The sequence below is a fragment of the Lygodium microphyllum genome, chromosome 7 (assembly GCF_053477565.2).
Source record: "Lygodium microphyllum isolate KBCC chromosome 7, Lygodium_microphyllum_v1.1.10, whole genome shotgun sequence".
Taxonomy (NCBI): domain Eukaryota; kingdom Viridiplantae; phylum Streptophyta; class Polypodiopsida; order Schizaeales; family Lygodiaceae; genus Lygodium; species Lygodium microphyllum.
In genome coordinates, this window is record NC_141141.1 from 97472974 (window position 1) to 97545062 (window position 72089).

The 72089-nt window shown below is 39.9% G+C and overlaps 2 protein-coding genes across 14 annotated transcripts in view; one reads left to right on the top strand and one right to left on the bottom strand.

Moving 5' to 3' along the window:
* The first annotated feature begins 6033 nt into the window (after window positions 1-6033).
* RUS1 (root UVB sensitive-like protein (Protein of unknown function, DUF647)) lies at window positions 6034-42557 on the top strand. 13 transcript variants are annotated; one of them, XR_015691363.1, is made up of 9 exons: window positions 6034-7134; window positions 7282-7557; window positions 24251-24307; window positions 24669-24867; window positions 25048-25166; window positions 25293-25475; window positions 25631-25684; window positions 40807-41442; window positions 41887-42017. XR_015691363.1 is itself a non-coding variant. In XM_087681723.1 (8 exons), the coding sequence occupies exons 1-8, from the start codon at window positions 6229-6231 to the stop codon at window positions 42151-42153; spliced, it is 2061 nt and encodes a 686-aa protein (XP_087537849.1). In that variant the 5' UTR covers window positions 6034-6228; the 3' UTR covers window positions 42154-42557. The 13 variants fall into 13 exon arrangements, 11 of the variants coding, with proteins under 11 accessions (XP_087537849.1, XP_087537848.1, XP_087537850.1 ...); XR_015691364.1 differs by lacking the exon at window positions 40807-41442 and having other exon boundaries at window positions 25631-25756; window positions 41887-41971; XM_087681723.1 differs by lacking the exon at window positions 40807-41442 and having other exon boundaries at window positions 41887-42557.
* A 24952-nt stretch (window positions 42558-67509) lies between these two features.
* LOC148033738 (uncharacterized) overlaps window positions 67510-72089 on the bottom strand; it is a 6974-nt gene continuing 2394 nt past the window's right edge. Inside the window, exon 2 of the mRNA XM_087681734.1 lies at window positions 67510-68782. Within this exon, the coding sequence (XP_087537860.1) occupies window positions 68138-68782 (645 nt within the window). The 3' untranslated portion in view covers window positions 67510-68137. The remainder of the gene's footprint in view (window positions 68783-72089) is intronic.

Here is a 72089-nt window from a genome sequence, read left to right on the forward strand (position 1 = left end):
AGGAATCAAATCAAATAGAAGCCCATGGTCATGGTCTTCAACAATCGAATCTTTATAGGCTACAACTGCAAACCCTTTATCTTCCTTAGGATCATCATCAAATTTGTCTTTAGCATGATTGCCTTTATCCTCTTCCTCTGAATATTCAAGTACCACAAATATCCTTGCATTCTTTGCTATGCATATGTCTTGATGATTAGAATGCTTTGGTTCAGCACATCTATAGCATAACCCTTGAGCATGCAACTCTCTGATCTGATCACTGGTTAATTGTCAAGCTTTACGGGTTTTAGACCCAATATTGCCCACATCATCACTATATAGATTAGCAATAGAATAATCATACTGTTGTTCCTGGTACTCATGAGAAGCATATGGCTGAGAAGTACATGAATGCTGCTCATGGTCATATTGTTATCCATATAGGTATCAGTGTCCACGAGAGAGCGATTGGCTATACTCATTGCTATACATATATTAGCAATGATTGCAATAAGTCTTGTTGAATTACTGCATCAGCCATGGCAATCAATACAACTAACATATACTTGTCATATACATGCACTAAACCCTCTTGCAAAACAGCATTATCATAAAGATTGATGAGAGCTTCCAAGATGCATGGCTGTACCAAAACTGATCCATATGAGTTGTCAAATGTTTGACAAGTGCTCTTTCCATCCTGACGACATCTATCACTTCAGTTGCCATCATGGTTGCATCAAAATGCATAAAGTGCATATGCCAATACATCAATCATGTCAAGCATGTGAGCAACTGACTTGCTGAATTCTAATGCTCTTATGATGCTCACAATATTGCTACTAGATGCCATTTGCCTCCTATAAGACACTTCAGAGTCAATGTTTCCTTGTGATACATGATAGGGATCAGAACCATGTGGGTAATACTCTTGCTGAAGCATCTCTTGCATCATAAACCACAGTTGTTGATGAAGTTATGTTGCCATTTTTGCTATACAAACAAGCTGAAATTACAGCTGCTCTAAAGACCACTCTGAAAAGCAAGTATGCAACCAATCCAATAGTGGTAAACTTGTCATAAGAACAACAGATCAACTACCGATAGTTGCACTCAGTCCGTGATCAAGCCCTTAGGCTTGCTGAAAAGGTTAGACCTATTTAAGCATGTAATAGATAGCCCTTGAAGCATGTTACTATCCAAGATGCAAAGGTGAACATCAATCTAGACAAGGTAACTATTTATAGTCCCACTGTTCAGCCTTGAAACTATTATGATCCCACTGTTTAGCCTCGAAACTATTGTTGCCTTGTCACAGATTTCAGAATGACAAGGAGAGTGGCCATCAACTGCTTTTCCTTTTGCTATATTGATATGTGGACCGAGCATAACAAAGTATCTCCACACTTTGCCTCAAGAAGAGGCTCAACTCTTGTTGACAATAGCTACAGTAGGGACTTTGTCTGCATTCTTCATTTGTGCCCTCCTCTTCAAACTCAGCTGAAGATAACATAGAGCAACCAGATCAAGCAAGTCCCTTGCCTAATGGAAGAGTAACAAAAATAAATAAATCCACTATACATCAGAGGTATAGCTGCTATAATGTTTCATCAATCTATTGTTGCATTTCTGGAAACCTGAAGTTCAATTTTCTCTTCCTCCATGGCAAGTCTCAAAGCTGAGAATTGATTCCCTCAATACTCTTCATGCCTTGATGTTGATTATGAACCTCAATCCAAGCTTCTTCATGGTAGATGTAAGCTTCTTTAAACCCCATAAACTTTAAGCAAAGCCCGTTTGAGACTCATTTTTCTTCATGAATCCTGTCATATTGCAAGCATACTTTTGCTCTATTTGCTGCAGTGTTTGAACTTACAAATATGAGGGCTTCATCTCATTGGATTTGGAAGAATTGTTTCTACCTCATACCATTGTAGCAAGCTGATACCTGCTGCTGTTGAGAAGTCTCATGGATTGAACAATTGAGAATAATACCCTACTTTGTTGTCCTTCAGTAGAAGTCACTGTAGCTACATGGTTAAGAGCACAATAATACTAGATTGAGCCAAGATCTGATGCCTTGGGTCAATGCCAGTGAAGGTACCGAGATTGTCAAAATTTTGAAGTCCCTCTTGCTTTTAGATTTCAATCCTTATAACCTATTTAGGGAAACTAAACTTAATCAATCAACTATTGCTTAGCAACTTGTTGGTTTTCCCAAAGATGAGGATCACCTCCAAAACATGTAGGCTCTAATGGTCATTTTTGAAGATGTAGCAAACCATGCAATATATTTTGAGTTCTTATGCTGAGCATATCTTCATTGTGATACCACCATTTGAGCAAGGCCTTGACCATCTTAAGAGATCTACCCTCACATCTTAGTACACATTACCCTTTGCTGATCATAATTCTCTGAAACATCTTCATCGTGCATCACATGCTTAACTTTTTTGGATGCAATCAATGCTTGCAGGCACAATTATCCATAATCCAACAAGCATAGAGGTAGCTTGACCTTATGCATCTACGACTATGGAGATGTAAGAGTAATAATTTTGTAGGATCCAAATATATATTGAGTGAGGCCAATACACCTGATCAAAGTTGCAAAGCTAGGCTTTGATTCAAAAGCTCAATTTGAAGCATTGGGAGTTCTTGGTGTTACTTGCTTTGTAGGCTCAATCAACTCACAACAACAGACGAGGCCATGGATGTGCTTTGAAGTGTATGTAAACATAAGGGAAACCACCACTCATATCAGACTTTAGGTGAACAAGACTTCTATTGTTGCATATTCAGGAATTTGCTACCTCTGAACTGTCAAGGAAGGAGATTTTTGCAAGTATAATATGGTTTGTAGGTGTAATAGGGAACATGTGTAAACATCCTTCCTATGGAAAATACCATACAGGGAGTGACATGAAATTGATTTGATGCATATCCAACCAAAGTTTGATCTCTAAGCATTAGAGGACTTCAAATAGAACCATGGGTTAGGCTTCGAAGGCTTTGTCTCCAATATCTCTTTATTTTGGTGATGCCCACTTGATCATATAATTGGAACAACATACACAATCGAGAATCGTGTTCCTTCCATTATACACAGAACTTTTACACACTCATGGGATGGTGAAACCTATGCTTGATGCTATCTTAACAGTTCCAACTGATAATCCTCCTACATCACTTGCTGTTGCAACATTGCTATACTTGGTGGCTTATGCTATGGACAAGATGAGAGCCTTTTGGACTCTCCAGATTGCATTCAATTCCTTATGAAGCTGTTGGGCCCAACTTGCCATGTAGTCCCTAAGAAACCAATGTCTTCCATTGGAAGCAAGTTGGCTTGCATTGGGTTCAAAGCCCAGGACACAGAGAGTGGAGTGTTCGACAACTTATTATGACCAAGGCGGCGCCAGTGTTGTGAACAAGGTCAATCATCTTTTGTCTAGTATGAAAGGTTGGGGTGAAGGTGTTTTGAAACTTGATGATTAGAATGGTGTGCTTCCTGAAACACCGAGCTCCCACCAATGGTTTTGAGCCACAGGAAAACTAGAGCCTTGCTTGGTTTTCAAGACCCAGCTTGGAGCAAAAATTGCAGTAGAAACATCTGCTTCCCTTGCACTTTCAATGCAACATTGCTCTAAAAGCCACCACCTCCATATGTATTTCTCCCAAAGACATCCACACCCATATACACATCATAACTCCTTGATCTAGCTTTCAAAGCATATCTCAAGGGTATTCTTTCTTCCAACTGTAATTGGTGAATATTCCATCGCATAGATTAAAATGGCACTCATTCATGCCATTTAGACAATTCTGCTAGTCCACGGAGAGAAACTGCTATCGTATTCAGAAACTCCTAGCTTTCACCAATGCTAATGGAAGCTTCTTTTGTAGGATTTTGGAACCTTCTTGTCTTCCACAGAAGATATAGTGGCAGCACAATAGGTCTAATAAATCCACCGCCGCTATTGACAACTTATGCTTGTTTGCGAATCAATTCATCTTCCCTGTGAGCTAACTTGCATTTATTTGGTAAACAATCTAAACAAGGAAGCATGCATAGTAGAAACAAGTTAAAGAAGAAGTGAGCGGGTCCTTCTTTATATGTGATTTCCCCTTGGGGTTGATCCCCTCCACATGGAACTAGCCAATGTAGCACTTTTCAATTCAACTATTCTCAAGGCCAGATTGTGACACGATCTTCAAGAGGTATGATGCAAGGCTTGAAATACGACACTAACTTGTCAGTTTCATGACCTTGAACCTCCCTATACTACACAACACGGCCTCGTAAGCTACGTCAAACTCAACAATCTTGATTGCCACTGTACCATCCTAACTGGTGTCCTTACCAAGCAAAAAGTGAACATCGTAATGATACGCACCATTTTAGAGCTGTCGTCTTCGAGACAATATATGAATCTCCTATGTAAAAACTTCTCATAGATGGAGGACAAAGATGTATTATTGTGTAAAAACTGATTTTCAATACAAGTGGCCTTTGCCCTTTTATATGCCCCTAATTCAATTATTTACAATGATTCACTCTACGAACATGAGTCACCCAAGTCTTAATAGACACCAAAACAAATGGCATCTCCACATACACAATCGAGATCATACATTACGGATTCAACATCTCATTCAAGGCCTTAATAGAAGTAATTATAAACAAAAGCTGACAAAACACTAAAAATATAAATGGAAAAGATGGATTACACTCATGGCTATCATGAAAAGCTTGCCGTGACCATAAAAAAGATTATGTCCTTGCTCAACAGAGAGGTCTACAACCTAATCCATGGCACCCAAAGTAATCCATTTAATGCTATCATATACATCTCAAATAAACACTCAAATATAATTTTTTTAAAAGTTGCAATATATTTAATCAAAAATAAAAAACTATTTCTAACAATAGTAATATTCCTTGCAGAAGAGCATAGTCTAGCAAATCAATAAGAAATTACAGTTCTAATGGTGATAGAACACCAACCTCAACCAGTACGAATGCTATTATTGGCTCAAGCACAACTACATAATCTAGCACCAAGTCCAAGTAGCACCTATCGACGACTAATTCAAAAGTGAGAACTCAAAGAAATAAGATTAAGCACTTCATTTATAGCATTATATGTAAACAAAATGGAAAGGTCTACGTAGGCCACACAATGAGTATTGAAAAAAGAATGTAGTAATACAAACATAACCTATCAAAAAAATGAAAAAAGAAATGCAAACCTACCAACCATTCAAAGAAAATTTTGAGATTAACATCATTGAGGTGATAGCTAATAACATAGAGAAGGCCAAGAACTTTGAGCATTACATGATTCTAAGAAGAATGAAACTATTGCATGCTACAACAACTAAAACGAACCCCTAGCGAGATGTAAAAAATATCACTTTTTGAAGAGAAAAAACTTTATTTAACATAGCAATATATTGTATACAATCTATTCCATACTTCTTGACACTAAATAAATAAGTACAATTAACCCACTTTTTACATGATCCATATCTTTTAAAAAATTATTTTCAAGTACATTCATCATTCCTCAAACTCTAATAAAATATTCAATAATCTTTAATTGAATTCTTAAATTTTCAATATCCATGAATAGAATACCTTATCTTAATGTAGATTATTTTTCATATAAGATGCGCAATTCCAAAATAAAATTTTTATGTTCACCTTTGCAATTAATAAGACCAACCACATTGCTACATGTGTCGACCTAGTTTTGAAAGACTTGGGCAGGGAATGACTTTATGACATTGTGGGCAGGTAGGCCTAAAACAGTTTTGTGAGATTGGCACCCGATTGCACTGAGACCTCAAAGGTTTCGGTAGTTTTATTAGTGATGTATTGTTGGTAATTTTATTAGCTATGTATTATGTATTTTTATATCGTTAGGGTAGCAGGCAACACCCCATGTGGGCAAGTGGCTTGAACTAAAGATCTTGGCAAATTGTTACCAATTAGCCTAAACATTAGAAGTATGTGACATTTTCCTAGTTCTTTTCCTCTGTTTTTTCCCCATAGTGTTCAACAACATGATCTAGGTGGAAGAAGCCTCTTGCCCCCAACCACGCTTAGCTCGGCATGCGGTGCTTCCCATGTAGAAGCTTAGGGTGTTCTCGTTATCCACAACGTCTAAATTACGGTGGGAACTCGTCTAAAACGTCTTGTAAAATACTGTTGGTGGAGGTGTTTGCCTCCTATCCTGCTAAATGATGCAGACCTTCCACCATTTTGGCCATGGAGAGGCCACCATCTGCAGGATAACACTGTACACCCCTCAAGATGAGAATCAGAACTCCACCCTAGGCTGGCTGCCTACCAGAGACGGGAGCTCTTCCTTCTCCTTGACAGCCAAAAATGCTTCTCGCATCGTCATGACATTTCCCAGTGGCCCTCAAATTACAGGCGCGAAGATGAGTAAAGTTAGGGTTGAGTACACCGGAATTCAGATCATGCACAAACTGGAACAGTGGATTTGGGGTCCGTTTAATCATGGAGGATATGATAATCCAACGGGGGGAGGTGGCGGAGATCATGGAGGTAGAGATCAGCATAGCAGCCACTGGTTCTCTCAGCCACCTGAAAGGGGCAAGACTGCCTTATATTTGATAGGTGCTTTCTTCAATAGGCGTGCAGATTCTTCAAGGTTGAAATTGGCATTGGTTGCCCTTTTAGTGCAGTGTCTGTTTCATAAGAATGTTCATGCTTATGCCGATACTGGTGTTTCTCCCCTTAAGCCCTCAACTGGCACTCTAGAAAAGTTGCATGATGAACAAGAAGAAGGAAGGCCTTTGGAGGCAGCATCAGTTGATGTAGTCTGGGAATTGCAGGGTGGTAAATGGAGAAAGTTGCTAGTAGATACAGAGAAAGATGAGTTCGTGGTTGACAGCAGCAACGACAATGTTATTACGAAGGAGAAGGATATACCATCTGATAGAAAAGGGCACGAGGCCTGGGCACTACAGAAATCAGTTAGATGGTGCTGGGAATTTGCGAGGAGTTTGATGCTTCCTGAAGGATATCCAGATTGTGTTACTGGAGATTATTTGGAGTACACCCTTTGGAGAATGGGGCAAGGCATTGCAAGCCAAATTAATGGAGTTCTCACAACCCAGGTCATTTTCCTGACATCTTTCACTCTGAGTGCTCAGTTAAAAACAACTCTAGTCATGCTCCAGCAAGCGATCATTGGCATCACATGTGGTGCTTCTGGTATGCGTATGCAACTAAAATGTCACATTGATGTGATTCATGTAGTTTAGGCTCTTCTCTATGCTGTGGGATTGGGGAAGGGAGCTATTCCTACTGCAGCAGCTGTAAATTGGGTGCTCAAGGATGGAATTGGCTATTTGAGCAAGATCCTGCTTGCAAAATATGGACGCCATTTTGATGTCCATCCGAAAGGCTGGCGCTTGCTGGCTGACTTGATAGAAAACGCTGCTTATGGACTTGAGTTGTTGACGCCAACCTTCCCACATCTTTTTGTATTCCTGGGAGCAGCAGCAGGAGCTGGAAGGTCGGCTGCAGGTTTAATACAGGTACCTTCCATCTTGTACAAAGAATAGCACACCTATGACGTAACTCATACAGGAGAATTAGGGCTGTCATAGCCAGAGAAGAATCAAGAAACTTAGATCACTCGTAAAAGACATAAAAGTAGCTTGGTTGATTCTGCACGTGAGTTGCTCTATAACAATACCCAAATGAGCAATCAATTTAATACCCCATAAGGTGAGGACCAAAAGGGATGAATAACAATATAAATTACCTCAAGATGCTTGGCACTTCATTTTATGCATGATACATATGTCTGCCACAAGTGAAATGTTGCAATAGTATCTCAAGCTCTACTCCTAGACACTTAGGGTTTGATTACTTTGGCATGGAAGAAGGAAAACCACATAAGTGGAGGTGTAACCAACATAATTTCAAGACCTTCTTTGACCTCCATGATTGTATAGTTGAAGTAGAAAAAATGTTGCCTTTCTATTGTAGCAGCGGAAAGGAAACACGAACATAGAGACAAAGGAACAAAGAGAGATTGCAAAAATAGAACAAAGAAATCTGTACTGAACAAGGAACAAATGCTGGAAACAGGAAGAGGACTGATCAGCTTGTGAAGAAATACCCTAATGCAGAAACATAAACTAAAATGTGCGAAAAAGCATTAACTCAGAAGAACGCATTTAGGGTTAGGGTAACTTAAAGACAATGAATATAGAGAATCTGAATGAATGGCTGAATAATGAATATACAATGCTCATGTAGCAAAGAAACTGTACAAGAATGAAAATTGTATCCCGAACTCTCGTGTCCTGAGGGCATAGGTGCTGAGCGGGAGAGAGTATCGTATCCTGAAACGTAGCAAAGGCAGCCTCTAGTAGTCGAACACCAGCAAACACAACTAAGCAGGCTGGATCTGATGCATACACGTAGTGAGGAGAGAGAATATGCAGCAAATGCAAATGCTTGGAGGTGTGACCAAGTTGGGCGGCAGCAGAAGGGTGTAAACGCAGGCTCAAGGTGTTAGATAGATGATAGGCGACAACAAAAAGTGTAAATGCAGCTGGGAATAGGGTTGCCCTGATTAAGAAGAGTCTCTAGGGTGTCAAATGCAGCAATAGGGATGTTGCCACGTAGGTATAGATGGTCACTAAGTTGGGGATGATGTCGCTAAGCTGGGGAAGGTGTCACCGATCAGCAAAGGCATCCTTGGAGATGGTTTGGATCAGTTGGTGATTGCTTAGCAAGGTGGAGGTGGCACAAGGTTGGGCCAGCTTTGTTTGAGATGTCCTTCGTGAATGAGGTGTGGGCAACAAAGCTTTAGCATCTGCAAATTGCAAAAATGATATTGAGATTGAATGGAGGATAGCTGCCCTATTTATAGAAAGTTTTCGGACCTTGTGTCACCCACTGTTTTAAAACTCTGCACCATTTTAGGGATTTAATTAATTAAGCATTTTTGGAGTTGTTTAAGTGGCTAATTCAACATGTAATACTGATATTAGCTCAACACCAGCTCTCAAAAATCTCCTGAGAGGCTAGTAGTAGGGGGTCCTTCACCACCTCCCAATAGGTAGTGAAGAAGGCCTTAGAAAGACCATCCTCTCCCGGGCATTTCTGCCCATCTTCTGCATTGAAGGTCTCAACTAGCTCCTTCTCTGTGAAGGGGTCTAGGAGGGAGCGTCCCATCTCCTCTGTGACAAGGGGCGGAATGCAATCCCAGACGTGCTGTCTACATTGTTGTACTTTGGCTGAGACTGCCTCCTACTGAAAAAGTTGCATGTAGAAGTCAGTGGCAATCTCCAACACCTCATCTGGGCTAGAGCGAATCCTTTCATACTGATCACGGAGGTTGCAAATCTGGTCTCCTTAGGTACAAGGTTGATGCACCTGAAAAAATTTCTTGCACATCGTGTCCCCCTTCTGCGCCCAAAAAGCTGCTGAGGTACAGAAGAAGTTAGAGCGCTTGTCCTCAAGGTTGGCGAGGGCTGCTCGTGCGCGCACCTCTTGAGTGTGGAGAGTGGGATCCTCTGGTGCCTCCTGGAGTAGTCTTTGCGTGGCTGCTAGGTCTCGCCGGTATGCTCTCTCCTCCCAACTCTGCTGCCTGGCCTGTAAGGCTGCCTCCTGGCAGATCCTACTCGACTCGGCTAAGGCCTTTGCAACCTCATCTGCGATCCGGTCCCCCTTGGCTCACTCCCTAGTCCAGAGCTGCTCAATTTGCCTTCTTCTCACCTCCTCCCTCTTGTAGATTGAGTTTGGGATCCGACAGGATGGCGTGTCATGGGTTGAAGCAGGAGCATCAAGAGTGAGGAGAATCGGGCAGTGATCAGACAAAGTGGTATCAGCCAACTGCCCTACCTAGCCTCCGTGAGAGCACCCCCACTCTCCCACATGGAACTTGTCCAACCGCTCTAGAAGAGCTCTGCCCAGCTGCTTGTATCCCTAAGAGAAGTCCGACGACGTTTCCCTCCTGTGGAAAGTTGGGTCCTGCCAAGCATCATAGGCTCCTACTACGACGAGGAAGACCTTCCATGCCTCTTGCTCCTCCCTTGCCATACCCTGGTAATCTCTGCCTCTGCCTTGTTGGTTCTCTAAGGCCTCCAAGTTATTGAATTCTCCTCCAACAATCCAAGAGTCCACCTCTGGAAGTCCTAGTGGTGACATTAGAGACTAGGAATAAAAAATTAATCACACAAGGGCTAATAATTGCTTAGGGATACTTGGAAGACAAAGTGACCTAGCCAATTTAATTATGGGCTAGTGAAATTAATTTTTTGAGCATTAGAATAATTCTAAAAATTAATTTAATTAGTTGGATAATATTGAAAAATGGGATTAGAAGTCTGCCGCCTGGCAAAACTTGCCCATGCAAGTGGAAAAAACGTTTTTGGGGGATGGTGGCAGTCGATTCTAGCCATTGTTAGAGAGAAGGAGGGTGTTGGAGAGGAAGGAGATGCTGCTAATGTGATTTGCAGCCACCAAGGATGAGTCCTATACTTGATGACAATAGTTAGGAGCCCTCAGGTGTAGGTGATAGTAACCCAATGCCCTTTTGGTACAAGTGACAACATACTGGAGTGGGCAATAGCCTTTTTGGTGGTCCTAAGTTATAGATGACAGCTTCCATGGTTGTTTGAGTAGAGCACTAGGAGTTTTCAATCTTTCTCGTGATGAAAATCTGAAATTTTTCTCTTGACAACATTCTCTCTTATCCTACAACCATCTCTCATGTTATCTTAGCAAATTCCAGCCATTTGAGTCATCAGAGGTGGAGATATTGGTAAATCTTAGTTGTAAACTCTAATTTACAGTTGAAATTAGGGTTTGACAGCTACCTCGAGATGTGTGGTCATAATTGAGGGCATAGGACTTGAAATCCAAGAGCTGAAATTAAAGAATTTCAGGGAGATTTAAGAGGCTAGCTAGCCCATATCAGATTTGGGGTTGAATTCATTTTTCAAGGAGCTGGGTGAAGGCCCCAACAAACCAAGGGAAAAATTAGTTGGAAGGCTTGGTGGTCATTTATGACAGCAAGAGTCACTTGGAAGAGTGGAGGAGTTTAGTGAATCTTAGTTGTACTCCATCCATTTGCAATTGAAGCTAAATAAATATCACCAGGGGTACTAGTTTTGGGGCCAACAGGCTGTCCAATATCCAAGATTAAAGTTGTATAGTGTGCATTTTCAGTTTATATGAATTGTATGCTTGCTCTGTAATTAGTGTTAAATCAGACTATTTACCTCCCTATTCGATAAAGCTGGTTTCACTTAATGCGAATGCACTAAGGGTACTTTGGGGTGCTTGCTATATCATTTCTTTACATTGTATTAGAGTAGAGTGCTCTAAGAGCTAAAGATCCTCACTCTTTGTGAAGAACAAATCTTAGCATTATAGAGCGCACAAGAACATGTTTTGAGATGCCTTTCACATCTTCACCGAAGCAATCTCCTTCAAAGCCCACCACATTAGATTCAAGGGATTTGCACTCCTAGGATTGAAAGGGTGGGTTTTCTTCTAGAAGAAGACCTATCAAACATAATATATATTTTCACAAAAGAGAAATACGAGCTTATACTGAGGTAAAGAGTAGAGAGAACTCAATATGAAGTGAGGTTGTATGCTCATGGTCCACGTTATATGTCACCTTTGGCATATCATTCCATTGACCAAGTCCACAAGCTTCAATAAAATGCATGTTAGTCGGAGATCTATGTTGGTGCAAGGCATGAGCTCCCAATTGAAAGAGGACATTGATTCAGGAAACTTGAGTTATCCAATGTTAACCGTTCCATCAAATGAGTTGCAAGGTATGTATGGTACAACTTTTTCAGGGTCTTTCCTTTTTCCTTCTGAAATGTAGGTAATGGATATAAGTCATCATGAAGATCCAAATTCATACCATTATGCGAAAGTGGGAAGAGGTGATTATAGAAGTAGGAGGTTAGGTAATACCGTTGTGTTACATGCCCATTCTAATGAATTTTTTTTTGGTGCTTCACCACCATTTAACCAAATTAATCTTCACAATTTCATTTTCCACTTATCCTATCCATTCCACAAGTTCCATCTTCTTCAGCTTCATACATACATTCATGTTTCCTATAGTTCATCATGTTGGAGGCTATCACACCATTAGGCATGTATCCAAAAGGTCAAATCCTATTTGTCAACTAGATGGTGTTAGTGCAATGGTGATGGGAGTTTTTCTCCTAAGCCAAGCATCGATGGGAACCTACTAAAACCAGTCTCCCTTCTTTGAAAGGGTGGTAAATGATGTGATTAAGCACTAATTACAGTAAGCATAAAATTCATATAAACTAAAGCACAAATGTTACCAATCAATCTTGGAGAGTAGACTCTCGATCAGGCCCAAAATTAGTGTCCCATGCCACATTAGCTCTAATTAATATTGGATGAAGCACACTAAGATTTGGTGCCAATCTCCTTCAATTTCCAATATCTCTTGCTGTTGAAAATGACTAATAGGCGTTTTTATCAATTTTCCCCTTGATGTAATAGGGGATTGGCCTTTAATTGGTCCTTGGCTAGTCAATCTAACCCTAAATCCAATTGGGATGGCTGGCATCTTGAAATCTTTGGCAATTCTCAGAATTCAAACTGCTGATTTCAAGTGCTAAGCCTTCAATTTTTTGGGATGGGACCCAAGGTGGTTGCTAAGCCCTAATTTCTACTATAATTTAGGGTTTACAGCAGCAAATACTTTGTTTACCTTCTATGGCTCAGATTTGGTGTAAATGGCTGAGACAGGCTAAGGGAAAAACTATAGATGAGAGACAAAGATGAGAGAAATTTCTAATTTTTATCATGAGAAGTGCAAATTTATTGTTGCCCTACTGAAAATGGCTATGATTGTAGCCCACTATTAACAAGAGCCTCACATGTAGTCGTCTGCCCCTGTGGGCCCCAAAATTTCTGTCCCTTGCTTGTAGGAAGCCTATTGAGGTTGTCACCCACCTCCAATTTCCTCTCTATCAGCTCGTAGCAGCTCTCTGAGAGTGTCCAATGGCTGGAACATTGCAGCAGCAGCTCTCTTCTCCTCTCCCCACGTCCAAAAATGCTGGAGTGAGGCTTAGCCAGTTCCCCAACCGCCTTTCCCTCACTTGCACGGGAAGGTTTTGCAAAGTGGTTTTCAGCCATTTTATTAATTTTCAGAATTAATAATTTTGAAAATTAGTTATAGCCCTTCTCCTTGACTAGAAAATTTAAGTGCCCATTCACAACTAAGTTGGCTAGGCCATTTTGACTCCTAAGTGATCTTGAATATTAATTAGTTCTTGAATTGGCATTGACTGATTAATTTATGCCTAGTTTTTAGTGCCACCATTGACACTTATTGACCAATTCAATGCCCTAGGCCCAAAGTGACATCCTCTATATATCAACAATGGTCTAGATGTATTGGCTCGGTGATTCACATTAATTTGATGTGCATAGAGCTTGAAATGTAAATTTATATAATCTTTGAGTATTTAAAATATAGCTAAATGCTTTATCCTTTCATTCAAGTGTGGTGAATGGACAAAAGCCTTCTATTTGTCATAGATGAGATGCCTTAGAGGATAGACGTTTAGTTGGGTGGTTAGGCTGACTAAGCCCAAAAGACCAAGACTTTTCACTTGGGTGGAGGCAAAAATAGATGCTTATGATGAGATAAACAAACCATGGACGCTTATGATCAGATAAACAGATCATGGACATGTGAACCTTTTTTAATGAAGCTCCATTGAATCCAAAATTGGTGACTCCTAAATTCTAGGAGGTACTATTTTTGAAAGTTACTTCAATAAAAAATTTGGAGTAGAACACATTGGTATCAACTCTAGTTGGTGATAAGGATTGGAGAAGCACAACCGCTTGCTCTTGAGGCAAAAGTGCCAATAGAAAAAGAAAAGGACAGGCCAAGAACCTCTTTTGGTTAGGTTTCCTCACATAAAAGTTCTCTTTTTATAGGATGATTGGTTAATCACTAAATACATATTGTTACACAATTTTTCATTCTAGTTGATAGTATGGTGGACATCTATTTCGGTATTAAAAGCTCCGAAATTTTGTAAGAAATAATTTTATCTATAGTAGCTATATCAAGCTTTCATTGGATTGAGATTTTTTTAGAGTGGAAGGTCTAGAAGCTTTTATCTTTTGAAGATTGACATGTGGCATCTAGAATAGGAGACATGTCACTTAAAAGTGATAAGTGTCCCTATACTTGTTATTTTGCTTGACTCGTATCATTTTCAGCAAACATATGTCTTTTGTTACTTGTAGCTCTCTTTTTCCACTTTTGAGCATCCAAGCCTCAAATCTATGTATTGGAGGTCTCTTCTTCACTACCATAACTTCCTAGCATTTACATTGGTATTAGAGTAGGGACTTCTTTCTTCTTATAACCTTTCAGGGTGGCTTCTGTCGGCTTAACATTTTCTTATCATGGTTTAAATGTCAAGAGGTGGAGAAAATAATTACGACCAATTCACAAAATGCTTCTATCACTCTACTTCTATATGCTTCTTTGATTATGATAAGATACAAAGGTAGGAGGAGTTGGAAACCAATCCAAAAATTCAAGCCTTGATGGAGAGAAGGACAAATTAAGGGCTGAAGTGAAGGTCTTTGATGACTTTCTTAGGGAGAAGGCTCTCGAGACAAATGTTATTACAGGTGCAAAGGCCTACCTTAGCATGAAAGGTATTATTGATGCATCATATTGTATGAAGACTAATACATTACCTATCATTTGAGGATCTACCCAAGCTATACTTTCAAAATCTCATTATAGACAAGTTGCCTCCTCTTGTCCCAAAAATCTCTCCATGGAGAAGGACAAGGAGAAAGTCCAAGAACCGGCTATGTCTATGGCAGGTGAATCTCCAAAGATGGTTTTAACAAAAGCAAACAATGCTAGAAGAGTCTTTAAGCTTAGAGAGGAGCATCAAGTTTGATGTTTTCTTTTGAGAGTATACAACGGAAAGGAACAGAAACACAAAGACAAAGGAATAGAGAGAGACTGTAAGAAAAGAAGAATCAAATCTGCACTGAACAAGAAAGATGGCTGATACAAATGGGAAAGTGGAAGGAGATTGATCAGTCTCTGCACACAGCTCACAGTGTCAGTGAGGGCACCGGATAAGGGTGATGACGATGTCAACTTCAAGGACGGAGGAGACAGGATGTCAAAATGTGCACTTGCCGAGGAGGATAAAGATTGAAGAGGATGAATGATTGCCAAGTGGAGGGCTGGCTATTAATAGCCATAAAAGCCCAAAATTGGCCCACTTACACCTATTAGTTCCATAAATGCTGGCCAACCAGCATTCAATGCTGGTCGCACTTTAGAAAATGCCAAAAAATACTAGGTGGCCATAGAAAAAATCTTGATTGGCAGGGACCATAGAAATAGGGGACGGCTGTTTCGGCCTATAGGAATGGCCTAATGTGTTTCAAGCCCTCTGAGGAGGTGAAACGGCAAGGGAACATTCCTTGCTGTTCCCAAGGCCATTCCCTACCGTTCCCTACCATTCTCCTTGCCGTTCCTTGTTTGGAACAGCCATTTTAGGCGTACTGACAAAAAATTGACGTTTTTTCTAGTTTTTTCTTCTTGCTTCTGTCACACTCCTTCTACCACATGTTCACCAATCTCCATTGCCTAATGTGCACACACTAATCTCTCTCTTTTTTTTTCGTAATGGATGTTATATTTATAAAGTATTAAACGACAAAAGAGTTACAAAAGTCATGGCAAAGATGCAGAGGAAATTGCCATATGCCAGGGAAGTAAGTCCTCTCGAGGAAGTAAGTCAGAGTGCCGAATGAGATCTATCTGCCAATGCAAGAGACCTTTAAGCCTAGCAATATGTCCCTGAACATTAGAGGCTGAATCAAAAAGAAAAGCATTCCGAATGGTCCAATTGTGCCAACAACCCCAATATCTAAGAAAGTGAAACAAGATCTTCATATGTGACTGTGCCGGTGTGGGGTATTTGGGCCACACAAAAACCCAATCAAAAGGGCTTAGCGAGAAACCAACCACTACTTGCCAAACCGCTGACAAGAGTGACCAGATTTTCTTAGCGAGAGGGCAAGAAATAAATCGATGATGGGCCTATTCCACACTGGTGGTGCAAAAGAAACAATTGCCGTTGGAGATTCGACGCTTGGAAAGGGCTGAAGCAAGAGGAAGACCACCAATCATCACCCTCCAAAGAAAGACCTTGCATTTGAAAGTTGTCTTGTTCAACCAGCTCTCCATCACAGTTACCTTCCACCATGGCTGAGATTTACGCAATCCCCATATAGTATTAGCTTTAGTAACCAGCCATTGATGATCTTTAATCAGAAGATGATACACCTGCAAGAAATATGTGAGCATTGGCACCATAATTGTCTAAGCCACTTTGAGGCGAACATGGAAGGGCCAAGCTTGTGACTTCCAATACAGAAACTTAGCTGCCAGTTTCTGTGAAATCCACTCTAGTAGTTGCTTTGGCCGAACATCAACACCCAAGGGTACCCAAGATGCCTGACAATGGAACCACGGGGAACAACCATTCCCTACCAGTCCAATGAATGCAAATCTGACTCCGTGCATCTAAGAATGGCTGATTTCAAAGCATTGATATGAAGACCAGAAGCATGACCAAAGAGAGTCCAAACATCTAATGCTTTGCAAAGATTATCCTTGTCCGCACGCAAAATCATAAAGCTGTAATCAGCCAAGGATTGACTAATGAAGTGCTGTCCAAAAGGAAGAGACAATCCAGCCAACTGAGTAGAAGCTGCGAAAGAACCGGATGAGTCGCAAGGGCAAAAAAGAGAGGACTCAAAGGGCAACCCTGTCTCACAGAGCGTGCAAGGACTGGCTCGGTAACACCACCATTCAGCATAACTCGTGAAGAAGTTGCAGCATTAATGATGTAGATCAAACGAGACATCCGAGTACCAAAGCCCATAGTAGACATAAGTTCTGCAATGAAAGACAAGTCTAAATAATCAAAAGCCTTTTCCAGGTCCAATTGAATCAATACCACCTCCTGATTAGAGTGCCTTGCATAGTCAATAGCCATTTGCACATTTAAGACATTATGCAGAATGTTTCGGCCCTTAATGAAACCATATTGAAGAGGATGCACAATGGCAGGAAGATGCTTATGGAGCCAATTCACCATCACTTTGGAAAAGATTTTATACATAGAACCCATCAAAGAAATTGGTCGCCAATGTTTCAACATAGACGGCGAAGGAACTTTTGGAAGCAGTTTGATAAGTCCTTTCCATGAGAAAGGCATGAACCCCATTTTCCAAACCTGCTGAAACATAGCCGTCAATGGTTTCACTAGTCGGGTAGCAAAAACCTCAAAGAATTCATTGGTGAGACCATCCCAACCAGGACTTTTATCCTTGGGCAAGTGTAACAAAACATCCATAACCTCCGCCTCATGAATATCTGTCTTCAAAGTAGTTTGCATGTCATGTGGAACCTGATTGCGGACCAAATCATAGAAAACTGAGCGGGCATGAGTAATTTGGTCAGAAGGTGAAGAAGGAGTAGAACCAAGAAGGTCTAGAAAATAATTCCTACACATATTCACATTAGTCTGAGGATCAATGACCATTTGACCTTTTGTATCCTGGAGTCTAGTCATATTCCCTCGAGCAGGAGATGCATGGAGAGCTCGAAAGAACTTATGAGTCTGACAAGCACTATCTTGCAAATTCTCAGTCAAATTTTGCAATTTGGCTTGTTGATAAGATTTCAAATGAAACTCTTTAATAAGATCAGTCAAATGCATAGCCAATGGCAGCAGAAATACATATCCTGGAGTCTAGTCATATTCCCTCGAGCAGGAGATGCATGGAGAGCTCGAAAGAACTTATGAGTCTGACAAGCACTATCTTGCAAATTCTCAGTCAAATTTTGCAATTTGGCTTGTTGATAAGATTTCAACTGAAACTCTTTAATAAGATCAGTCAAATGCATAGCCAATGGCAGCAGAAATACATCATCTGGAGTCTCCACCAGTAGAGAACGAACCAAAGCCAGTAATTCCTCCACTGCTTGTCGATGCCTTCGACAAAGAGAGGCATGATGGATCCCATACTGTCGAATAACCCGGTGCACATTAGAGAGCAATCGTTCAAAAGAAGCATTGCCCTCAGAGGAGGAGTCCAATAAAAATCTATCAATCAATTGCTGCATATAATCCTGAAAGATTGAATGCTTCAAATAAGACGAGTTGAAACGCAAAGGGAGTCTATCCAGAAATTGCTTAAAAGGTGCAATGGGTTGTACAAGCATCTCAAGCTGTAGAGGAAAATGGTTCGACAAGGCATATTGCTGCAACACTTTCATTTCCAGCATCTCAGGAAGAAGAGCATCATCGTGCATGATGTACATGCGGTCCAACCGCGACCATGTAGTTGTATATTGCGCAGAATGAAAAGTAAACCTTGTAGAAGAAGGGTGCAGCCATGACCAGAGATCTTGCTTAAGTACGGCAAGAGCAAACGCATTCCACACACGGCTTTCCGGAGCGTCCATCACCAAATGCTCTGATGTGGACTGTGAAGGATCAACACACATATTAAAATCCCCCATAAAAAAACCTCGTCTGCCAAGTGACAAGGAGGTCTGCAAAGTATTCCAAAGATCTCGGTAGGATAAAGGGTCATTTGGAGCATAGAGCCCAAGTAACCATAAGATCTCTCCTTCAAATAAAACTTCAATCACCAGAAAACGACCATGTACATCATTTTTAATAAGAACAGGCTGATATTTCTCATGTACAATTATAAGCTCACCAGAATAATGCATGGCATGTGTCCCTGCATAAAACAAGCGAAACCCATGGCAATCCACAACTTTTCCTGCTTCATCGTGACTCTTGTGCTCAACAACACACGAGACATCCCACTGATTCTCATACAATAAACTCCACATGGCATGTTGCTTATTGCGAGAACAAATGCCTCGCACATTCCACGTGGCTATCTTCATGTGTATTCAAAAAAGAAAATCAGGAACGAGGCAAAGCTTGCCTTGATTTAACCTTTTCTGCTAGAATGTCAAGGACTCCCTCATCCAAAAAATCAGCTAACACGGCAAAAGAGTTTTGACGGCCAGATTTAGAGATAGACGGTGTATCCACTGTCTTGGGGATGGAATGGGGATAACGACAATCCCATGGGGTAATCACGTTACCTCTAGCATCAAAAGCCAACTTAGCAGGTGGGCCCTTCGGACCATCCGTATATACTTTCCTAGTGGGCTGATTGCGAGGAGCAGAAGAAACCATAGCATGAGTAGTGTGCTCTGAAGACAACATGTCTTTCTTGCGCATATAAGTACGCAAGGAATCTTGTGAAGCATTAGGCATAGTATCCGCCATGCCAGCATCAAACCTTTTACCTTTTTTGGCACGTACATCTACCCAGTCATTGTCACGGGAATCCAAACCCGAGACATGTTGTTTGCCTTTATCCAAAACTTTAGGTGGCTGGGTCGCATCTTGCGATGGAGCATCAAGCACCATATCTTCCATGGGAGGCAAAACATGCTCAGCATCTGCGGTCGGTTGCTTCGTTGGACATTCGGCCATAAAATGCCCCAATTTTCCACACGAAAAACAATGCCCTGCAAAGTTACCCCATTTCAAACGAAAGCACAAAGGATGCATGCCAGAGCAATTAAGACGTAACCAAGCAGGTCTTTTCCGAGCAGTGTCCCATAACATACACAAACGGTTACGATTCGTGGCATACTCAAGTAGAGCTGTCTCTTCTATCAAAACACATGGCAGACATCTTAGAGCTCCTAATGTCCTTGTGTGACTTAGACTGAGGCTCACAGGCAAGAGATGACAAGGCATGACAATCATGATTGCTAACATCTCCTCTTAGATCTTGGATGTGGCGAAAGACCAAAGGAGGACCAGATCCAGGGGTGGTAAGAGTAATGCCAATGTCAATAACATCCCCTCTTAGATCCTGGATGTGGCAAAAGACCAAAGGAGGACCAGATCCAAGGGTGGTAAGAGTAATGCCAATGTCAATGAAGTCCGTCAATGTAGAAGAAGCTACTCAAGCTGTTCACGATCGTGGGAAACCCTTTTTGAGACACTAGGGGCTAGGAAATCCATAGCCACATCACTGATACCATCCCCCTTTGAAAGGGATGGGGGGGTACGAGGGAACCATTGGAGAAGAGGGTGGGGGACAGGAAGAAACCTGTGGAATAGATGATGCACAAGTAGGAACGAGTGTAGTAATAGACTACCTGGGAGGACCTTGCATCATGAAAGGGGAATGGAGCCTGTAAAGCCCTCTCTCTTGCCAACCAGTCGATAAGATAGCTCTTGTAAAAGAATCTTCAGTAACAACGGCATGCGCGGTGAAAATTACATGTGTGCTAAGCCTTGTAAGGCCATAAATAGAGAGGAGTAGAAAACCCAAGTGTGGAACATGTAGGGCTTCCGAAAGGAAGCACGATACGTGGTTGGGTAATAAAAGCAAAGTGCCAACACCACTAATAAGCACCGATACAATGTCATCAACAGTGACTGACCCTTGGATGGACGAAGATCTTGTAGCAAATCACCTTGTGGAGTCATATGACTAAAAGCACCACTATCCACCAACCATGGCTGCTCAGAAGACTAGGCATCCATTGAAGAAGGCTTCTCCTCCAAAGCATAGTTATGAAGGAAGACTGACTCATGGGTAACAGTGAGTGTAGAGGTAGTAGAGGGCTCCGATGTAGATTCACCCTTTGCTCTTGGACAAAGGTGAGGATACTTCTTCCAACATTTCTTTTCAGTATTTGTTCCCTTCCCACAATGTGGGCACTTCGACTTCTCTAAATTTGAGTCAGGGCTCGAAGAACTTTCTTGCTTCTTTGACTTTGACTTCTTTTTCTTTTTCTTATTCCCTCTCAAACTTGCAACAAAAGATTTAGTGGAGTTGAATCCAGTAGCATTGACCTCTTTGAATGGCTCATCATGCTCCAAGTCAAGCGGGGATAACTCCTCCCATAGAAGTGTCTCATGGATCCTCGATGTGATAAGGCTGGTGTAGAAGACATCGAACCGAGGAGGATGGTAACTGAGTTAGAAGGATCATAGCCATGTCTTCAAAAGATATCATCCAACCAAGAGAGGCAAGCTCACGCCTCATATCCTCCATCTGAGTGATGTGCTCCTTCATGGAAGAAGAGTCATCAATGCCGAGAGCATCCATAGCTTCTTCTCAAGGGAATTGTTGTAGGTAAACATCTTTTGTTGATAGAGAGACACAAACTTGCTCCACACTTCCTCTGTGGTCTTCAACCTGCGAATATGAACAAGGACAAAAACTTGCAAACTCATAAAGAGGAATGATTAGGCCCTAGAATTGACCTAATTCGATAAGATTGTGGGATCCATAGCTGTCCCATGTCAGGATCCTCCTTAGGACAGGGGATAGATTCAAAAACGAGCTCTCGAAGATCAAGGGAGTCCAAAACACACTCCATCTTATAGGACAATAGGGAATAGTTGGAGCCGTCCAGTCGGTCCTCTTTGGGCAGTGAAGGAAGTACGGGTACCTGTATAGACGGTACCAAAGTATTTATGTTCACTTTGGATGGAGCCTTTTGGGAGAGATGGATAGAAGGGGGTTGGGTGCAAATAGGAGAGTCCTCCCTCTGACGATATTGGTGATAATAATCACGCTTCTGCTCAAAGGAGTGTCAAGAAAGAGGATCCCCATCTGAGGCATTAGAGCTTGAAAATGGAAAAGACACGTTCCTCTTGTGCAATCGCCCACAACAATAGACAATCCACAAATAGAAGCAAGTCTACTATAGGACAAAGATCTCGATGTAGAAGGTCCACTTGTGGGATAAAGGCTGTCTCCCCAAAAACAAACACAAAACGCTACTGGAGATGCTGTTGCATGATAGTGGAAGTTGTCACTTGGCCAGGGGATACTGTCATCTGCAGCTAGAAGGCTGCATTTTAAGCAAAATGCTGAGCAGAATGTGACGCCTAGCACCTGGAGAAGGTCACCTCCACACACAAGCAATCGAATGGACAGAGAAAGCTGATGATTGGGTTGAAGGTGATGTCTCTTGTGCTGATAAGAGCTCCATAGATGATTGTGTTTGCAGCAAACACAAGGTCTGCTACTTGCATTTTGGGGCTGGCTGTCCTATGCAATACATCATGGCCTGTGTGTCTCTCTCAGACAATGATACCATGTGAGTGTTCAGCCAAAAGAAACGGAAGCATAAAGACAACGGAATAGAGAGAGACTACAAGAAAAGAAGAATGGAATCTGCACTGGACAAGAAAGAATGCTGGTACAAACGGTAAAGTGGAAGGAGATTGATCGTTCCCTGCACACAACCCACAATGTCATTGAGGGCACTGGATCTAGCTAATGACGATGGCAGCACCAAGCACAAAGGGGATGGAGTGTTAGAGTGTGTACCTACCAAGGAGGATAGAAGATTGGAGAGGATGAATGACTGCCAAGTGGGGGATTGGATATAAATAGCCATAAAAGCCCAAAATTGGCCGACTTGCACTTGTAAGTGCCATAAATGCTGACCAACCAACATTTAATGCTGTCGCACTTCTGAAAATGCCAAAAAAATACCAGATGGCCACAGAAAAAATCTTTGATTGGTACGGACAATGTTCGGCAAGTGGAGGCCGAGTGGGAAAAAGTAGAAACTGACCTAGAAGGGCACACAGGAAGCTGACAACAACTGATGGAAATGCATAGAAAGGCATGTTCAAGTAGAGTTGCCTCCTCCATCAAAACACATGATAGACATGTGAGCTCCTAGTGTCCTCGTCTGACTCAGATTGAGGCTCATCAAAAAGTTGTCTTTTACTAGACAATTTGATGTTGCTTTTGGTGGTGAAGTTTAGGATGGCTAAAAATGCATTTCCTTGTTCCGCGTTCTTGGTAGGCCTGCTAAGTGGGCACTCACCCTACTAGTATAGGGTGGTGCTGAGATCAAGGTTTGTGACTGGAGGCTTTTGAGATTTTCCGCATGGTAATGTAGGTGGCTGAGTGGCTACTTCTTTTGGACTAGACAAGAGTGTATGCCTTTGTGAATATAGACCACACCGCACTAGATTATGCAAGTCTGCATACAGGCTGGAGTGTAGTGTGGATTTGCTGTTGGCAGCCATTTTCCGCTTGTACACCATAAGTACTACTGCAACATATGAGTAGGGGGGTTATTTTCACTTTTGGATTTTCTTTTCTCTTTGAGTTTTGCAATTTTTGAGTGTGTGTCAGACATGAAAACCTGGAACCATCACATCATCCCACTAATTATCAGATCCACCTAGGTATACACAACTGTTATATCCATCCAGGAATGTGGAAACCATCAGACCCACTCATGGAAATAATTCATCATAGCCATAGTTTTAAACTTTCACTAGGAAAATGCTTTACAAACAAGTTTGAAAGTATGTCTCAAATATGTTTGCCTGTCTCAGGCTGAAACATATGTGGCCCTAGACTTGATGGGCACCACTTTAATACTTTCAGTAATAAGCATGTGTGATAATGCTGATGGATGCTTCCCCATGGGGACTGTTGATGGATGTCACAGAATAGCTTTCTAGTGAACCTAAGGCTTGGGTGTTTCTCTACGATGTCTGTCTCATTCATCCACCCATATAGCCTGGCTGGTAAAATAAATCTTGGAGCTTCAACAGATATTGTCGAACCTTCTGCAGATTCCAAAGCACAACTATGCAATGCGCATTTGATCCATAATGGAATAATGAGATTCTATACTGGGTCATGCAGAAATGTATGTGTTCTTGTGTGATTACAAACCTGCAAGTAAGGTTTGCTTAAAATTAATACTGATGTCTCATTGCTAAAAGCTGATGTATTGAATCAGCCTGTGAGGTGTACTTCTGACACTTACATTTAGGTGCATGGAATGGTAGGTTAAAGCATGTGTTTGCAAGCATGTATTGCTACAGCAAATTAACTGCTTCAAGATTTTATGCTAGTTATATAAATGAAAGGCTCCTGGTATGATTGTAAAGAGCTGTACTTGGTTATGGTTTTTGAACTGTGTGCAGTTGTTTTCTTTAAAAAAAAAAACAGGTGTGTATTTTTCTGATTCTGGCCACATTTGCTTTCTATCTTTTCTGATCTTTATTATGTTCACTTGTTTCTTTACCCCTGAATGGTTTACAGGCTGCTACAAGGAGCTGCTTCTATGCAGGATTTGCTGCCCAACGTAACTTTGCAGAAGTAGGACCTCTCTCCACATTACCAAGTGATTACTGAGTTGATGTACATGTGGGCTATTGAACATGTTTGACATGCAGCCTTTGATAGCTTAAACTAGCTGACAAGTTGTAGAGATAGTGTCGTTTTTCTATATACATGCCAAAATAGTTATGGTGATAATGGATTTTTCCTTTAATGGAATAATGAAACATGCACATGTGTGCCTGCTGTTGTGATGACCATAAAGTTTAATTTGAGTCATTATCTTTACACTTTAGCACTATTGCTGCATGCTTTTTCTGCCTGCAGGCTGAGTGAATTAAAAAAAACATCCAACCTGCATGCTGCAGACCATTTAAAGACCTATTATGTGTTCTCTTAGGTGATTGCCAAAGGCGAGGCACAAGGTATGGTGAGCAAGTCACTTGGAATTCTGCTTGGCATTGCTATATCAGGATATGTTGGCTCATCAGGACCTTTGCTTGTTGGCTCTTTCCTTGCCGTAAGTGGTGCGCACATGCTTTGTAATCTGAGGTCGTATCAAGCAGTGCAGCTTCGGACTTTGAATCCGTACCGAGCAAGTATGCACTTTCTAACCATCTTCCTTTTGTTTTATTGCATGATGTCTAAAATGCAAGCACAAGAGTACGATTGGTTGGATCCGATCATGTGCATCTACACACTAGTTATCATCTCTTGAGTCGTTTAAAAGCACAGCTCGACTACCATATGTCAAGTACTCTAAACTTGTAAAATGACAGGCCTTGTTTTCAGCGAGTATCTAAGGACAGGGATTATTGCCCCTGTTGTGGAAGTGAATGCAGAAGAGCCAATTTTTACTGAGGTGCCTTTACTTGCATTCAAGCTTAGAGGACATAAGGTGATTACCTTTAACTGGGGCAGAAGAGTATGTATTGCCTGTTTGATATAATTGCTTGGTTCTTACCTATTGTTTATTTTTATGTTTTTCTTCATATGTGTTCACTTGACGGGGGTTTTTCTCAAGGTGCAGCACTGTAATTATGTGCTTTCTTCACAAAGCAAAGAGGATGCAGCAGTTCTAGCAACCAAGCTGAATGTAGGTACTTCATTTTCTAATGTGATTAGATCACAAGCAGAAGCTGATAGATTATTCAAACTTTATCAGAATGAGCAGTATGTGTTGGCAGAGTGTCATAATCAATATCAGGTGAGTGCAAATTTAACTGACTATATCTCACTTGCTGAGTCTTTTTTAAATTAGGAGGATAATCCAGAGTTAAGTTCGTATCAAAGAATGTTGTTATCATTGTTAAGCCTGGCTGGATTGTTGATTTCTGAAGCTGTTGATGCTGGGCATGGCAGGCTTGGTTTTACAATCAGATATACCTCCCCTTCCAATATCAATGGCTTGTTGAGGTGTGATGTCAGAACCTTTGAAACTCATAAGCAAGGTTTCACGGGAAAAACCCAAAGCTAGAAGAATACCATGTACGGTCTAATCCCACCATTTCCAAAATAGTCCATGCCCTTAGAACTTACAGAATAAAGTCTATTTTAGCTTGCTTGCCTTATGGATGTTCCCATCAATTGAGCTCATTATGGTCCCAGTACCTTGTACCTTCATAGGCTGATATGGGAAGAGCTTGTCCCCATGGTTCTCCAACAAGAGGCTCAGCAGGATGAAACATCTAGCGATCCTGTCTACTACTATCACGGGAATGGGAAAGAAGAAGGATAAGAAGAAAGGGGGGGATTTGCTAGAGCAAAGGGAGGTAGATGAGCGAGACTCAAGACATTGCGAGATTTGAGTGTCAAGATGTAGGTGATTAGGAGGAGCTAGAGGCTGGTGGCGTACCATGGTGGTTTAGGGATCATGAAGTTCTTCACTCTTTTACAACGCTTCACACAAATGGTTCTTGAAGGCCCTAGCAATCACTGCATGACCACTGGGGACAACAGCATGTTGGTTCACTTAGTATCAACTCTGCCCTTATGCACACGATTATGAAGGACAAAGAAACTACTTCCATTGAAAAGGCTTTGGGATATGACACTCGAGAGCATGCTTTGCAGGTGGATATGATTGAGCAAAATTAGGTGTAGAAGTTGGTTCTACTTGTAAAGAAATCCTAGGGCAAACACAGAGAAACATAAAATGTATGACAACACAATGGACATAGTATGTAGAATGCAATGAAGATGAATATGGGAATGTCAATGATACAATGTGGGAAGGTAGAAAATGGGTATCCCATGTTACTATGCTAAGCTGCCATACGGCCAGCAAACATTGTGTTTTGCTGCCTGGCATCACCTCATGACATCTTGTTGTCTGGAGGACTGTGTTTCGCCCCCTCCTTTGCTGCCCACAACATCATCATCACCAATGGACTGCTGCTGCTGCATTCCAGGATCCATCATGAGTACAACACATTCTCAAAGTTGCTCTCAACAACTTCGGCTCACCCCTTCCTTGGTCCTTGAGACACAAAGGTTTAGGGGACCCATCCCATTGGCATACCATCCCACTCCCCTCTCCATGTTAGTGTCCCCTCTTGTGGTGATAGGAGATGGCAATTCCTATACCTGTCCCTGTTCCCAAACCCGTCCCTTGTTACTGTGCAGCTTAGGGAGGCAGCAGAAGATGGTGATGATGCAGATGTCAGCTGGCTGGTCACCAGAGAGTGAAAATGTAGGCTGCTGGAGCAAAACATAGTCAAAAGCTGCTTCAATGATGTGGCATCAGCTGACCGAGTTTGCTGGCGGTGAGGGCAGCAGCTGGACTCTAGCTGGGTGGATTTTCAAACTGGTTGGGGGTGGTGGCAGCAGGCTGGGTGGCAGTTGGGCGGCAGGAATGGTAGCAGACTAGGTAGACCTCCTTCAAGCTGGCAATGACCTCCAAATGCGTGTGCAGCAAGGGGATGAAGGCTGATGGCTTGAATGATCAAGGATACAATGGAGGATTTTTGGGCACTTATCCTACTGTTAGAAAATAAAGCCGTTTAATATGAAGTTCTTCACTCTCTCTAAGAGCTTCACATAAATATTCCCTAGATGTCTTGGAGATTACATCACCATTAGGGACAACAGCATACTGGTTCACTTAGTATCAACTAGCTTATGCATAAGAGAGCCTAATTCCATTGAGAAGGCTTTAAAGAGGAGGAACTGGTTGAGCAAAACTAGGTTTGGGAGCTGGTTCTACTACTTTCTAGGAGGAAGCTCAGTGTTAGATGGATATATAAGACCAATTACAGGGGATGGAGTATGAAGTTATTTAATCTTGTCCAAACAATGGCCTTCAAAGGTCACTAGGGGACACATCATGTTGGTTCCCTTGCATCATCTATGCTCTTATGCACAAGATTATGATAGAAAAAGAGCCTATTTTATTTAGGTTTTAGAAGGATTTGACATTGGACCCTTGGCAGCATGCCTTGCACAAGGAGGATTTGATTGACAAAAATTAGATGTTAGAATTGGTTCTACTACCTTTCAAGAATAAGTGCATTGATATTATATAGGTCTATAAGACCAAGTATAGGGGAGGGAAAATGAAGTTATTCACTCTTTTTCAAACAATTTCCTTCAAATGTGTTGGAGATTACAATATACCATAGGGAAAACATCATGTTGGTTCTCTTGCATCATCTATGCCCCTATGCACAAGATTAGTGTTTAAATATGTGTCTCTAATAGGGTCATATGAATCCTCCTCTAATTGATGGAAAAAGGGGGAGATGCATTTAGACTCTTTTGAGAGAAGTAGTTGGATCTATGTGATCCTGACATCATTGATGATGTAAGCAAGCAACTTGTCTCAACCTGTATAAGAGGCTCATTTTCATTGTAACATAACATTGGATCTATTAATATGAGTACATTTCTGCTTTGTTTCTAGCTTGTCTATCTTGCTCTTTCTCTTTTCTCTCCACACACACATTCTCTCTCATACACAATCGTAAGCACTCTATGGTACCATCCTCCATAGCCATGTCATTGAGCTTGTGATTGTGTGGAAGCACCAAAATTTCAACATGGTATTAGAGCACACACTTTAAGCATGTACACATTTGTCAAGCCCACTCACATAATCATTTTCATCTCACTTATGTTTAGCACTAATCCTGGATGATTAGAAATTTAAGTTTTGTTATTAGCTTGGTTAAGCTTCCTACCTACCACTTGAGAGAGAGAGAGAGAGAGAGAGAGAGAGAGAGCTATCTTTGTTCTTGTTATCATTATTATTATCCTTAGCTTATCATTCTTACCTACTCTTTGAAAGGTAGAGCCTGAGTGGAAGCACACAAGCTGAAGCAAGAGCTATGGCAGATGGAGCAAGAGAGTAAGAGAGAGATATTGTATGTGGGAACTCTAATAGTCACAATGTGTGACTGGCCTTTTTTTATTCAATAGTCACTAAAAGAATAAAGAATAAAGTAATAGTGATGGACGTTCGCTACTTGTAGTATACAGGTGTGCGGTCACGATGTGTGGAGTAAATATAAGGCGGTGTAGGCACATGCACCTTTATTCCCAATAACCTCCCACTTAAAGTGAATATGCCTCTAGTGAGGAGAGAACAATAAAAAGTGACAAAGTACAAATGTACATAAAGTACAATAGGATGAGGAATAGGTGTCATATCATCCTATGCCCCTCATCTTCCTAAGGAAGGCAAAATGTTCCGTTGAGAGACTTTTAGTGAGTAGATTTGTAGGATTCTTGTCAGTTGAGATCTTAACAAGCTCAACAATCTTGTCCTTTACCACCTCCTTCATGAAGTGATAGCGCATCTCAATATGCTTTGTCTTCGCATGGAAGACCGGATTCTTGACCAATTGAATAGCACTCATAGAATCTGAATGTAATGTAGGAGTAACAATAATACCAAGGTTTGCCATGAGACACGGCCTAACCATAGGGTCTCCTTGCAAGCCTCAGTGGGTGCAACATACTCTGCCTCAATAGTAGATAAGACCGTGCATTTTTGTGCCCTAGACATCTAAGAAACAACACCTCAAGCAAAAATAAAGACATATCTAGAGGTGGATTTTCTACCATTTGTATGTCTTGCATAGTCAAAGTTAGTATAATCCATGAATGTAGTGTCTTGATTTCCATAGCAAATGCTTATATTGATGCTGCTATAAAGATACATGTGGTATGCTAGCCACAGTTAAAATATGGTCGATAGATCCAGATACAAGCAAGGGATAGAGGCTTCTAGCCTTGGCTCCTCGAGCAAACACAAGATTCACACGGATAATCTTCCACGTAGAATCACCAAAAGATACATGATATGCTACATCATCCAACTGTCTAGTAGAGAGTAGGCTTTTGGTCAAAGTTGGAACATGGGGTACATCATACAAAAGAAAAGTGCTATTGAAAGCAAGTTGCAATCTAACACCACCAATGCCAAGTTATTTCCTAGTCTAACAAAACTTGTCATGTTGTGATAGGAATGAAACCAATCTCTATGCAGAGTAACATGGAAAAAAGCCCTTGAATCAAGCAGCCAACATTGAGAAAAAGTAGACGAGGCATCAATCAAGTGACTAGCATCAAGAGAAAGAAGCTGCTAAGATATCATCATCATTAGACTCATGCTCCAAGGTATTCATCTTCTCAATTTTTACAACAGGCTTACTAGGAACAATGCTATGATCATGAGACTTATCTTGCACTTGCCCTTGCCTTTCTCTTTGTGCTTATTATTCCACTTCTTATGGCATTGCGGTTGAATATGACCTTGCTTCCCAGAGTAATGACATGTAAGAGAGGCTTTACAACCATAGAACTTACTACAAGACTACTCACGAGACTGAGACCTCTGTGAGTCTCTACCATGGCAGTAAGAGTGGTGGTCTCTATCACATTGGTTAGTACCACTCTTACCATTATGTTTGTCCCTAACCGTCAATGCATGAGAAGTATAGGTTACACCCACATTCTTTTTGTCTATCTCCTCTACCGGTAAGGCGCCCTTAAAATCGAGGAGTTTCAAACCATCCTTAGTATATTAGCACACATGGCAGGTACTAAAAATAGAATGAAATTTATTCAAATGTGGAGGATACACTAGTCTATTCCTTCATGCAAAGGTCCATGAGCTGTTTCAATCAGTACATCTATGAAGTAGAACTTTGCTTGTCATAAAGATTGGATATCTTTTCCTTTAATTGCCAAGCATTATCCTCAGGTGCCACAACATTGAAATAAACTTGTTTTGACAATGACAATATAAGAGTGGATTCACATAGCTTATCCAACTCATCCCAAATATCTTGTTTAATACCTTTAACAATTCAAAGGCCTAACTTGTTTCTTTTGAATGAGTACTTGCCATATCTGCATCTTTCAATAGGTGAAATTTATGCTATCAACATTTTTAATATTAAAAATAACACTATTATTTGAAGAACCAGCCATAACGATAATATACCAATGTAAAATGCCAGAGAATGGGCTGCTATAAATCATTGCAAATAAGCCCGCAAAACTTAGCCAAAGTGTATAGAGCTGTTCACCAACTGCAAGTAATAGATTGTCAAAGTGCAATGTTTGCTCTCCAAAAGAATGCTGAAAATTGCAATTACAACAACGCTTAAATAAAGGCAAGAGTATATATCAATCCAACTATAGGCAAATAGCCAAGAAAGCAAGCTCTCACTACCTAGGATATCCGAGTAGCAACCTGGATATAAAAAATGCAACTCACAGTGACTAAGTATAGACAAGTGGTATCAAAGACTATCACAAACTCAATTTGTCAATAAGCCATACATTCCATAAGTATATATCACACTCACAAATTGTTGACAGAGGTAAGTGCCAGTGTGCAAAGCATACGAAATCAAATTAGCCCACAAGTGGAGATAATTGCGTCCAATATCATACAAGAGAGCATATATATGAACCAAGAGTCCCACTGTCTCAAAGAATGAAGCTCAACCATATAAAGAATCCAAAGCTCTAATTCCAATAGCAAGTAACTCCCACTAAAGCAAATCTGAATGCCAAATAAGCAATGCAAGCTCAAGACATCAAGTACATGATCATCCGTAATCCAAGATACATTCGGGAGCATGAAACCCAAGTAAGTTTTCAAACTTGTAGTGTCAATGAGTAAAGCAATTGAAGCATAAATCCAAAGCTCCAAAGCATCTAACGTAGCACAAATCTGAGTGGTAAAGCCATCCATAATCATATTGGAGTCCAAGTATCAATGCTAGACATCAATGTAAGTGGCATACTTGAATAGTATTAAGCCTCAATAGACATAAAGTTACTGTTAATAGCTTGCTGGCCAAATTGTTATGATAGTAATAGACCTCTGCAAAACTGAGCTAATGAATCTCTAAACAATCCAAAGAGCATCTCAAAGCATAAGCATACCATAAGGGCACTAAAATAGCATGCCCGAAGCATCAAACATGCATTATGGAATTTTTTGTTTGCTATCCAAACCTGAAGTGTTTTGTTCTGTGTGAAACAAAGAACTGAAAAATGCATAGAATCAACTTGATGAATGTAGTTTTCGTTGTGCTCTTTGTTTCTAGCTATAGAACACTTGAATCCGATGTCATATATGAAAGTTATTGCCAAAGTACGAAAGTGCTGTCAAGCTGCCATAACTATCCCCACGACTTCTAAAGCTTGCTTTGTATCTACTCAAATTGGATAGAATGGCTACTCCTTAGCGCAATAAGCACTTAACACGGCTCAACTAAGCCCTGGGAAGCTCCTTGAGAAGCCGAGAACAAGTTGAAACAAGCCAGGAGAAGGAAAGACTCAATGCATACCTTGGGAAGAAGAAACAATGGCTGCCATGTAACCTTGAGTTGAAGCTTTGAATTCGGGTTGAAGCAAAGGATGAAGAAGCTCCTTGTATGATTGGCTCTGATACTAGTTGAAAGGTAGAGCCCAAGTGGAAGCACACAAGCAGAAACAAGACTATGGAGGATGGAGCAAGAAAGCAAGAGATACTATATGTGGGTACTCCAACAATCACAATGTGTAACCGGCCTTCCCTTATTTAGTAGTCACTGAAAGAATAAAGATTAAAGTGATAGTGAGGGGTGCTTGTCATTGAGAGTGTATAGGTGTGCGATCACGGTGTGTGAAGTTAATACAGGGCAGCGTAAGCACAAATGCCTTTATCCCCAGCAATCTACCTTTTTTATTCTCATCTACCTCTCCTATAATCTATTCTCTCCATCTGCCTACCTTGCTTTGGTATCTTAATAATGCATTTATCATCATCTCCAAGTCATCAAGAGTGACACTATGCTGAGTGTCAGGGCGAAAATTTGAATAGACCAATCCTCACACAAGCATTCTTCCCCATTAGAGCGCAATTGATGATGGTAGATTAAGCATGACAAATAGAACAGTAGCTCGCTAGCTTAGTAGCTCTAGTTTATAGCTTCAATTGCACGTTAGCATAGCCAACGACTTCAACGGTAGTATACAAAAGGGTGCCAATTCCTTAGTCAACTAGTATCACAACTGACTCATTAGCATTTGTGTTCATCATTGATGCGATCAAAATGACGGCCATCAATCCACACAATATCTAGGTCAAACAATGCTATTCGACATATACAGATAAGCTTTTAAGACTATTTAAGCTAATCATATTCTTTATTAAGGACTTTTCACACTAAAAGTGTGTACAACAGCTCATATGTGAAGGTTTGTACGAGAGAACATTATCTTTCACTCAAGAAGTACACCTCAAAGATCAAGAACTCTGAAAAGCCCACAATATGGAGTCAAAGCTTCATATCGAAAAGCACAGAAGCAAGACAATATTAACTTTACATGTTGGAAGCAAGGGAGGGCTATCAAACATATCCATCAAGAGCAACAACGCAGCCGAAGTTTATGTATCATTAGGAGATTCATCCAAGGTGTCCAACGAAGAAGTTCTTCATCAACAAAATACTCTTATCAGGATCAACAAATTTTGGATCTTCTATGCTCAAGTTCTCTCTTTTGTTGAGACTCTTTTTGTGCTTGAGTTTTCTCTTTCGTTGAGAATCACTTTTCGTACTTGCTATTAAATATAATTAATGATGCTTGGCCTCTCACTTAGAGAATTTGAAGACCTGAAAAAATTATTTTATAGAGGTTAGGTTTCATTTACCTTGGTATCTCCTCCATATTTTGTATCCTTGGACTTTGTAAGTCCTAGAAGTATTTTGTTTTCTTGGTAATCCTAGGCTTCAAGTACTAGGAGTTTCTATTTTTGTAATCATGAGTAGCGTTGCTAGATATCTCTATGATGTAAGCATGGACTTGATCTAGAAGTTTTCTTATCTTTTATCCCAATTATTCCATTTATCTATCCTTATCCATCTCTTGCCTATTGTTCGAGCTAGGGTGGGTGCTGAAATATGCCTCTCTAATAGGCTCATGTGAATCCTCCTTTAGTTGGTGTAAAAAGGGGGAGATGTATTTAGACTCTTTTGAGAGAAGCAGTTGGACTTGTGTAATCTTGACATCACTGATGATGTAAGCAAGCAATTTGCCTGAGCCTATAAAAGAGGCTCAATCTCATTGTAATAGAAGATTATTGCTCTCTCTTTTTTCTCTCCACACACACATTCTCTCACATACACAATCATGAGCACTCTATGGTTCCATCCTCCATAGCCATATCGCTGAGCTCGTGATCATGTGGAAGTACCAAAATTCCAATGAATAGGTAGACAAAGTGCCTACTTTCATATATATTTTAGAAGGCTTTGATATAGGACACTTGGCGGCACGTCTTGTAGAAGGACTTAATTGACCAAAAAAGATGCCAAAATCCAAAGTCTCGAGACAAGCATCTCTCTTCTTCCTCATAGTTTCCAAGCTTCTGTGTATTCTCTCCCATCTCCCATGAAGAGTATGCACAGTCTTTGTTCAGATCTTGGAGAGAGTCTCTGGAGTAGATATGTCCAAAAAATCAATAGCTTGGCTACATTTGGTTGTCCATATGTATGAAGCAATAAATAATTATGAGCTCCCATATGTGACAATGCCCTCTAGTCCATGCTCTTTGTGAGAAATCAGGCATGAAAGTCATGCTCACAAGCTGCCTTGAGATGAGGTAAGCCTAACACCCTTGTACATTCTCATACCCACAAGATGGGCCTTTGTCAGTGACCCATGTGATTGTCCCCCATGTAGAAATCATAGAATCTATAGTGCCATGAAATACCATCCTGAGGGCTCTCCTCTAGACCTCTTGAACATGTGGGCAATCCCATAAGCAATGCCTATAAGTATTCTCATGCTCCTCACATCTAGTGCAAGGAATAGGGTCTCTACCATAGCCAAGCCATGTTCCAATTGCTAAACTCCTGTGTGCTAGTAACCAAAGAAAGAGTGAAATCTTTCTTGGTCTAAAGTTGTTCTCCAATGTTCTCTAGAAGTCTACGAGGAGAGGCCGTAATATACCCTGGATAGTCCAGTGCTCAATTGCAGTTGGCACGACTCTTGTCTTGCTCATCTTTGTACTCTCCTCCCCCACCTAGTGGTATAGCCAAAGAAAAGGACGTCTCTGCAAATGGATCTCTCCATATCTACTCCCCAAGATCCCATCAAAGCCTTTGTAGCTGTCGTGCCTGTATGCCCAATGTCTCCATCCATCTTCCATGCAAGTCTAAGGGTCTGGGTCTAAGTAGCAAGATATGGGAGTTGGTTCTACTACCTTTCAAGAAGAAGCTCATTGATACCATATGGATTTATAAGATCAAGGTATAGGTCTAATGGGATCTTAGACCTTGCACAAGCACAAGGCTAGGCTTGCTGCCTAGGGATTTGTTGAGAAGCTTGGGTTTCCTTATGCACAAACACTTGTGCCGATAGTTCAGGTTTCTATCATTTGATAGTCATTGTTTTTGCTGCCCCATCATAGATGTTCTATTTTTGAGATGGATGTGAAGTTAGTATTTCTAACGGATACCTTTTAGGAGGAGATTTATGAGGAGCAACTAGTTTTTTTGTCCCAAGCTTAGAGGATAGAGTAAGTACGCTGTGGACTTGAATACAGAATTTGGAGCTTGGTATTGTTGGAGTGAATGCTTTCTTGAGTGTGATTTTACAAGTCAATTGTGATCCAAGTCTCTATGATATAGTGGTGGATGGATTAGCTACTTTATTGTCTTGTTTGTGAATGCTTTGATTATTAGAGGAGTCAGTTTGAGCACATTGCTCAAAATAGGGAGCTACAAGGAGGGAGTTTGAAATGATAAATTTGTGGCTTCCCCATATTCTTCTTGGGTTTCTTATTTTTCTTCTATTAGAGGCCATTTTTATGTCACAATAGGAATTTGTTTCATAGTTACTTCTAGACTTGGATGGCTGTTTCTTGCACTATGGACCAAGAATGCATGTGGGTCCAATGTAGATCCATCCATGGGAGGATACTCGTACTTTGTGACATTAATGATTTGACTCATCATGGTTGAGTTTATGAAATGAAGCACAAATCAGATGTGTTTGCTTGTCATAAAGCTTCTTGGCGATGGCTGAAAATTATAGTGGTTGCAAGCTTGTTACACTATACATTAGTCATGTGAATTCAATGCATTTATGACTGGGTGGGGTATTTTCCATCAATGTACCACACCACACACCCCCCAATATTGCGGTTGAAAGGAAAACCACTTTCTAGTGGATATGTCAAGATGTATACTTAGTCATAAAGGGATTTCTAGTAAGTTTTGAATGGAAGGTATTGTGCTCAATTTATATTCTCAATCATTACCCCACCAAAGCATTGGATTTAGTTACGTTGTATGAGGCTTGGAATGGACAAAAGCTAGTGATGAACCACATGCATGTGTTTGGTTATTTAGCATATTCCTTAATGTTGTCACCACGGCGACACAAGCTATAGGACAAGGCAATAAAATGCATTTTTGTGGGTAGACCTGATCAAGAGGATTCTTTGGGATAAAACTTTGCATTTTCAGCATTCGAAGGTTAATGCGAATAGGTGAAGCATAGAGGAGTGAAGTTGCTGTTTTTTGCAAGTTTTTGCTTTTGGTGAAGGAGAATAGGCAGCATTTTAAGCCTTTTAGAGCAAATTTTGAGTTCTCATCACCTTCAGTGTTTGGTGAAGGAGAATGGGCAGCATTTTAAGCCTTTTAGAGCAAATTTTGAGTTCTCATCACCTTCAGCGTGTGAAACTCTTTGAGAATGACTGGAGGAAGTTCTAGGAGGCACCGGCATTGTGTGCAGAGTCAGAGGGGGACTACCCGTGTTTTTGTGCAAATTATTCCATTGATAATGTCTACCGAACTTGATGCTGTGTGTTAGGCTATTATGGACTGTTACGGTGCTTGTGTTATCGACTCTTCCTTCATTTCAAAAGCTCAATGGGGAGAATTGCCGCATTTGGTGCGTAATGATGCTTACCACAGATTGGAGTCTTATGATTTGGTAGAGCTCGTGATAGAGGCTATAGACTGTCCTATAGCTCATGATGCCTTTAAACTTTTTGCATATGAAAAAGCTGAATTGACGAAGGTACAGACGCATTGGGACAAATTGAATGCCTGCTTCCGTTCTTTCCTCTTTCTCTCTTGCACTCCAGCTATCATTGCTCACAACGAGTACTTGACTGTAGCTTGTGAGATATCGTTGGAGTTAGATCAAATGTATAATTGGATGACTGTGATGAAGTGGGTGTCTCCAGAGGTTTAGATTAGTACTTTTGAGTCCTAATGAGTCTTCTTCTATGAGGGAGTATGCCAATAAGCTTCGGCAATTGCAGATGCAGGTCTAGAATTTAGGGAAGGTGATTACCTTGGAGGACATGGCGATAATTCTTCTCTGTGAGTTACCGCCCCGATTTAGTGCTTACAACTCAAAGGTCAGAATGCTCCCAAGTCGGAGGCTGTGATTGGTCAATCTTCCCAATAGAAAGGGAAGAACTCCAATAAGAGGAAGAGGCTGAGAAGTCTAAACGGGGTCTACTTGCCACGTGTGGCAAGATAGGTCATTGGAAGAAAGATTGCCTTAACAAGGGCAAGAAGGATACCAAGAAGGAGAAGACTACAAAGGTCTTGGGAGTGGTAAATGCTTCTTCATTGGCTGCCTTTCTCCATTTGGAGGTGATAGAGGATGTTCATTTGACGGCCATTGATGCAACGATGATGGCCTTGCAGTCTCGTGAGTGGATTATGGATATTGGCGCTTCTTGGCACATGACTTCTTCTTCAAATGGTATTGCTCATATACATCCGATGCATGGGCAAGTTTCATAGGCGATATCTCTTCAGTCTTGATCAAAGATAAGGCTAATATGCAGTTGATTCCGGATGGGCAAGGTGGTGCCCACACATCATAGGTGTTCTATGTGTCGGGTCTAGGATATCATCTTCTTTCAGTGAGCAAGATTTGTGCTATTGGTTTGATAGTCGAGTTTGGTAAGGACTCCTTTTGAGTTCTTAATGGAGTGTCTTGATAGATTCTTTGTGCAAGATATGAGGAGAATGGAGTCTACAAGATGTGGTCTTATTCTGCCTTTTCTTCTTTTCTTCTTTCTTCATAAACACTGATTGAGCTATGGCATACTCAGTTTGGTTGTCTCAACTATGAGTATCTTCAGAAGGCAACTCGTGGTCAGCTTGTGCAAGGATTACTTGAGATTGGGGTGAGCCACCCGCCCTATGTATCTTGCATTCGTGGCAAGCTTCACGATGGGCTAAGGAGCCCTCAATGCTTGTTTTGACATACTTATGTGGACCAATCAAGACAAAGCCCCTTAAGGGGAGTTTGTATTTTATGCTAATTGTGGATGATTTTGGCAAGATGACGTGGGCGTACTTCTTGGAGCTAAAGTCCAAAAGCATTCTCACATTTCAAGGATTGGCTAATCTTTGAATAGAAGAGGTGTGGTAGGAAACTCAAGACCCTACTCTTCGACAAGGGAGGGGAGTTTGTCTCCCATGAGCTAACTTGTTGTGCCGATGGTGGCATTCACCAAGAGTTTGCCAACATGAGTACCCCTCAAGAGAATGGCATATTGGAGCAAAAGAATCATAGTGCCATTGAGATGGTGTAGACTATGATGGAGCATCGGCATATACCTTAGTGGTTTGTGGGCCGAAGCAGTGGCAATTGCTGTCCATATCCTTAATCGATCCCCTTCATTGGTTGTTGTTAATATGACACGTTTTGAGGCTTACTTTGGTCAAAAGCCATGTCTCTTATTTTAGGGTATTCGGGTTTGATGCTTATTTTCACATCTTGAAGAAAAATAGGGACAAGTTTGAGATAACTTTCAAGAAACATGTGTTCTTGGGTTATAGCTCACAATCCCAAGGATACATGCTTTATGATCCTATTTCGCGGGAGGTATACATGAGTCGAGATGTTTGGTTCATGGAGTTTTTGGTTGTAGAGGGGGGTGTTGAGCATCTTGTCCTTGGAGATCTAGGTAATAGTTGGGTATCTGCTCCAATATCTTTGGAGGCCTTTCGCCTATTGAGGCTCCACCCTCAGTGGAGGAGGAGATTGCTTCACCACCGGATTCACTCATTGAGTTGGCCTTGGTGGATATTCAAGAGACTTTGGCAAAGGTAGACCGGTTTGATGACTTGTGTCATGCAAAATAGGGAGCCCACCTCCATCAAGGAGGGTTTACAGTCACAACATTGGAAGAAGGCTAGGGACTAGGAATTGGATGCTATTGATTGGAATGAAAGGTGATTGGAGTCAAATGGGTCTTTAAGAACAAATACTATAGTCATGGAATTCTCCATAAGCGCAAAGTGTGGCTCATTGGTGTAGAGGGCTTGGCATAGTGGCCAAGAGTGGATTTCCATGACATCTTTGCACCTATAGCTTGGATGGTTACCATTAGGGCCATTCTTATGTTACCTAGCTATAGGAGATGGCCGGTTTATTAGCTTGATGTGAAGTTTGCCTTCCTTAATGGTGATTTGAAGGAGGAGATCTATGTTAAGCAACCTCTTGGATTTTCCTCATGCGATGGAAAGACGTACAGGTTGAAGAAGGCCCTTTAGGGCCTTATCCACGTCCTTGGAACAAGAAAGTAGACTCATTTCTCCAAGGGAAGCTAGGATATTGACGTTCCTCTTCCAATTCCCAGTTGTATATCCACACTTCAATTGAGGAAACATGTTGTTTGTGCTTTATGTGGATGATCTCATCTTGATAGGTGACCATGCTCAGAAGGTCAAGCAAACAAAGGAGGCACTATGCAAGGTGTTCAAGATGACCGATATGGGCCTTCTCCATTTCTTTTTAGTTCATGAGATTTTGAGATGACAGATATTGGGGTTGTCATCTCTAAACAACGGTATGTTCAGGAGCTTTTGAGATGGAGGGATGTAAGGCTATTGCTACTCCTACGGATCTGCACCAAAAGGTTATGAGATTCACCACGAGTAGATGCTTGGTGCGATAGGTGGTTGATTGGGTCCTTGATATGGCTCCCCGAGTTGACATTTTGATACTAGTGTAAGATGCAGAAGCATAGTGGCCAATCGGGGTCTATTCAATGAACATGTAATGAAAGCATAAGAATACAATTGAATAGTAAGTGAAGAAATGATATAGAGTGTTGGGCGAAGACAGAAGTCCAACCTCTCATTGTCGAGAGCTCTGGCAAAAGTTGCAGAGGTGGATGGCAAGAAGCAAACTTCATCAGTCAAAACAACATTGTACCTTATGAAAATGCAGGCTTTATATTACGTGCAGCAGTGTATGAGATGCTCAGTGCATTTGCTAGGGGCTGGGAATGCAGATACAAATGAATGACAGCAAAACACATCGGGGGAGAATTGCACAGAGCAGATGGCAGCACTTACATGCAATAGCCAAAACGTATGCTCGCCTGCTGCCTGCCAGCTGGCACACTTGCAAGCAAGCAGTCAAACTCACATGCTTAATCAGGCTTAAGCAAGCTCAGATTGAGCACTACTTGGTTTTGGCTGGATAGGGGACCACCTTAGCTCTGCCCTACACTACCGAACTGATTTATCACAGCTGGTGGTGCACATAACCTAGATCAGTGGACTGACCAGTTACCTAGAACTGCATACATCTATAGAAATATTCTGTAGATTTGGGTATGAAAGACAAGGCTTTAGGCTTCCACTCCAAGTAGTGTAATTAGGACTAGGTCTGAGTCTTCCAAATGAGTTACAATCGTGTCTCGGAAAATTGCTTGGTTTCTGATGGTGACCTCTAGCCTAACCATGATGCGCACAAATGAAGTACTGCTTCTATTTTGCCTAGAGTGGATGCCTAGCCTGAAAAGGGGCCAGTATACGTTTTAATGAGGAAGAAGAGAGCATTTATAAGAGGACCAGAAGCAGAAGCATACTCTAGGTAGCCCTTACTTTCCTGAAGTCACTTGTGTTGTCAGTATTTGTTGGTTCTACATGATGACTCTCAAATCAGTATTTCATGGCTTTCTTAACAACGTGATAGTGGCTGGAAGACCTTTGTATATTGTAACTGCTACACACTCATGTAATGATACTTGGGTGCGCTTGGTTCAGGTGCTTTTAAAAGTGGGATCTTCATCTCATGATTTGCTTAGGATGATGCTGCAAGTGTGCTGTCTTCATCAGCTGGAAAGTAGATCAAGCAAATCCTTGCCAATGAGTGCTAGTTTTAGTGATTACAGTCATCTTGAAACCTCCTATAAGTCCATGCTAGTTAGGTATGACCAACTACAGCAAGATCTTGCTTCTGCTGGTTGGATTACTTCTGATGGACTCGTATCTCGACCTTTACCTTATCGTGTACAGGAAATTCATTCTTGACAAATTTATGCCATTGCATACAAATAAATGTTTGGGGGTCACATTCCTAGCCACTTGGAACTAGCGCATGAGGAGTATGCTGGATCTACCAAAATTTTTGAAGATACTGGAATGAAATCAAGAGAGGAAGCTTTAAGCACTTCGTCTACTGTTGGAGGCAATTTATGAAGTGGAACCTTTAGTCTGTGACAAAATCTGAGCATGAACAAGGACTTTTTGCACATTGTGCACATATGCACTCTCAGCTGCCATGCTGTAGCACTTCGTTCCTTGGCTGGAACTTTTCACATACACGTTTGGAGCATAATTCAACCAACACACCTGATTCTTTGTATTGGAAGTTACATTCTTGGTTCCTTTTAGAGAAATGTAAGGATCTTTCTTGGCTTGTCAGTTTTCTTTATTGCTATCATATTCTTCAAAACTGCATTCTTTTAAATTTTTATATTTGTCGTAAGAAATGACAAGGTACAACACAAACTTGGTTTAGGTTGCAATCATGTCTCAAGCGTAATTTTAATGAACTCCACTGCCTAAATTTCTAGGGAATGGGCTCTTGGTATAGGTGCAATTTATTAATATACAACTTGTAGGAAGAAGCCCCTCTCTTGTCCTTGTTATGTGTGTATGTGCATGTGTGTTTTCATTAAGATTGTTGAATTAGAGAGTATTAAGATGTCAAAAAAGCTTTTTGCATGATGACTCTCAAATCAGTATTTCATGGCTTTCTTAACAATGTGATAGTGGCTGGAAGATCTTTGTATATTGTAACTGCTACGCACTCATGTAATGATACTTGGGTGCTTGGTTCAGGTGCTTTTAAAAGTGGGAGCTTCTTCTCACGATTTGCTTAGGATGATGCTGCAAGTGTGCTGTCTTCATCAGCTGGAAAGTAGATCAAGCAAATCCTTGCCAATGAGTGCTAGTTTTAGTGATTACAGTCATCTTGAAACCTCCTATAAGTCCATGCTAGTTAGGTTTGACCAACTACAGCAAGATCTTGCTTCTGCTGGTTGGATTACTTCTGATGGACTCGTATCTCGACCTTTACCTTATCGTGTACAGGAAATTCATTCTTGACAAATTTATGCCATTGCATACAAATAAATGTTTGGGGGTCACATTCCTAGCCACTTGGAACTAGTGCATGAGGAGTATGCTGGATCTACCAAAATTTTGGAGGATGCTGGAATGAATTCAAGAGAGGAAGCTTTAAGCACTTTGTATACTGTTGGAAGCAATTTATGAAGTGGAACCTTTTGTCTGTGACAAAATCTGAGCATGAACAAGGACTTTTTGCACATTGTTCACATATGCACTCTCAGCTGCCATGTTATAGCACTTAGTTCCTTGGCTGGAACTTTTCACATACACGTTTGGAGCATGATTCAACCAACACACCTGATTCTTTGTATTGGAAGTTACATTTCTTGGCTCCTTTTGGAGAAATGTAAGGATCTTTCTTGGCTTGTCAGTTTTCTTTATTGCTATCATATTCTTCAAAACTGCATTCTTTTAAATTTTTATATGTCCTAAGAAATGACAAGGTATAACACAAAGTTGGTTTAGGTTGCAGTCATGTCTCAAGCGTAATTTTAATGGACTCCACTGCCTAAATTTCTAGGGAATGGGCTCTTGGTATAGGTGCAATTTATTAATATAAAACTTGTAGGTAGAAGCCCCTCTCTTGTCCTTGTTATGTGTGTATGTGCATGTGTGTTTTCATTAAGATTGTTGAATTAGAGAGTATTAGGATGTCAAAAAAGCTTTTTGGCCGTTAAATGAAAGTCATATGCTGTTGGGCAACTAGCAAAAGGAAAATGCATGTTGAAGCCTAGTCATGAAGTACAATTGGAATGAAACTTATAATCTCCATCCGTGTAGCAACTATCTCCAAACCTTTTGTATCCTACTTGGTCAATATGACTATGGATGGTGGTAGTTGGATTTAATATTAAGCATTTATTGCCCTCTAGATATGCCGAAGGCCAATTATCATAGGTGACTCTTTAGAAGATCTGCCCAAGAAATTGTATGAACATACATAAATTAAGGCAATTGAATTCCACCTACACCAATAACTCTTGGCCATTGTACATGCCTTTAAAAAATGGAGACGCTATTTGAGGGGGCAAGGTTTTCATATGAAGCCTAATCAGCAGGTGTTATGATATCTTCTCACTTAGTCGCAGAAGGATATGGCTCAAATCAATTTTGAGATTGAGTATGCGCTTGGCGAGGAGAATGGAGTAGTGGATGCATTGAGCCAACAACCACATGTAATGATAGTGCTAATTTTGTGGAGTTTGATTTCTTCACTCTTATGTAGTAGCTCTAAGATGATCTAGATTTTGGTTGGGAGATGCAAAAATGCAAGCAAGGCCTTTGTTCAAATTGTGAAATGAATGGGTTGAAGTAGTTTTATGATAGCCTTGATATTGTCGCTAGAAGATCTTACATGGCTACTATTCTCTTTAAGAGGCACATGATACGGCTACTGTGGCACATCATAATGACAATGTCACTCTTGAGTAGATTTCATGACATTTCTTTTGGCAAAAAATGAAGAAACATGTTCATTGGTATATGAGAGATGACATGCATGCCAACCTCAAAACTGGGCAATTATAAGGTGGCGAGGAAGATACAACAATTACCTCTTTATTCTTGCCTTGATATTTTGATGGATTTCGTTACTATGGGCCTTCTAAAGTGCAAGTGGGTCTAGAGTGATGCCATGTCTACAATCATAGACAACTTTAGACAACTAAGTTTGATTCCATGTAAGTTCCATGTTGAGGCGATAGAGGTTACACGACTTTTCATCAAAGGTATCTTCCAAGAGCATGGGTTGCTGAAGAGGATTGTGTCTCATTGTGTTTCTAAGTTCCTAATGGGTTTTGGAAGGCTTTGTTTTATGGCCTTGGCACAAAGTTAGTGTTCATTATCACTTTTCACATACAAATTGATGGGCAAACATGGAATTTCCATACACCATAATTACCATGATTTATATGTTCCAAGAGCATGGGTTGTTGAAGAGGATTGTGTCTTGTTGCAATCATAAGTCTCCTAATGGGATTTGGAAGGCTTTGTTCTTTGGCCTTGGCACAAAGTTAGTGTTCTCTATCGCTTTTCACATACAAATTGATGTGCAAATAGAGAATTCTAATCATACCATAATTACCATGCTTTATTTCTATTATCAGGATCATTAGGTTGCATGGGAGGAGTATCTATTATTGGTCGAGAATGCAATCGATGATTATGGTAATTAGCTCCAGCAAGTATACCCCATTGGAGAAAATATATGGATGGCACCTTTAATCGTGCTTTGGAGATCTCTATCAAGAACTATGTGGCAAATGAGCTAATTGTGAATATGGATTAGTTGTTGAAGAGGTTTGAGAGAATATCCAATGGATGCAACAATGGCATAAGAAGGATATTGACCAACATCAACATGAATTGATCTTTTGCAATGATCAATGGTACTATCACAAGATCTAGAAGCCACATTTGATTTAGTTAGGGGAGTTTTCACCTAAGCTAGTATCACAAAAGGAGCCTTTCTACATTATTGAGAAACTAAGTGATGTGAATTATTAATTGGAGCTACCCTCTAATTCAAAGGTACATCTACTATTTCATGTAAGTAATCTTGCCAAGTTTCCTCAATCTATTCTTGCCACAACCCTAGATGGGGAGGAGCTAGATTTAATAGATGTTAATGGGCTTCAAGAGTTGGTGCCAAAACAAGTCTCTCTTCACATGTACAAGAAGGGTACAAGGAGAAAGGAGCTTTGGTATTTGCTCAAGTTTCAATGTTACCCCATGTAGGGGCAATATGGTTGGATGAGTCTCAATCTAGTGATGACTCTTTGCATTTGCTTGAGATTTACTAGGAGGCTATGGGATTGAGGACTATTGGTGCGCAGATCGGTCGCTGTATGCTCACGTAGTGAATCCCGGAAGGTCCCCAAGAACAATGAACTCTACTTTTTGCACAAGTTACAAGGTAAAAAGCATGAATGACAAGAGCAAGAGACCAATTGGGTTCAATCTCCCCCCCATGCCTTGTGTGAGCGCTTCACAAAGCATGTATTTTATGTATATTTCCATCTTCATGCTCAATAATAGCCCAATTTACAAAAATATGACAAGCTTTTAGCTTTTGAGTTTGCTTTTACAAAAATAGAAATAAAGCTAATGGACGGTGCCCATAGAGTCTGGCACACCCAACACAATGTCCAAATAGAAATAACATATCCGTGCGCATAGGTGCATACAAAATAATGATAAATAATCGATGCCTCAATAGACATAACAAAATATAGGCGTGGCGCCTATCAAAATATAATCCATAGGTCGAATACTCGCTAAACTCCAATGCTTTCCTCCGCCACTACTGCTATCTCTACACATCAATTGAAGCATTCACAATCGTTAGTAAAATAATACAATTAAACCGACAAAAGTGAATACCGAGCAGTCTTCAGCTACATTAATAAATCAACTGGTTAGAAATAAATCCTAACCTTAATTTATTACGAGTGCGCACTCTAAACTCATAAACGTTTATTAATTTAATATGCATTTTGCGGAATCACCCGCTATGGAATCACCCATGTACACACTAAATTAATGAAACGCCCGAAAAGGACAGGTGTCCCCATCAACTTCTCGCACAAAGAATCCTCTTTGTGTATGAGCCCCGGTCATCAAAGTTTACGGAATCCACCGTAAAACCTCACGGAATCCATCGTGGCACGGAATCCACCGTGAAATATGCCTCCTGGCATCCGTGCCACGGTGGATTCCGTGAGGTTTTACGGTGGATTTTGTAAACTTTGACGACCATGGCTCATACACAAAGAGGATTCTTTGTGCGAGAAGTTGATGGGGACGCCTGTCCTTTTCGGGCGTTTCATTAATTTAGTGTGTACATGGGTGATTCCATAGCGGGTGATTCCGTAAAATGCATATTAAATTAATAAACGTTTATGAGTTTAGAGTGCGCACTCGTAATAAATTAAGGTTAGGATTTATTTCTAACCAGTTGATTTATTTATGTAGCTAAAGACTGCTAGGTATTCACTTTTGTCGGTTTAATTGTATTATTTTACTAACGATTGTGAATGCTTCAGTTGACGTGTAGAGATAGCAGCAGTGGCGGAGGAAAGCACTGGAGTTTAGCGAGTATTCGACCTATGGATTATATTTTGATAGGCGCCCACGCCTATATTTTGTTATGTCTATTGAGGCATCAATTATTTATCATTATTTTGTATGCGCCTATGCGCACGGATATGTTATTTCTATTTGGACATTGTGTTGGGCGTGCCAGACTCTTTGGGCACCGTCCATTAGCTTTATTTCTATTTTTGTAAAAGCAAACTCAAAAGCTAAAAGCTTGATATATTTTTGTAAATTGGGTTATTATTGAGTATGAAGAAGAAATATACATAAAATACATGCTTTGTGAAGCGCTCACACAAGGCATGGGGGGAGATTGAACCCAATTGGTCTCTTGCTCTTGTCGTTCATGCTTTTTACCTTGTAACTTGTGCAAAAAGTAGAGTTCATTGTTCTTGGGGATCTTCCGGGATTCACTACGTGAGCATATAGCGACCGATCTGCGCACCAGAGTCAGGCAACTGTAAAACAGGGGCATTGGTTAATGCATGTTTCAGTAAGTCAAAGGATTTCTGTTGATTTTCGATCCATTGATAAGCTATTCCTTTCTTGAGAAGTTTGGTTAATGGTAAAGCAAGTAATGAAAAATTACGTACAAACTTCCTATAGAAACTAGCAAGACCAAGGAATGAGCGTAACTCATGCACGTTTTTAGGAACAGACCAATTCAATATTGCATCAATTTTCTTAGGATCAACTTTAATTCCATCAGATGATACAATATGACCTAAATACTCAATTTCTGTCTTAAAGAATTCACTCTTTTTAGGATTTGCATACTGTTGATTTTCTTTCAATAACTGAAAAACCAATGACAAATGCTCATAATGTTCTTTCTCATTTTGACTAAACACCAAAATATCATCAAAGAAAACAATTACACAATACTGATATTTCAAAAAGATACGGTTCATCATTCTACTAAAGGTAGCAGGTGCATTAGTCAATCTGAATGGCATGACTAAAAATTCGTAATGACCAAACTGTGTTCTGAATGCAGTCTTGAATATGTCAGATTTATCTAGCCTCACCTGATGATAACCAGACTTAAGGTCAATTTTACTAAATATAGAAGATCCTTGTAGTTTTTCCATAAGGTCATCAACTCTAGGAATAGGATACCTATTCTTTACAGTGATCTTATTTAAAGCTCGGTAGTCAATACACATACGATAGGTATTATTCTTTTTCTTGACTAACAATACAGGTGCACCGAATGGAGAACTGCTAGGTCGAATTAAACCTCTATTTAGTAATTCCTCAACTTGACTCTGGATTTCTTTTTGCTCTATCTGGTTGTGCCTATATGGTGCTTTGCAAGGTGGTTGTGTGCCAGGGATCAAATCTATCTTATGGTCTTCTGGACGTGAAGGAGGTAAACCAGGTGGTAGGTCTTCTGCAAAACAATTCTTAAAATATGCAAGAAATTCCTTATGTCTAGGGTGCATATGATTTTCCTTTACTTGCAATTCATTTACCCAAATAAGATAGGATTTACTACTCTTGTGTAATGCACATTTAGCTTGAGTATGTGAAAGCAGTGGAAAAACATTAGATGCATGCATGCCATATAATGTAATAGATTTTCCTTGAAAATTAATATTCATTGTGTGTGTGAAATAATCTATATCTGGATTATGCTGGTGTCGCCAAGACATACCTAGAATTATGTCACTCGACTGTAATGGAACAACTAAGAAATTTCTTCTTTCAGTGTATGAACCAATTTGAATCTCTAAATCTTGGACTTCCTGTGTACCATTATACCTAGTGCCTAAAAATGCAGCTTTTATGCGATAATGCGTAGGTACAGTCTGTAATTTCAATTCCTTTACCAATTTTACTGAAATAAAATCATGAGTACTACCGTCATCATGCAAAATAGTCTTTTCCTTTCCATGTACCAAACATTTCATAGTTAATAATGAATGTGGAGTAGGCATACCTGGTAAAGTATCGGAAGTAGTAGTAGTGTCGTCCTCATCTTCAGTAAAATCAGGCATATCCTCATATTCGTCTTCGTCCATGGCTCCAAGATAGTTGATATGAGCTGGTGGCTTCTTTGAATGACAATTTGCTGCGAGATGTCCAGGCTGGTGGCATTTATAGCATACTATTGGCTTGGCTTTGGTTACATTATTTGCAATGACGGGAAGTCTAGGTACATTTGGATTTGGCTGTGGAATAGGCTTAGGATTTGGATTGACATTGGATGGTAATGCAGGTGGTTTAGCCCAATTCTTGCGGAAAGATGATGAAGAGAAACGACCTGGATTAAATCTTCTAAAATTGGAATTGAATTGTTTAGATCCATAATTACCATTGGCTTGGAATTGCTGTGGTCGTTTGTCTCTACCGCGTAGCTTATCTTCAGTGTCGTGAGCTAGTGAAATGGCGTCTTCAAGGGTAGCAGGCTTGAACATGTTCACTTCAGCGTAGTAATGCCCAAGAAGTCCAGACATATACTTCTACTTATGTGTCGTCTCTGGTACGTCTTCAAGCATGCGTAGCTGAAGGAGTGCATTCCAAAAACGCTATGTATACTGAGGAATAGGCTCACGATCCTGTTGCTGGAGAAGATCCCATTGCTTAATAGCCTTCTCATGAAATTGCGGTGGAAGGAAATTCTGCATGAACTTCTTTTTGAAATCTTTCCAAGTAGCAGGATATTCTATGCTCTTGCATACTACAGTCCACTAAAGTGATGCTCTGTCTACCAAATGATTAGTAACACACTTGATTTTATCTTTTTCTGGATAGGTTTCCTCATGGAAATAGTCATCAAACTGACTAATGAATGCTAGAACAGTCTTTCCTTCTCGTATGCCATTGAAAGTACGAAAGTTGAAACTTCGTTTACTTATCTTTGATTCCTTGCGAATGGTTTGAGCTTCAAGAGTGGCATCGATGGTACGTCGAATCAGATCTTCAGCTTGAGGTTCTTCTTTGTCGGTAGATGCTCTTTGTAATTTTGCTAGTTACGCTTGCAATGTTTGCCTAGCCCTTCGTTCTTCTTCCAATTGCATCATGATTAAGTCCAGCTTTTGCTCCATCGTAGGTTCAGGTAGGTTGTCTTCAGCCATAAGATCATCCATATGTGGTTTCGTCATCTTGTAAAACTCAAAAGACATTTCTCACTCAAAATCAAGTTAGCGGGATGAGCGTAGCTCAAGTTCGGGGTTACAAGGCTATGTGTTTTTGGGTATTTCTTTCTCAATTTTCAGAAAATCTGCGATTTTTCCTTCTTCGTATACTGAAAATACTTCAGCAAACCTGCGTATGGATAGAATACCTTCCAACGAACAACTTTGCAGTTCGGAGTTTCTGCACAGGAACATCCCTTCTAGGAGTTTTGAGCACATCAGTTCTGACTCCAGTTGACTAGTTTGACTTGCAAAGTTGCAAACTTAGTTGACTTGCAGACTTGCAGAACTTAGCCGACTTAGTGAACTTGCAGAACTTGATCACAGATGACTTGCAGAACTTGATCTCTGAGGTGCGGGACCTGGAGTTGTTGACTTGCAGGAGATGACTTGTGTTACTTGATTGATTAAGCTTAATGGTTTAAGCTTAAAGAAGCTTAATCGATGGATTTCTTGGGGGGGGGGGGGGGCGTTCTGAACTGTCGCGAATAAAAAACGAAGATCTTTCGATACCTCGCGGACCGATTTTGTGAAGCTACTAAGCTTCTTTAAAGCTTATAAGCTTACTATTAAGCTTTTTGAAGGAATTAACTATGAAAATAATAAAGCTTATCTCTCGGTTTGACGACTTGATGAAGGAGATGAAGGAGTGGTTCTCCGTCTGTATAGCCCAGTCCTTCGCGATCTGATGACAGAAACAGGGGTTCTTGATCGCCAGAAGTCTGCCTGTATCGACGGTTCGCGACGAGATTGACCGTAGAGCCCGATTGTTCCTGGAGCTCCGCCTTCATACGAGATGGGTAGTGATTGGAAGCTCTTGATCTTAGCTCTGCTCTGATACCACTGGTGCGCAGATCGGTCGCTGTATGCTCACGTAGTGAATCCCGGAAGGTCCCCAAGAATAATGAACTCTACTTTTTGCACAAGTTACAAGGTAAAAAGCATGAACGACAAGAGCAAGAGACTAATTGGGTTCAATCTCCCCCCATGCCTTGTGTGAGCGCTTCACAAAGCATGTATTTTATGCATATTTCTATCTTCATGCTCAATAATAGTCCAATTTACAAAAATATGACAAGCTTTTAGCTTTTGAGTTTGCTTTTACAAAAATAGAAATAAAGCTAATGGACGGTGCCCATAGAGTCTGGCACATCCAACACAATGTCCAAATAGAAATAACATATCCGTGCGCATAGGCGCATACAAAATAATGATAAATAATCGATGCCTCAATAGACATAACAAAATATAGGCGTGGTGCCTATCAAAATATAATCCATAGGTCGAATACTCGCTAAACTCCAATGCTTTCCTCCGCCATTGCTGCTATCTCTACACATTAATTGAAGCATTCACAATCGTTAGTAAAATAATACAATTAAACCGACAAAAGTGAATACCTAGCAGTCTTCAACTACATAAATAAATCAACTGGTTAGAAATAAATCCTAACCTTAATTTATTACGAGTGCGCACTCTAAACTCATAAACGTTTATTAATTTAATATGCATTTTGCGGAATCACCCGCTATGGAATCACCCATGTACACACTCAATTAATGAAACGCCCGAAAAGGACAGGTGTCCCCATCAACTTCTCGCACAAAGAATCCTCTTTGTGTATGAGCCCCGGTCATCAAAGTTTACGGAATCCACCGTAAAACCTTACGGAATCCACCGTGGCACGGAATCCACCGTGAAATATGCCTCCTGGCATCAACTATAATAATCCTAGCGGGGGAGAATGTAATGCACCTTGATACTACTCACATACATGTCCTTGTACATGAAGCATGTGATGGGATAAATGGAGGTGTGAGGGGTGTGGAATCACCCACATATCATGGAAATATTATCATGTCTTGTGGATCATGGGCAACAAGTCAACATTTTAATTCAAAAGACCTTTCTAATAATTTGATGATGTGGCAGAAAATGAAACTTTTGCAGTTGGCTACTTTAATTAATGGAAAAGTGATGAACAAAGAAGCGAGCAAGAGAAAGAGTGCCAATTGCAAATTAGGTGCCAAATCTACAGATTCCAAGGGTAGATTAAGAATAGGTTGATGGCGACACATGATTCTCATTCTGATGTTCACCTTTGTAGCAACTAGAGAATGTGTATTCTTTTTTTTTCTTGTTGAGTTGTGAGAAATAATAAAGAGTGAGTCTACCAGTGTGTTGGAGTTCACATGACATTAAGGTGTTGGAATAAAGGCTGATGTGGCCAGCTGCCCATCTTACTCTCTAATCCTAACTATACATATACATACTCATTCATTGTTATTTGAGTGATAAGGTAATGGGGTGCTACTCACAAGAGAGCTATTAAGACATCAAGAAAGAAGCATGCTCTATGTGTGTGCGTGCGTGCGTGCATGTGTGTTCCCCCTCTCTCCTCTTTCTCTCTCTCTCACCCCTATCTTTGTGCATTCTCCACACACTGTGGTTCCATCATTGGTATCAAAGTAGTCGGGAGTCTCGTGCCAGTCACTACTAGAAATATTCACGACCTTTGCTTTGGATGAGATTTGATGTGTTCTAAGTCCAACAATATTGGGCTCTATTTTTGACTTGTAAGCCTTATTGAAGGTTTTTCATAATTTTTTGCAATTTTGCACTATAGTTCAAAACCTATAAATTAGGTCTCAGGTTACAATGTCCTCTGTATAGACGTCGTATATGGGCTTCCGAGTTAAGATGGCAGATTGTAAGTTACTAGATACGAGCTGTATGAGATTGCATACTATTTTAGAGAGGTTGTGCATTGTAATATTTACAGTTTTGGGATTTGCTATTGTATGTTGCAACTCTTTATTGGAGCAGAGATTGTGATGTATGTGCTATTGCAATATATGACCTACGTATACTATTAGCTATGACATATAGTCTACGATTTTCATAACTTTTGCCTCAATTCTCATTAGTGGTTCATTTAACTTATTCTCAATTTTGGTTATATTAAGTAGTTGCTCCAAACACTAAGCTAGTTTTTTGGTATAACTTTTTGACTCGCAGGTTGCTTCTCTTTGGCAATTAGTTGCAGCTTATGAAAATGGCTATATCATCCTCTATGGACACAGAACTCTATAATATTCAAGTGAATGGGTGGTGGGCACCAATAGAGAATATGGCCCTACCCAAAGCTTTAAAAAATTAAAACTTCATATATAAGGTGAGAAACCTTATTTGTAACTCATTCCATGACTAATGCAATAAAGGTTTATATGTTTCTCTACCACTACTTTGTTTGTTCAACACTAAGTACTCTGCGCATGTGAGATTTCTGAGATAGGGAGAGAGGTCTTTGTGAGGGTTTTGTGTGTTGGTTCTTGCTCTGTGTTTGCTCCTCCACCCTCTCTTGTGACCTTCATGGAACTCCTTCTCTGATTGAGAGGTAGAGAGATTGAGTTGCTCCATGAGGTGTAGAGAGCTGGAGGGACCTTGAGAGAGAGAGAGAGAGAGGGAGAGAGAGAAAGATCAAAGGCGGAACCATCTGAGCTTGGACAAACGAGCAAGAGGATTTACTCGACGCGTGCGAGAGACGATGGAGCGAGATGTGTGGGGAGTTGTCGAAGCTTCGACGTTCACAACACTCATCTAGACCGCATTTTAGTTTTGTTGGTGGGACCTCAAGTAATCTCCCTTATCGAGTCTTCGACCATAGTAGACAAGCAGAATACGCCGAGTCCTAGTGAGATGGGTTTTCTCATCACGATGGACTTGATGTGGAAGTCTCACATGTCTTAGTTAGGACGGATGGATTGGAAGGGTATTGACACATGTATTTTTCTTTTAATAGGATAGTTTGGATTGTGGAAAAAATTAGCCAAATTAGGAAAATATAATTTTGATTTATTTTTAAAAAAATTTGGAAAAAATATAAAACAAAACAATTTTCACTTGCTGGTAAATCTCATATCATGTAATAGAGACAATGGCATATGCTTCAGCATTTAGATGAGCTTCATGGGCTAGAAAGCCATATAAGTTGCAAGTTTTTCCCTTGATTTTATTGATTTTCATCAAATTTCTCATGGGATGCATTTGAATATCATGGGTAGGGAGTTTGACAGCAACTAGCTAGTTGCAGTCAAGGAGACAAAGTACCCGTAAAGAGCATTGAGTGTGGATATCATTTCGATTTTTGTACGGGATGAAAAGAAACTCCTAAGGAGAACAAAAATAGGATGGATTTGTTGTAATAACATTTGATTTTCTAATTTTGATAAATTAAGAAAGAGGCTCTTAGAAGTGGTGGTGCATGTAACAACTAGGTATATTGTTTGCTAGCTATGTTTTGGAGCATATTTTGAAAAAGTAATGTGGGTGATGTTAGATATTTGATAGGTTTTTTGAGATTATGCTAAATTTTTTATGATAATTGATTCTTGGAAAAAATAGGCAAATGATAGTGGCAGCAGGTTGACAACTAACTAGTCATAATTCTCACCAGTAGCCTACAAAGGCTAGAATATAAATGTATGAAGGGAAAGAAGAGTGCTGGTCATTTAGCATCAGTAATTCAGCCCAAATTTCAGTTTTTGACCTAAAGTTGCATGGAATATTGGTGATATTATGATAGCGGGCTAGACTTGCACAAGACATGTACCAACTACTAACTATAAGTGGATATAGTTATGATTTACGAGAGCTAGTTTGTGACTGTTGTGTGGATTTGTTTTGGAATTGAGTTTGCTGAAGTTTAAATGTAAAATATTTGTGAAATTTTTGAAAGTTCTGAATATTCATTGGCTAAGATCAAAAGGTTGCTTTGAAGCTAGTCGAATGATGACTAGCTAGTCAATGGTAATTGTTTGGCAAGCTGTTTGTGAGTGTTTTATTGATGATACATTCAAGGTTGCATTTGCTATAATGTACTGTGTATTTTTAGTAAAAATTCCTAATCTTGGAGTGAACATAAAATCATTAGGCATTAGAATCAATTGGGGTTAACATATAGACAGACTAACTGCCATGACATCACTACTAGCTAGAATGACTACTTGCAGGTATGCTAAAACTGTTGCGAATGTTTAAACTCTTAATGTGATTAGCCAAAGTAGGCTGCAAACCTACAAATTCTTTGAGTTTTGTTAAGTACTAAGGAACAGATGGTGTTGCAAGGGTTGCATAGCTTGTCGAGAAAGTCATATGCAGGGTTGACTAGCTCTTTCTTACAGGGGCAAAATAGTATATAGTTTGAGGAGGTGAGGGATGATGTGTAAGATGCCTTGGGTTCCAATTTCATACAAAAAGATTCACTAATATTTAAAGCAAAGAAGTAGGGTTGAGCCACTTAGATTCAAGGGTGTTATTACAAGCACTTGACAAGCCAATTGGGGGCCTCAAAAAGCTAATTTGGGACTCCCAGCAGACATTGTTTGGGTTGATTAATCCTTCTAGGTTTTTGAACTCTTGACTTATGAAGAAGTGCAAAATTTTTGGGCTAAATTTTGGGTTTTGCACCAACCATGACCCTCCCATAGCTATCCATTGTGAGTTGACCGTCATCTAGAGAGCATGCAACTAGATATAATCTAGTGACAAGCTTGCCTTTTTGGGGATGATTTGTGTACGGATACCATTTCGAAGTCGAAGAGGGTAGCTTGCGACCTTGCAAAATCATAGAGTGATTACAACCTTGAGCTATGGCACTCCGTAGACTACCGAGATGGGTTGGTAAATCACTTGCTAGTTTCATGACCTTATGAGAAGAACTAATTGCATCTTAGACAATGCTTTAAGCTCTCCTAAACTTCATAGGAGAAGGGATTTCCCATTTGGCTCGAGAATGAGGCATACACTTACAGTCCATCGGCTCAAGTGTCGACTTGAGGTAGAACTCTCTATCCATTGTAAGTACTCACCAAGTGGTACATCATCATGAGGCTCTTCTTAGAGGTTTAGCACTTGCCTTGTTCACCTTTCGAGTTCCAGGCCCTTGAGGGGAGTTAGAGTTCTTTGATCGAAACTTGAGAGTGAGATCTCTAGTGAAAATTCCTTATTGGTGCTACAAGACTTTGGAAGTACTATAGCAACCACCTCTCAGGAAGGAAAGTTCCATTGCAACTAGTGATATTAACCACACAAGAGCAAAGCACTTGCACTAAAGTTGAGAAAAGTACCCAAGGCCTTCTTGAAACCAAAGACTCCAATTAACTCTCTAATTCATGAACCTTTGAGTGAACTAGAAAAGTTGTAATCGCAGTTGACCAGTAAGGGAGGGCTTGAACCACAATAGTCAAGTAGAGCTCTTGTAACATGAAAACATCACAATCACCTAAAGAACTATGAGAGAGGGGATAACACTCAAGGCAAAACACAAATCTATGTTAGATACTTCATGAATGCACCATAGTGACAATTTGGATAGCTTGAAGGATCTGTAAGCCTAGGAAATCTATCCCCTTCATCAATTTTCGTGTTCCTTCCTAAAAAGCATTTGATAATACTAACATGCTTTTACAAGTCTAAGTAAGTTCTGTCTTAGGTACTAACCTAATTATCACTGTTTGGCCATCCATCATGATTACAGTTTATAGCCTCAACCTCAATTTGTTGTGGGATGGCTGGTTCTTCAATTTGAATGGGTTCAGAATTAACTTCTGCTTGTGCTTCAGCATCGTGTTGAGTTTCCTCAGCATCAGACCATGTCCTCGTGTTGGGGATCTCTCTAAGTGTGACCTCGCTCGGCATCTGGAAGTCTCTTAGGAGCCATGGAAAAAGCTTGATGGGTTTGGGTAGCGCTTCCACGTATCAGAGAGAGAGAGAGAGAGAGAGAGAGAGAGAGAGAGAGAGAGAGAGAGAGAGAGAGAGAGAGAGAGAGAGAGAGAGAGAGAGAGAGAGAGAGAGAGAGAGAGAGAGAGAGAGAGAGAGAGAGCTGATTGTAGTAGAGCTTCGTCGTGTCAATAGCAATAGAGAGACTTCTGCATGGATCGTTGTGTCTTTGATGTGACGCTATACCCGTGTTTATATAGTAATGGGGGGGTAAAGAGAGTGAACCAGATTTTTAGTGTTTTTGATGACATCATCGACGACAAAGAGAGAACACTTTCTTTTAGTGTTTTTGACGACGTCAGGGAGGGGCTCCATTTTTGTAGCGCGAATATTAAAATTGACTAATATGTAGGCGAGAACACACTGTGCACTGCGTGATTGGGGGTCACTCCAAGAAGGTGCACGACTAAGATGGTGACCAAGGCATAGACCTTGGCATCTTGGCCTTGGTATACTTGGTAACGGGCTACGAAGGCTTCGTTGGCACCGTTGGCTACGCGTGAGAAGCTCCCACTAGCTTGTAGGAAAATCTTCACGGGAGGTCACCCATCCTGTCAATGTCGTCACCCAAGTGCACTTAACTTGCCAAGTGATTATCCATTAGGCTAGTTCTTTTTGTTGTTCTATACTACAAACATACTCTTAATAAGCTAGGCTTGGGAGGGTCTCCCAAGTCTTCCTTCCATGAACTGGCATATAATATCTCATTAATAATAACAATTATCTTCATAAGGAGAGTCAGTTTCATAATTAGAGTTAGTTTTTAAAAATGTACAACATAAATCAAATTTCTTTGGAATGTATACGCACATTAAAATAAACTACGTAATGGGGACTTACAGCTTGAATTGGATTGAATAAGGTTGGATCATAAGCTTTGGGATTTTGAGGTGATAAGCCACTTTAGTCCTTTTAGCATACAATCTTTAGCTTTGATATGTAATCTTTTCTTTGATGTTGTGGATCAATGTCACTTCTTAGCTATTCATACCAAATAGATGCTATCCATATACTTCACATTTGCCTTGCAAAGTGATCAAGTTATGTGATTTAGACCCCACAAATTATTCCAATTAATCTCTTGTAGCTAGAATAAAAGGACCTTTTAATGTAAACAAGGTCTCTAAAACTAAAAAATATCTTAAGAAATTCTGGAATACTTTTAGGCCATTTTTGAAATGTCATTGCAGTCTAGCAACATGTGCATTAATACCAACATTCTTTTGCTTCGTGTCCAATTTTTTTGACAAATAATGCAATATATTAAATTCAATTGAGTATTCACTACCTTATCCATTAGTTGCTTTTTAATATTTTTCTCCAACCTCCTTTTCAAGGCCATTTTTCCCTCTTTGTCTTTTCCTTTCCTCCGATCCCTAAAGGATTCTGTCTTTTCTTGACTTGTTTTAATATATTTTTTGGTTTTCTTTATCCTCTATCACTCTCTAAATCAATTGGCTCACTAAAGGATTGTGTCTTTCCTTGACTTTTTAAAATATATTTTTTGGTCTTCTTTATCCTCTCTCACTATTTGAATCAATCGACTCACTATTAGACTCAGGGGGGACTTACTATATGTAAACTCGTTATATCACATGTGTTCAAGGCCTATTTAAAAATATTACTGTCTGTGAGTTTCTTAGAGACAAAATACACCCCTCTTCTATTCAATATGTAAATAATCCCTTTATGAGAAATCCATTTATATATTTAAAAATACGCAAAAATAATATTTAGACAATCTCTTGTTTTGAATACACATGATATGCTCACATATTTATGAGTGACCCCTTGAGTTATTGGAGTTTCATCGTAAGAAAGAATCTTCACTATCATTGATGTAACATTAGGGGAGTTTTGAGGTCTCAAAAAAGCTTTTTAGGATATTCCGAGAGAGTGCTCTAGACCAACGAGAGCAAAACCTCCATAATGAAAGTTTTATATTTGAAAATGCAAAATTGATTTTATAAATAGACATGGATATAATATTACTAAATTTTTTTATTATGAATATCTATTTATATCATCTCTTAATCGTGATTATGACATCCTTTATATTAATGATGTTAGGTCCTGACCACTTTGTATTAATGATATATCTAGGATTGTTTGATAATGACAATTGAAATTAGATTCAGATGACCAAAAAGCTTAGTGTTCATCTGTTTTCCCTATCTTATTTTACTATTCTCGTCTCTTTCCTTCCTTGGTAGGTTGCTTATTTTTCTCTCTCCCCTCTCTTTACCATGGATACACAAATTCGACCTTCAATAAGGCACCCAAGCTCTGAAATCACATCCATATTTGTAATTAATTTATTCCAAATAGATTGAAGATGTATTGCTACCATTATTAGCAAAGATAGTTGGATTACCATGCAACAAGCAAAATGCAGAAGGAAAAGATAGAGACGTGAGAGCTCCTTTATCTCTACTTGGAAGGGTAGGATCATAGATCCTTTCAGACTTGGAGAAAATAAGAAAAGCATAAAAGAGGTTTTAGTACAAACATATATTTATGCATAGAGAGTTGCATTTGGAACTTGAAGCTTCAAGTCTTCCATTGCATAGACCAAATTGTAAGTAATTTATTCTCAATGCTTTTCTTTTATTAAACTTGCATTAGGTTTTATTATGACAAGTTTTGTTTTTATTTGTAGATGTCTATCCTTTTAATCTTGAGGAATGGCATCCCATCGAGTCTATTAATGATATTCTTGGTTTTCTAGTTGAAGATAGGTTGATTGCCTTGTTTGTGTATTTTGAAAAAGAGATATTTTGCCCACGTGGGTAGAGACTTGAAAATACATTAGGCCTTCCCCAAGGCTAGTAGTGGAAACCATACACCAATGAGGTTTGTCTAACTACATTGAAAGCTAAGATTGGCTCTATTTGCAAGTGGTCTATCTGTAGGAAGGACATTAGGTTAGAGCGATAAGGGTGAAAGAGGGCTTTGGCCGTAAATTCCATATGCACTTCGGACCTGCCTTAATCCTTATGAGCCCAGAGTCTTCTTGGAAGGCTCTATTACTAGTTAGAGGCATGAACTTGGTGGATTGTACCTCCAAATTTGTCCTCATGGATGAGAAAAGATATAGTAATAAAGTAAACCTTCAAGATGAATAAAGGACTAATTGAAAATGATTGATTTACTTGTTTGAGTGTTGTGATTTAATTTAGGTGAATGAATCTAGTGTTTAAAGGGTAATCAAGGAAGCTCCTTTTATGTGTTCCCATAAATGTGGTAGGTGATTAGAAAAATAAAGAACATTTGTCCTAAAATGAAAGGAAGAGGATGCAATCCCCAATGGATTCGTCCTAAGGTTTAGTGGTCTTGGTTAGCTAAGAGCTTTCTTCATATTCATGTACTTAGAAATCACATATTAACTCAATTAGGAAATCAAGTAGAATCCTAACTTTGTGTTATTTTAAGGGGCCAAAATAAGCCTATTCCCTATGGGAAAAGGGGTTGACGTATTGCATACCCCCTCATTTCTCACTATCTTTTAGCCAAAATTGACATGGGTCTGCTTCTGTTTGAGTGTTTTTGTGTAAAGCATAACGTTGAAGACCAACACTAAAGGACTATTGGGTAATGCTAGCTCTTTTAAGGATCACATTTAGGTTGATCCTTGTGGGTATGGCTAGAACCTTCCCGTGTGGGGTAGAATCAAGTGAGTTTAGGAGACAAAATCCATGGTATTCCAAGCAGTCTTGGACGACATTGTTTTGGAGTACCTCTTGACTCAAACAAACCCTTGACAATATGATTTGGATAGCCCATTAGTCCTAACCAATGCCATTAGAAACTTCCTTGGAATATCGTGGACATTGCTACGTAGGCTCACTTGAGTCTATCTTTGAGGAGAAGCTTTGCTCTAGATCCAAAAGAATGGATCTAAATTTAAGACTTCTAAATAGTGTTATGGTCACCTAGTGGTTTATCTAACAATAGTCATTAAGCAGCTGTGTGTGCAAATAAACTCAAACTAAAGCAAAGTTTTACTCATTCCAAAAGATTATCATATGATGGCTTAATGCATGGGTAGATAACCTTCATGATCTCACAATGGAAAAAGGATGCTAGTAAAGGAAAGAAACCCGAATGGGCACTACTTGATACATTGCTTGAGGGTCAAGTGGTGTGAAGTCCACCATGAAACACTGGTCATGATTCCTATGGCAGCTTCTTGCATGTCAGCGAGGACACTCCTTGTTGGGCTAGAGTTGGAGAGCCTCTGTGTCCTATTGTCTGTGGATATTAGAAGACCCTTTTCTAGATACAAAGTGGATTATTGGGATGAAATGCTAGATTACGTTGCATCTTGGAGAAGGTGTAGATAGATATCTTATTGTTACTATCTTCTAAAGTCTATTTGATGTTGTCTTTGTATTTGTGCATAAATTACATGAATGAATCTTGTAATAACAAAATTAATTAAAGAATCTATTTTTATATATTACATGAATTGTGCTAGGATAGAAACTCCATAGACAAAGTTCAAAGATCCAAGAAGAGCTGAAAATTCTAGAGATTTCAAATAGTAGAAGTACACACAAGGCACCACAAGACCTTGACTTAGAAAGAAGAGTCAAAGAGCTTGTGATCTCGCTATTAAGAGCCTTATACTCAATTGTTCTACTTAATAGCGGACTAGAATATGAAGTCTACAAGTCCTAAACCTATCTTATAGAGGGAGATTGCTTGTAGCAGGGTAGAGAGTGTTGTAGATAGAGATTATTTGATTTCAGCAAAGCAAATGGTATCAAAACCACTCTCCTGAGATTGCTTGTAGTAGGGTAGAGAGTGTTGTAGATAGTACTAAGTGTTGCTTCAGAAGAATTCGTATGCAAGAAACCATATTCTGGAGGGAAGGAGAAGAGTGCACAAAATTTTGGACAAAACTAGAGCTTTGAGAGGGAATGAAAAAATGCCCATAAATAGGCATATACTTGTCCAAAAAAGATAAAAATTTACAAGGAAACTCTTGAGTCAAAAAGGTGTCTCTGGGTAAAAAAATAATCTTAAAATATGATGTATATGTCATTTTATATTGTTTTTTAACTTCCGCCCTTTTAAGCAGCGAGAATGAGAATTTCTAATATATTTTCAAGTTGAAAAGTCATGAGGCATTAAAGAGTTGTATAGTAATGATTGGCTCCGTTTTTAGAGAAAATAGGATTGTATTTTTTTTAATTATGAGGATTCTAAGAAAAAGTGACCTTATCCTATAGTTTGGAAATAAAATAATAAGTGAAATCTATTGAAAATACAAATACGAGATTTGCTTGATTGTAGAAGATATCTTATTATAATATTATTTTGGAATCTCTTTTTAGAGAGAGAGAGAGGTGAGAGAAATCCCTTAAGGGAAAAAAAAGAGAGTCCATATTTCTCCTAATGCCGCACTACTTCTCATGCACCCCACTCAAATCCTCCAAGCCCCAACTCTCTCTTCTCTCTCTCTCTCTCTCTCTCTCTCTCTCTCTCTCTCTCTCTCTCTCTCTCATAATAGGATATTTTCTTTAAATAAGTGTATGATCTTAAACCAACTCAATACTTTACAACTTATGCTATTCCATATCATTAACTCCATGATCCTTAACACTCCAACTCCCATTCTCTATCGTTCCATTCTCCCAATGGTAGAAGCCTCTACACAAGCTTCCAATTCTATCAACTTATGCTTGCATCCAAATTAAGCAACCCCTTATCTGAGCACTACATGTATACATTGCAAGGCCTACTACTCAAGTTACATCTCTCAATCCAGGGAAGAGACATCCTTGAGTTTGTAATTTGAGGTGTGGATCATAGAGGAGACCACGGCTCTCTCTATCACTCTCTCTCGGGTTCATGATCCCATGCTCACAACCACATTGACATTAATAATGGTAGTGGGTGGGGGGGGAACATTGCTAAAGAAATGAATGTAGCAATAGGGAAGGGGGATGTTAGTGGTTACACATTCTTCTTGAAGGTACTACTCAAAAGGGATCATAAGGGAGGAGATCATGGCAAAAGATGATAGATAGGTCTAAGACAAAGTTCGATGTCATCATGAATCATAATAGCCATGATGAAAGGGGTTTCCAAGGTGGTCAAGACAATGGGAGACATCAAGAGCTTATGTCATTACAAATATAGTAAATCAATTTTTCAATTGTGATGATACTTTAAGTAAGAGACACACGAGCATCAAGGGCACAAAAGATCATACACTCACGTGAGAAACAGGGGAGATATATATACATTGGCTTAATAGCTATAGAGATAAGTACCCTTCCATATCTTTTTCTAAAATATTGTTTTATTAGAGAGAGGGGGAAGAGAGGGATGGATGACTCCAATCATCAATTGGAGTCATCCATCTCTCTTTGTATAGTACAAAACTCCTTGGTAGACACCCCATGTATCTTTTGTTTTATATTCCTTTCTAGGTAAACTTCTTGCTAGATACAACATAGGAATGGGGTGTGTTTGGGGTTTGAATCCCCTAAAGTTTCTCCTACTTACATTTTTCAATGTATGGCCAAAATAGATGCATTATGAACTTGGAAAATGTGTTGTCTTTGAGCATACAAAACAACACATCCATATCTCTATAAATAGATAACATCATATTCTATTTCTAGGGTTATATTTTCATAACAATTATGTGTGGTCTTCACATGTTCATATGCTTTGTTATTTTCCCATAATAGTGATATGTGTAGCTTTCAACTCTTATACTCTTTATTATCCATGATCAGTTATAGTTAGAAAAAGAAGCTAATACACTATATGCACTGGACCTAACTACACCAAGTCCTGACTATCTATGAGCCCCTCCCCCCATATGATCATCCAATGTCTCTTGGAGTGAACCATTAGATTGGACTTGATGACATCAAAGGGGGTGTGGCCACCTTCATGGCACACAATCCTATAACATGGGTTTACTATTTAAGTTCATCACATTAGCTCTACATTATTTATGCAAGTTCTTCTTTGTGATCATATGCTTCAATATTATATTATTCCTTCCAAGTGTTGCTTAGTGATTGATTCCCCTCTCAAGGTTTCTTATTCAAAGATGCATTAAAACCTCAACCACTATGTTGTCATTTTGAGGCACATGAGTAAACTTGGGCTAGGCTATCCACTCCTTATATATTTAAAAAACAAAAGTAGACCCATTGTGTTTATCAACCCAAGTTTTTTGTTGCCTTTGGTAAACACATGTCTAGTGTAACACACATGTAAATGCATAGCATTTGTATACATGTAAAATCCTTTAGAGATGCACCTACATCTTTATTCACACATAAGTTTTTACAATATGAAGAGCCTATAGATTTACACTAAGGGTTTTATTGCTTGAATTTTATGAAAACTAAGGTTTTTAAAAATATGATATGGCTCAATTTCTTGACTCATAAAACACCTACATGTAGTGCTTAAGAGTTTGGGACATAGCTTCAAGTAGCTGAAGTAATACATTATACATGGAATGCATTGAGGTTATGCACAAAGTGCATAATTTGTTTTAGATTTTTATGAGCAAAGGGAAGCAATTTTATGATAACATAGTTGCTTCCTTTTGCTTCTAAAGCAAGCAAGGCATAGCTTTGTAACCTTCACAATGCCACCAACCACACAAACCACGGTTAGAGCGAGTCTAGTTGGCAATGCCAACCAAGTTTGCTAGTGAATGTTGTGCATACTCTCTTGTTTGGGGAAAAAAATCTCTCGATTTAGCATTGTTGAATTTTGAGAGACAAGGAAATGTGTGAAATCAAGCTTTTTTGAAATTCCAAGAAGAAGATTCCAAATGCAAGTTCAAAAGATGAAGAAGATTGTCATGTATAGGCTACCTTCACCAAATGTGCATCAAAGCATAAGAAAGTCATTTTTATTCTATATCAAAAAAGAAGAGGAGAGAAGCTTTAAAATAGCATGAGCTATCTAGTATCTTCATTGCTTTGCTTAGTCTCTCTCTTGTAGGGAATTTGTTCACAAGGGTTCTCCATATGACAAGGTTAAGTCGCCCAGACTACATGTGCAATCTCCATATGACAAAGGTTAAGTCGCCTAGACTACATGTGCAACCAAACCCTTCTCACCTTTCTCTGGGTTAGCTCGCTTTCCAATAATTATACATCTTAAAAGTAAGCCGGTTGGTCAATTTTGTTGTCTACCAGTAGTGAGTCTGCGCCCCGACTTTACCACGTCAATGAGAGCAAACCACTAAAACAAATCTCCGACGACGTTAAGCCGTTATAAAATTTTCCTATCAGAGCCAGGTTTCGATCCTGGGACCTGTGGGTTATGGGCCCACCACGCTTCCGCTGCGCCACTCTGATTTTGTGAACATATTCAACTAAAGTTTAGATATCTTTTGATTAGTTATTAAAATTTTATATCAAATATCACATACAAACTTGAGTAAGAGGTAACATAAACAGCAAAACCTGCATGCTCGTACTGGACCTTAAGCCTTGCGGACCCGCCATCACTCTACTCTTCACGAAAAGCCTTTTCTGTGGGAATTACAACCACCTTTTTAAGTCAAAACTTTGGAAGGATCAATAAAACTCATTTGCCATTTTCATTACTGAAACTTGCGTGGAGTTCCAAGTTCTTAAACCTCCTCCTTTAAATTTTGAAAGTCTGTTTTCAAACTTTTGCACTTCATTCTACGCTAAACCTCGGTCTTATGTGAACACTAGACTCAATTTCAAGCCTTAGAATGGCATTTTGTACTGGTTTCCTTCCAAAATTTCTAAGTCTTCCCCCCAATTTTTGCAATTCTTTGGGTTTTTTCTTTTAAGGAAAAGAATAAATGTATATTAATAAAGGGAAAAAAGGAGAGTAACATAGCTTTTTATAGGAAGCACAACCTCTAGCTTATATAACAGTCCATTGGCATATATTTGGAAGGTTCATTTCAAATTCAATAATTCACTCAACATTAAGCCTCAACTTTGCGAAGACGAAGATCTAGTTCCTAGTAGTATCTATTTTCTAATAAGACAACTATTCTCAGCAACAATTTCAAAGTGCAATAACATTTGAAGATCAATAAAAAGATGGTGAATACCCCTAGAATTGACCATCATATGAAGAGAAATTCTAAAGCCCTAGCTAAGGTTTCTAAAAGCAAACCAAGAAGTTCACACAAAAATCTTGAGCACTAAATAAAGCTGAATTTTTTATCCTAATGTATGTTAGGACTAAATAAAATAATCCTATTTCTGCAACAAACTTGCCAAATTGTGTATATTTATGGATTATCCAATGCACGTAACATGTGTTGTGTCTTCTTCTTTGCTCCAACTTCATTTGTAATAGATAGGCAATCCCAAAACCTTTTTGATCATTTGCATCTTAGAACTCACAATTGGCAATGCCCTTTTCTTTGTCACTTGAAACTTCAACTGCCCTTGCATCTACTTCTTCATTTAAAATATATGTACATGTGTGCATGCATATGCATGTGCACGTCTATTGCTAGTTCATCCCAATTTAGGGTTTCCCACACTGATATATATTAACAAAAAGATGTTTGTAACATGCACACATGCCCTTCTATCTTCAATTGCTTCACTTTTGCCTATGGTCGATTCAAAACCGGATCTACTTAATCTCCTACGGAGCTAAGATCAACAAACAAAAACCTTCCACATATATGGTTAGAACATCTCTTTACCAAGCCCAAAGCACCTAGGATTTCTTGCTGTTAGTGCACTGCTAATGCTCTCCCTTCTCAAAAATTAGAGCTCTACATTCTCTCCTGAAAGTGTAACAAGAACTTTTCTTGTCCACCACATACATCACACTAATACCAAAGGGACAGACTGGTAAATGTTCAAGGAACTTCGCACTTTCATTCCCATAGTGCATTGTCATCCAATATTCAAATTTTGCATCTACAATGCATTGGAAATTTGCATCTACTACTCGTTCATCACCTCCTCCTACTACACATTTTTCCTCCTAGCACTACAAAAGGAAAGATTCTAGAGGGTGCAATAAAAGCACTACTAAACTTTTTCCCTCCTAGCACTACAAAAGGAAAGTTACTAATGTGAAATAAAAGCAAAGCATGTAGCTATGTCCCTCGGATAGACTGGTACATTACAATGTTTCAAATAGCTTTATCCGCAATGATCAAATTCACAGATGAGATCTTCTCCATGTTCATTGCAGAATACCATTGAAAATGAACCAGAGTTGTCTCTGATGTATGTCAAAAGCATTGCACTTAGGTTAATCTCTACAAAGTTCACGTACCAGAATCTGCCATACCATGCTGTCAAGATGGAGTCTCGTTATAAAATGTGAGCTGTAGAGAAGGCTCGTGTGATGTGTCCAAAACATCAACCTTCAAGTCGCAGTGAAGTATTGCAGTCCAAGTTGCAAATAGACTTGCTTAATTTTAGAGAAAAGGGAATATACTAATAGACTAGGATGCAACATCCTCCAAACTTTGCTTATCAATTCCATTCCCCCTGGAAAAACAAAAAGAAAAATCCCCCAAAAAAGGAAAAAAAAACCAACAACGATAACAACATTTTGACCAAAAGAATCGTTCCTTTAATCTCAAATCGAAGGAGAAACTAGTGATAATAATATATACCAAAAAGGTCAACCAAGACACCATACAGGTATCAACCATAAGTCCTAACAATGCAGTAGGTTGGAAAACTTAACTCTTAAGTTAATGAGGACTTGAGAGGTGAACCTCCTACAAAAGTAGTAAATTATATTGTGTTCTGCATTATCTCCATATTGTACATATCCACTGATATGTACACTGGTGAAAACAATAACAGTAACATCAAAACCCTCAAATAGTCAGCATCACACACAGTGGAATCCAGAATACATTTGAGTTGGTCGGCATTCCAACTGTGTTCTCCAAATGGAAAGGTAGTGGTCAACTTAGAAGCAGCATTTACTGGAAAGTTGATACAACTCTTTCAAAAAATATTTCAGGATGGAACTTCACAATCAAGAAGTGAGATTTAAGTGACAAGAAACTAAAGCACCTTTCTCTCAACAATTCCAGCCAAGACTTAAACCATGTCAAGATCACTTTCAACAAAGCATCCATCGCAAGTGACATGATGACATCCAAAGGACAAAAGAAGATGTGTCCTCAATTGAGTAGCTATTCAGAAATTGACAACTTGCAAGATATGAGCCAAGTAATAACTAGACTATGTTGCCCATAAAATTTGATACTATGGGTAAAGATACCATTCCATCCTTGCACAAGACTCAAACTGATTTCTTCTGATGTGGCGAGAATTAAACTTTCAAAATACCCCGTTTTTCTTTTTCATAATGGGTAATTTATATTATATCAAATCATAGAAGGCTTACAAAATAACCTGCACTTTATGTCCTTTCTCAGAATCTTTTGTACCTCTTCAAACAATTTATTGTACACTTAAAATAACTTTTGTACATTTACAAAATAACCTGCACTTCATGTCCTTTCTCAGAATCTTTTGTACCTCTTCAAACAATTAATTGTACACCTAAAATAACTTTTGTACATTTACATATGCACCCACTCTTCTTCATCTAGTATTTTGGTGCTTAAATTCATACATATACATGCAATCACTTTGCAACTTATCATCCAGTACCCTGCACTGCTGCCTCAACTCTTCATTATATGCGCAACCCTCCCCTTTTCGTTTTCTGCACCTTCTAAAGTTGAGGAAACACAAACCAGCCATCTGTGATCTCAGACGGGCAGAAGCAGCATTTCTTCGATAAAATGAGTCAGTCCAAATATCCAATCCACAGATATGCATGCCAAGAGCAGCCATTTATGTACAGAGAGGCTAACAGAATCTGCTCAAAGAATCCTTGAATGAATATTCCCTTGGACGACTTATTGCTTCCATCAGATATCCATACTCTGTCCAGGTTTTGGACAGCAGTTAAAACTACCTGACAAAAGGTTGCAGTTCTGTTTCGAGCCTTTCTACACCATCCCTCTCAAATCCTACAATTAACTCAGTCTCTTCGGGAGTCGCACAATGTTCACAGGGTATTTGAAGTTGCTGGTTTGGTTCTACACATTTTCTTGTCCTGTATGTATGCCAAGTTTCCTTCTCGGTACAGAATGCCAATGGACTAGATTCCTCAAGTCCATCCTCACATTGCATGTAACCTTCCATTCCAGATATGTGACACCCTAGATTGGCCTCAGTAATCTTGCATGAGTTGAGAACCTCATCACTGCAAGCAATCTGGTCTTCAACAAGACAGGCTTCACAAGGGGTCGGAACTACGTCACATATAGGATCTGGAAATCGTTCATCATTGGAGCACGTCTTATCCCTGCTTTCTGCTTCTGTATTTTCCTCCAAATGGGTCCCGTGCAATTCATGTCCATCTCCAATCATGAGCTCTGCTTCTTTGAAAGAAAGAGGCAAGACCTCTCCTTTTAAGGTCCATTCCAATTTTGCCATTTGAATGCGACGCTCTAGTAATAATCTTCTTTTAGAGGAAGCACCTTCCCAAATTTCAAGAGACTTATCTACCTCTTTCACCACTGCTGAGACATGATTATTGCCAGCTGCATTCCCCTGTCAAGTGTAAAATGGATGGAACTGATACTTCCATTCAAATAAAAAGAGAGGGAAACTTAAATCAAATACTTGAGTACTCCTACATGGTTAATACACAGCATTAGTAAGCAGTTCAGAGCAGAAAATCAAGAATGTTAAGAACAGACTTTAAAACTATTTAACAAACACTACAAACATCCTTGTGGGCTTGTAGATAAAACGTAAACAGAAAAAAGAATAGTTTCACTAAAAGGAAGGTTGAAAGAATTGGTGGATCAAGTCTTAATGTTTGCACTGCTTGCCAATAGCTGCAGGCATCAGAATCTAACATGTCCTTTAGAAGACATTGCAAAAAAAGGCCAGATATGGCTGAAATCCATAACATCCTCTTGCCCCAGGTGGTTGGTGCATGAAATACCAGAACTGTGCAGCTCATCAATCCTGGATAGAGGTAACTTGTTTTTAACATTAAGATTTCTCAGGGGGCTGTTCACGCAAAGCTGCATGTTCTTGTTCTTCTATAATACAAGAGAAGGATACTGCTCATGAGATTCATGCCTTCTGCCAATGTATCCTCTATTTGTTTTCTTGCTTTCAGTGGTAAATCCCCAACAAAGTCTCGCTCCAAGAATCAACTGAAATTTAAGTCCTGTGACCACAGATTGGTGGCTAGGTGGTTAGCTTGTTGGTGTGCATGCAGTGGAAAATTCATTGCAAGCGAGCAGGTGAGCAATGTGTGTGCGTGCACACGCGCGCATGAGAGAGAGAGAGAGAGAGAGAGAGAGAGAGAGAGAGAGAGTAGGAACCTGTATAATGCTGAATAAACATTACCGATGCAATGGAGCGTGGCCCTTGTGTGATTGCAAGAACCTGTATATGTTGAGCTAACATAAGCATTACATGCTGAATTAGCCACTTTTTAGCCCCAAAAATGTTTAACTAATGAAAACCCTAAAATGGTGCAAAGTTCAAGAGAGTTTTAAAATGGTGCATGGTACAAGGTCCCGAAACTTTCCATAAATAGCCATGCTGCCCTCCATTCAGTTCAATCTCGTTTTCGCAGGTTTCAAGCCAACTCGCTTCGCTGCCCACACCCTATTCACGGAGGACATCTCAACCAAAGCTGCCCATTGCTGCCTACATCCACCAAGCGCTTGTTTCCAACCTCCATCGCGTAGTCTACATTGATTTCTGCTGCGTTTGCTTATCAACCACATCGTCCACAGCTGGCGACCTACAAAACTGCTGCATTTATGATTTGCAGCTGCTGTTCGGACTGCCACATCATCACACCTACATCTTTACTGTTGTCAGCCTGCCACGTCATCATACCTGCGTTTTTGCTGCCATCAACCTACCACATCATCATCAACTTGCTGTGTTTTCAGTTCTCTCTCTCCTTTGCCTATCCACCGACACTAATCCAACACCACAAACTACTGTGTTTGCTACTGTCCGACATCTAGAAGCTGCCTTGCTATGTTCCAAGATCTATCTCAAGTACGACACTCTCTCTTGCTCAACACCTTTGCCTCGGTCCTCAAGATACGAGAGTTCGACATACAATTTTCATTCCTACAAGGTTTGTTTGCTGCATGAGCATTGTGTATTCTATATTCAATCATTCATTAGAATTTTCACTATGTTCATTGTCTCTAAGTTACCCTAACCCTAACTGTGTTCTTCTGAGTTTATGCTTCGTCATACCCTTTAATTTATGTTTCTACATTAGGGTATTTCTTCACATGGTATCAAAGCAAGGTTCTCTTCTATAAAACCTCCACCTTTTATCTAGAAGCCCTTCGCAAGAAGCAAGAACAACAGGAGAGCAAGATGACTTCGACCACACCTTCACCACATCATCAAGAAGCTACTAAACCTAGCACATCGAGAAACGTGACGGAGTGGACTTCACAGCTAGCTCCTTCATCCGACATGGCTAGACAATCTTCAGACTACCATGGAGTCCACAAACCATATGAGATCTCACAAGCCGAATATGATCTCATCCTCATGTATCAAACTCAACAACAAATTGAAGGTAAATTTGAGTTTTTCCCTTTAGATTCGGTACACAGGTCCAATGATTTTGCAAGGAGGACAAAAGCTCCACAACGGACTAGCCATCCTGACATGGAAACTAACATGGAGTATAAACCATTTCCCTCTCTACTACCATCATCCCCATCCCTACCTCTTTCATCCTTTTCACACACTTCTCCACCTTCATTTACTCCTATGTCAAGTATGCACACTATTACTTCTTGATATTTTTAGTTTACTTTCTCTTTTCCGCAAAATATTGGTGATACTCAAGGTCAAGGAACTCTTCATATAGAGTATTGGTTTATAAGCCTTGAATAGGATAAATTTTTCTTCTTAAACTCAAAAAAAGGTAAAGAAAATTTTATGGTAAGTGATCCTTCATCTTTTCCTTCCGCATTTACATCTCATGGTCAATTTGATTTTGGTGATTCATCTTTTTCATCATTTGCATTTAATGGACAAAAGGAACCTAATACATTTCCCACAACTACACAAATGACAAATCCATTTAATCTCCCACCCATCCCACCCACTAGTTTCACTACACCATCCTTTCAGTCTCCATTAAGTGCACCTTACATCTCTTTACACATCATGCGGGGGCATCCTTCACCCTTAGGCACACCTTTTAGGACCTCATCTTTTCCTCAATTGAGCGATATCTCCATGATGGAGGTTCATCCTCCTATCCCCACACTTTCAGTTTTTTCACAACTTGAGAATGTCACCCAGCCTTCACCGAGTGTGGATCAATTAGTACCACAGCTTGCCTCCATGGCATTATCCAACGGGCCTCCTAGTCATTTGTTGTATCCCAACCGACCGTTGGACAAGGCTTACATGTCCCGATGCCTCCACCTCCACCAACATTTTAAGGAAACATTTATGTTCTAGTGCCTCTGTATCAATCGACACCTATTGGACATTATCAGCCTATTTCCGCCTACCCACCTCCCTCTCCTACTTATCCCCCTCCACCATCTACTTATTCCACTTATTTAACACCTCATGGTTCTTCCTCCTCATCAGTCAAACATGCCTTTAATGCAAGGTAACCGTAAAATCGTAGTGACAAGGAATGGTTAGAACAGCCCCCCTAGGATGCCGAAATGCCGTTTCGGACCGAAATCCGTTCCAAATCATGTCCTTGTTGGGTGGGACGTTCCCTGTCAGAAATGTGGCAGGGAACGCACGTGGCACAGAACTTACCTGCAAAGTGACCAACTGATTGCCCTAGTTTACCGCTTACCGAATCACGCACCTATCTCCTGCCAATGTC

What these genes read in the sequence shown, in the direction of transcription:
- RUS1 (XM_087681723.1), top strand. Translation starts at nt 6,229, where the DNA reads ATGATGCAGACCTTCCACCATTTTGGCCATGGAGAGGCCACCATCTGC. An exon ending in TCAAGCTTAGAGGACATAAG is followed by an intron (nt 25,167 to 25,292) that starts GTGATTACCTTT and finishes GTTTTTCTCAAG; the next exon opens with GTGCAGCACTGTAATTATGT. An exon ending in AGTGTCATAATCAATATCAG is followed by an intron (nt 25,476 to 25,630) that starts GTGAGTGCAAAT and finishes TGGGCATGGCAG; the next exon opens with GCTTGGTTTTACAATCAGAT.